Source organism: Papaver somniferum, chromosome 11 (assembly GCF_003573695.1).
Source record: "Papaver somniferum cultivar HN1 chromosome 11, ASM357369v1, whole genome shotgun sequence".
Classification (NCBI taxonomy): domain Eukaryota; kingdom Viridiplantae; phylum Streptophyta; class Magnoliopsida; order Ranunculales; family Papaveraceae; genus Papaver; species Papaver somniferum.
In genome coordinates this window covers 120,756,544-120,828,632 of record NC_039368.1, presented here as the reverse complement: position 1 = coordinate 120,828,632, position 72,089 = coordinate 120,756,544, and the positions used below count along the sequence as shown (strand labels likewise).

Here is a 72,089-nt window from a genome sequence, read left to right as displayed (position 1 = left end):
CTAAAACATTCTAAAAACAATTGTGCTTCCATGGAAACTCAATTGGATGCTCTTCATAAGGAGCCACTTCTTTTAGTGTGAAGCTGTTCAAGAAACCTAACACCATATTTCTAGAAGCAATGTTCCTAGCCTTAGGAGAAGTTCTAGGAGGCCTATTAGATCTATTTTTTCCCACCTGCTGATGGTCTCAAAATTCTGGAGTGTACTAAAGACATTGCAGCTGAGGAAGTAAGTGGCATGAAGAAAATGGTAGGCTTGGAAAAAGACATAGATCTATCTGGAAATACCATGACTGATCCTGTCTCTTCCAACCAAGCTATTACCAATCATACTGAATCCTCACCAATGGAGATGACTGCATACCATAACACTCAAGTTTATGCAGAACCAAAACATTCTGAACATACTTCAGGGGACTTGAAGGTATCTTTTAACATCATCTTTTTAAAATATCCTGCATTTACTTTTTATCCTGTATTTAACAAGTCATATTCCTTTAGTATTTTTTTCTTTAACAAGTATTCATACTTGATTTCCTCATTTCATTTGCATCTTAAGATTTGTAAAAAAAAAGTATTACTTGTGATTTAACTGAAATTCAATTTAGAATGAGGATTTTATCTTGGAACTTCAATGTGTTTGCAAATAAAAAGACAAGAGACCATCTCAAATTTTTAGAAGGATTACACAATCTAGACATTATTTTTTTGTCTGAGACTAAGATTGCTTCAGACAAAATCTTAAACGGTGTCATACATTCAAATTTTCCTAATACTTTATGTGTCTCATCTATAGGTCTTGTTGGTGGCCTAGTCTTATTACGGAAAGATGGTTTCCATCTAGAAATTGCTGCCCATACTAATGACATGATTCAATGTTTGGTGACTAGTGACCGATCTAAACCTGAATGGCTTCTCACCTGTATGTATGGTACACCTTATGCCCCTCTTAAACAAGATCATTGGAACTACATTAGAGATTTAGGTTCTGATAATCCCAATCTTCCATGGGTAGTACTAGTTGATCTAAATATTACTATGAGCCTTGAGGATAGAAACTCTACTAATGCTAGTTCCTATTTTCTTCTAATATTATGCAAATGATTGATGATGCAGGTTTAAGTGATTTTGGGTTTCATGGTAATTCCTTTACTTGGACAAGCAACAACTGTACTGGTAGGGTTAAGTCAAGCCTAGATAGAACCTTGGTCAGTGCACAATGGCTTACTCAATTTCCAGATTCTCATTTACTTCATCTTCCACAAAAGGGTTCTGATCACTGTCCTATACTTCTGAATCTTATTTCTTCAACATCAACTGGGAAGAAATCTTAGATTTTTCTTTAATGTTACTTAAGGGATGCCACATGTAGAGACCAGATTGCAAATGCTTGGAACAATAAGGTGAATGGTTCTGCTTCATACAGACTTGAAAGTAGACTGAAGTATACAAGATGCAACATATCAAGATGGAACTATGTTTCGTTTGGAAATATAAAACAGAACATCAAGCAACTTCATAAGGACATGCAACAACTTCAGCCTACAAGTGAAAATGTGATCAATACTTCTGCAATTCAGGCTATTGAGTTACAAATTGATGAATGGAAACAAAGAGAAGCACAATATTGGAGACAAAGATCTGGAGATTCTTATTTGCTAGAAACTGGCAGCAATACGAAGCACTTCCATATGCAGGCCAACACGAAAGAAGTAGAAACAGAATTGAAGCTCTCAAGAATGAAAACGGGAACTGGTGTAGTGGGAAAGATGATTTGGAGAAACTTCTTGTAGATGGTGGATTTTCAACAAAGGTCAAAACTGTAAAATCATGATACTGCATGATTCTGACACGACTTCAGAGATCCATGTGACGATTCGTGTTTTACGAAGTATGATGCATATGTCGCTCGAAAGGCCTCTCCGGAGCGTTCGACATCGGGCATTACATCATACCCTCTATGTAGAATAACGTAATTGGGCGGTTCTCCGTAAGATTGAGAGCTTAACGCCTTCAGGATACCGGTGACACTCACTGTTCCCTGACTACATAGAGGAATTTGCCTCTACATAGAAGAACAATTGGGCGGTTTTCCGTAAGATTGAGAGCAATAATGTCTTCAGGTCGGTGATACTCATTGTTCCTGACTATGTAGAGAGACCCTTGTATAGACTCAGGCGGTCCTCCATACATGAAATATTGAGAGGGAAAAACGTCTTCGGGACATTAGAAACACTCGATGATTTATTGACTATACGTAAGAGATTAAATTCTAGGTCATATTCACCACTGAATTCCTAGAAGATAATCTATCTTATCTCATTACTCCTATTTCATGATCGAAATGGTAATAGATAAATGTATTACTCCGATTTCATGATCGAATCCACGGCTGATCTCATGAAATGGTAATAGATTTTACTCCGATTTTATGGTCGAATCCACGTTTAATCTCATGAAATGGTAATATCACCACTTATTTCATTACTCCGATTTTATGGTCAAATCTGCAATTCCATGAGATGGTGATGAAATTATCATTGTATTATTCTGAATCCGTAGTCAAATCCGTTGCTGATTTTATGGATTGATAATAAGATAACTACTCATTTTATTACTCAGTTTTATGAATTATTCTCCACTGAATTTCATAAATCAGTAATAAATACCCAACAACCGGGCATCTGGACCATCACTGAGTAAGCCCCACAAAAATGGTGCGAGTGTACTCGACAATGATGCACGACTGAGCACCCGGATGCACGATCGAGTGTCCAAAAAATATGAAATAATGAGGAATCCTTCGCAAAACAAGAGAAAACAATGAATATTAATAAAATAATAAGAGGCGCTTAAGGTCGGGCCCACCAGCCAGCCGGTCGGCTCGTGCCTCTCCCATTATTTTCCTTATTTTTTATTATTTCATGAACTCACGAAAACTCCTTGGTTTTAGCAACTTTCCTTGTTTTTGCAAAACTCGTGAATTCTCCATAGCTTGGTGGATTCACGAAATAATATTATTTTAAAATAAGGAGAGGTGTGCGAGACCGGGCAACCTAACCGGTCGGCCATGCCTAAGTCGTGGCCGATCCCACACCTCACAATCCTTAGCCTTTTATAATTATTATTCCCTAATCTCACGAAACTCCTCCGTTTCAACAAAAACTCGTGGATTCTCCATAACTTCAAGGATTCATGAAAAAGAATAAAATAGGGAAAGGTGTGCGGGACCGGGCAACCTAGCCGGCCGGCCATGCCCTAGCTATGGTCGGTCCCACACCTTGCAATCCCTAATCTTGCATAATTATTATTCTCCTCAATTCATGAAACTCCTGGGTTTGAGCAAAATTCATGATTTCTCCATATTTTCTCAAATATTGCTCAAATCACGAAAAACCAAAAGCCAATATAGTCTCACGACTGGCTAGCCTCTCACGGTAATTTTAAATATTAAAACACTTTTATTTTAATATTTTAAAAATATTTATGAATTGAACAAACATGCTCATTCCAACAAAAATCGAGAATTCTCAGTCAAGATGAAACTCTTCTGAAAATTCACTATGTTGCTCGAACGCGCATCAGAAAATACTGAAACTCTCAGTATGGAAACACGAACACTACGGCAACACGTGCATGCCTCCATGACCGACCAGAGTCATTCCTAGGGCTTGCACAAAGCCGGTCCCACATATTTTCATAATTCTGACCTAATTTGTTCAATTGCTCATACTGGGCCCGAACTCTCTCCAACCAACTGGAGAACCCTTCAAATGACCAAAAAATGGTCCCGTGACCACCAAGAGCCGGTCCCTTGCTCTCTTGGTCCGTCCTCATATCTCATACCTAGGTTTTTCACCTAACGCTGAATCCAACAATATTTCAATAAATGATGAAATTTGCATTTAATCATCGTTCTTTCACCAACTCTCAAACTGAGAACCCTGGTGCGTGCTCACTCGAGCACTGGGCATCACATGGACGCTCATCATCCCATGTGGTCGGTCACTCTTCACTCATGACCAATTTTCAGCATTCACCAATTGTTGAAGGATTGATCAAAAAATTAGGGTTTCGAACAAACGCTCCACGAATCAACATTCTGAGCAAATTCAAACACAAAATTACGTTGATTCAGCAATCAACATCCAAATTAATAATATTCGGTAAATCAATACTTGCTCAGTTGCTCGACAAATTCTCAATATTCGGAAATTCGTCGAGTTGAGCAATACTTGCTCAGTCTCTAGTCAGTAATTCATTGACATCTCAGAGAACTACATGTTCAATCCATGAATCGCCGAGCATTCACCACTTATGCTTGATTCAACAAAATTAGAATCACAATCTAAATCAGTCAACAACTGACCAAATAATACGCGTCTGCCTTGTATACTCCACGATTCGTGAAATCTCAATCACGTCACAAATGGGGGATATCACTCAGGGTTTTGGTCTGGCAGTCTACGGCACGTGGATTCATCCAAAATGAGAAATGTGCATAAGTCGTGTAAACGGTGGAAGGAGTTAGCAAAGTAGTGGGTGCATGATCAGTCAAGTCTCTGCACGACATGGAACTGACTTTACTACGATCTCCCACTTTCCCACTCTTTCACTCAAGAAACCGTCACACTTACAGGGAACAGTGGTACATCATTCTTGCAATATAAATAAGTCTAAATCGAGGACATCAGGGAGGATCAATCGAATATCATCAATCATCGATTATCATGATTATCCGTCAACAAATCGATATAAACTTATTCACAGAACTCAACTTCAGTAGTTCATCAATATTGCAGAAACCTTCAACACACCCACAATCCTTGATCATCACTGATCCCACACAACTCCCAGCTTCCCTCCTACAGATCAACCCATCTCCCTCTTTGCGACCGAATTGACCCTGGAACGACCATTGTCTTGGTTTAGGCCGGAGTCATACAGATTGATTTCCCGAATCAAAGCACCCCCTTTGCAGTGGTGCATCTGTGTGAGGATTAACATTTTTCCCGGCTGAGGAGTCTCGACAGCACGCTCGACTCTCCACTTTCCCAAAAAACCGGCGGCTCGTTTTTCCTCATCTACAGATTGGCGACCACAGTGGGAGATTAATCTCTCGGTGTAATTTCACAATTTCAAAAAATGGTTTATCTTAGGTCAAGTTCAGTTACAAATCCTAACGCAAACATCGCTAGCACTAGCAACAACGGTGGTATTCCAGAAACCATTCCTGCTTCCAACAATAGTGATGACACTACTCCTCCTTGAACCAACGTGGAAAACCATCCTCTCTTCGGCCGGTCTCCCGAGGAAATCAGAGAAAATCCGCCTACCATAGGTGATCTTATGAAGGTGAAAGAGCTTGCCAAAAGTCAGATTGACATGGCTGCAACACAGAAAGAGCTATGCAATTATCTCAAAACTCTCACTGACAAGATGTCAGACAAAACTCAGGAGAAAGGTAAAGACAAGGAAACATCTCCAATCACGGATCCCGAAGTTATTAGAATCCCTGCCAATGATGAAACCCGCAAAGCTGCAGAACCTGAACCTGCCAGTTTCATCACCCGTGAAGACCTGGAACGTTTTATGGAGAATCGAGGAAAAGGCCATGCACTGTATGTGCACCATCACCAACCTCCATATCCCGCTGCTACACAAAAAATTCCTCTCCCAAAAGGTTACACTTCTCCAACGTTCACATTCTACAACGGAAAGGGGAATGCCCGAGAACACGTCTCTCGATTCTTGGAAGCATTAGGAGAGCGCGAACACAACCATGTTGTCCACTTGAAAGAGTTTTCAAAATCCTTGACGGGTCGAGCGTATACTTGGTATAACAAAATTGCACCAGGGAGCATAGATAATTGGGGAGAAATGATCAATGCTTTCTACCGGAAGTCCTTCTTTATCTCTGAGCAAATTACTCTTTCTGACTTGGGAAGGATGGCTCAGAAGGCTGCCGAAAATCCGAATGATTATGTGAAGAGGTTCAGGATTCAAGCTTTGGACTGTCATGATCCAAACGTTACTGAACAACAACCGGTGGACTTGTGCATCAATGGCATGATCCCAGTTTTCAGGGCTTGCTGGAGAATCTTCGCTTTCAGACCTTTTCAGAACTTCAGGAAGCAGCCAAGCGATCAGCGACTACTGCTCCCGCCTTGCTAGAAAAAAGGAAAACTATCAAAGTAGAGGAATCGAAAGACAATCGAAGCAGCAATACCCGACGTCTGATCAACAAACGGTACAATGTTGAAGCCTCCATGAATGTTGCTGAAGGGAGCAAGAGAAAAGCCGAGGCACGAAAACATAAGAATGCTTCTTCAACGTCTCACCTTCCGAAATCTCCAAGGAAGTACAACCAGACTAGAAATGCACGTCCACCGAATCAACAGAATGATCAGGAAGTACCTGACTTCTCTTTTCCCATTGAATAAGTGATCGAACTACTAGAAGTCTGGGTCCAAGATGGTGCAATCAAACTACCTCTTGTCGAGAGGGAACCAACTGCGGAACAAATGGAAAACGCACGTTACTTCCATTTCCATAGGTACGTCAGTCATCCAACAAATGATTGTAGAAATTTGAAACGCATATTCAAAGAGAAGGCCTACTCAGGAGAACTGAGGACTGAAGGAGTGCACAGAAATCCTCTCCCAATCAGAACATTCGCACCCTCCGAGCAGCCGGTCAAGGAAGCGGTTCAATCCTTAATTGAGCACGTATGCGAGTTGTTGTACCTTTCAAAGGCCCAGAGAGATGATATGTTTGCTGCGCTGAACCATATTGTGTCCAGAAAGCGGCTAGCAATCCAGCAGATGCTTCTTGAACCTCCAGTAACAGACAACGAGATGTACGACTGGGGACTTCTCACCATGGTGCATCTCAAGGGAAAAGAATTAAAATGAGAATTAGTTGACGTTGGAAATGTTGTTAACATCATCCCTTTGAAAACCCTCAGAGCTGCTGGCATCACTCGACAAGAAGCAACTCATGCTCCTATTTAAGTCAGAGACCACAAAGGAATCTCCAGGGAGGCTTACGGTTACATCATTCTCAACATAAGAAACGATTCAACTTGGACAGAAACTAAATTCTTCATAATTAAGGAGGATCCGGGATATGACATGATTCTTGGGCGAGCATGGATTCTTGATGGAAGAATTGCTGCGATATCTTCATCCTCAGTTGCGCAATTTTCCGTCGAAGAAAGTTCTGACTCGGAAGATGATCAACCTTTCGAGCATTTGGAGAAGGTCCAAACCTTAACAGGACTCACACAAAATCCCGAGGAAAGCGCACATGAATTTGTCAGGAGATTCCACACGCAAGAAAGTTTTATTACCCCTCATAATTCCATATTAGCAACTTTCAAATATGCTACCTTTATCTGGGGACTCAATCATACTCATGACCAAGCTATCATCAAATGCTATGAGTGGGTAGTCTCGCGTCATCAGTACTACACTAAATGGTGGGAATCTCTCCGAACTGAGGACCCCATTGGAAGGTTCATCGCTGAAGATTTGGCTCGGTTCCACAAGAATTATCCAACATACTCTCATCTACGTGAATGTCCACATGTGCCGCAAAATTGGAAAGCTCCACCAACGTGGAATCCACGAGAAATTCCAAACCAGCAGAAGATATTCAAAGCACGTACAACCAAGCCTACCAAATTTCATGAAGGGGATTCAGTTCTCAAAGCAGTCAAACTCAAAGAGCGTTCAAGGAGGAAGCCTAACTGGGAAGGGCCTTTCATGATCACCAAATCCGTGGTCGGCGGGTACTACAAGTTGATCTACATGGATGATAAAGTCATTGTACCAGTAATTCGTGAGAAATGGATCAAAGCTTTTGAAGCCTAAGACATGGACATTTGAGGTATTGGAGTTCAAGACGTGAACGTCCAAAACATCTGGATTTGGCATTTAGGATTTTCTTTCATTGTATTTTCAATCCCTCTAAAAAGTTTGCAATACTTGCATTCAGTATTTGAATTCAGTAATTTATCAAAGTTCTTTTACTTTTAAAAAAAATCCCTATCAAGTCCAAAATAAAATCCTCAATCATTTAACTATCCAAAACCAATCAAAAACCAAAACCGAAATCTAGAAGCCTCACATCTCTTGGAATTTCAATGTTCATGAGATTATGAAAAGGAAATTAAAGGAAGCCATCGAAGTATGATTTCTGCTTCTCAGCATTCTCCAAGACTTTCAAAGCCGCTCTCTCCAACTCCAACTTTTTGGTCAGCCCAGCAATCTTGGTCATTTTCTCCATCACAACATTACTAGTAAAAGGGATGTTCTTCACTACTGCATCCTTGATAATGTTGATCTTCTGACGAAGCCACTTCAAGTTAAAGCCAAGTCTCTCAGAATTCTCCAAGTTGTACTCCCAATCAAAGAGTACATCTCGAGTGACAGTACTTATGTCCCTGGTTCGTATGTCATCTATAACACACAATATGTTTCCCAATTGCATTGTCAATAAGTAGCTACGATCAGGATCCCTGGAAACAACAATATGACCATACATTTTCCACAACTTCTCATACATGTTGGCATACCCAGTAGGAACGCTGAATCCACCAACATACACATGATACGGGAGTTGAGCACCAAATGGAGGCTCACAAATAATTCCTGCATTGGGATATTCGTGTATTAATACACGATTCTCAACTAATGGGGCATCCTCCATTGTCATTACATCATCTTCTTCTGGGACAGTCTCTTCTGTTCTTTGCTCGGTTTCAATAGAAACTGGACTCTCAGTTTCCTCTATGGCTTCAACAATGATATTCTCATAACCTGGAGGTGGAGAGTTGGTGATGTTACTGCTTTGATTCACCACATTGCTCGAATCTTCAACATTGGTTCCGTTATTCTCAACTTCGGTATTTGGTACCTAATACGAAGATTACATGAGATTAGCAGGAAAATCAAAGGAAACCATAAAATTCAGAATGTAAGTGAACTAACATCATCTAAGTTCCTTATTTTTCACCCAAAACATGAGCAAATGGTGTAGAATCCATGCATCTGGAGAGATTCTACTCTTCCCTGTATTAAACGACGAACTGGAAGCAATTGGTAAATAATTTAAGGTTGGTTCATATACCATTATCTTCGTATGTAATTCCTCTACAACATGTCAAAAATTCATAGCGATCGGATGAATGAGCAAGGATATGTGGCCAAAACATTGGACGACATGCAATATGGAAAAGTTCTGAAAATCTCCTGGAAGTTTACGGTTTCGCCTTTTTCAGGCCCTAAACATGCTCAAAAATCAAAAAGCTTCTTTGACCAAAGCTTGGAAATTTCCTGGGCTTGAAGATACATATGCAGACATCGAAAATCCGAATCCAAACGAGGATTCTACGGTGTTTTTACTAAAAGCTGAAGTCTGAAATTTCCTGGTGGCGTATTTCGGCAAAATTACTCGTATACTCGCATGGACTTTTACTCATTCATTCATAAATCATAAATATCATATATCTATGAAGAGGTTACGGGAGGTATACTTACTAGGGGAGTCTCCAAACCATTTGAAGGCTTGGCAGTGTTGGAATCTCCGTTGGCAACTCCGTTATCTTCATTTGGTTCGAGATTTCGGGAACTCTCCATATCTCCATGACTCAAAGAAGAGTTTGCTTCATCAACATGCGGCTCATATACAATGATTTTCTCCTGGATACATCAACAACGATCATCATTAATTCATCCAAAGGTGTGTTACACTGATTAGCTTGAGGAGGGAATACTTACGTCAACTTCCTCGTCAGTGTTGTATCCCTGAATTATTCGACCAGGAGAAAAACGAAAACCATCAATAACAGATGGAGCAAAATTCTGAAACGAATTAACAATATTCTTTTAAGATCCTGATCACAGGGACGAGAAAGTCGCGACAATGAAGAAAAGTATTAACAACTCACCAAAGAAGCGGCAGGAGACTGTATATCGTTCGGGATCATCCGATGAGATATCTTTTTCATGCCTTATCCTCCTTGAGGACTTTCTTGAAGGTTTGGAGAGTTTACATCAACTCGAAATCTCACAGCACGGCCGTCCTAGCATGGAGTCCACAATACAATTAAGAAGCGTGATTGGCGTACTTTGGTTAAAATCATGAAAAGGTACTCACCTGTGTCGCATTTGGAGACGCCTTCCTTTTGTCGCCACTGGAAAGATATCTCAGCCTGGGTCGATCAGAGATCATGTCAGAGGAAGGGAACTCTCGAACTGGGGACTTGACGTCTATTGCAAACTCATACACACGCTCAAGTTGCTGACGCTAGAAATCTATGTAACCCGGAGTCACGAAATTAGCACGATCAGAGTATGGGAATAAATACTCACTTTCCTCCACATGAGTGCAGTCCAAATTATCCTTCAAATACTCAATTGATGGTTTTCTCATTCGGTGACCCAGAATATACTGATCAGCACCCATCTGTCGAGCCGCTCTATCAATATTGTATTATTCTACCCGGAATTCTCCATTCATTACTGATATCAAGAAACCAGGAGTACAACTCAAGATAAAAGATCTCTCTCCTTCACTCAGACCAGCATCAGTACTCCACGTGATGTTCTCTTCAGTAGTATTGAAAGTGATCAACTGTGAGAAAAGAGAAGGAACCGACACCCAGGGGCGAAAATTGAACTCGGACTCAATGTCCAAAACGTCAGTAATGCATATCTTGTATGTGGTTTCTTTCTAGACCAGCGCATGATCCTGGCGTTATTCATCTCAATGAAGGAGTGACGAGTGTCGACCTTAGGTCCTTGCAAAATGCTGCGGGGAATTGGGGCGTAAATCTCGAGATGCTCCCATATCAAGGCTTGGAGGAACATGGTATTGGCACACGTCTTGACTTTCATGAAGCCATCAGAAATACTGGAGTCTATAACTAGAGAGTCTAAATTGGCGAACAAAGAACCCAAGAATAGACTTCCAATGGGAATTTTCTCACCTTTCTCCATCTTTATGGCAAAGCGAATCACAAATGGCTTCAGCAAGTGTCCACAATCTTCAAAGATATCCCTGGAAAGCCACAGGCATAAGAAAGCAGCAATTGTTAAAGCGCCATCAACCGGTTCTTCAGGAATTCTATCTCTCGGCCACCAATGTGATAACCATTGAGCATAGCAGGATGCGGGTGACTCGTTGAATTCGTGCATCTTGGCCTCTAATATGTTAGATATCTCCTTCTCCTCTGACGAAAGCTCTTCAGGAAATTACCAGTAATTGGAAGGTGCAACAAAGCAACTACATCTTCTAAAGTAATGATGAATTCTCCCCATCTGCATATAAACATGTGAGTAGGAACACACCAACGGGCGAGCAAGACTACCATACCTGGTATATCATGGCTGATGATTAAATCTCCAGCAACTTGAATGGCTCGTGTTACCTGGGCACTATCCAATATGGTCCTAACACGGCTATGACCCAACATGTGTCTTGCCCATCCAGAGAAATGCATCAGGGGCTTTCGTGAAAGCTTGAACTCCACATGAGAAGCCGAATTCCTTGCAAACAAAACCGGATTACTGCTTGAGGAGATACCAATTTATACTGAGTAGTGCTCCTGGGATTTATTAACAACCGAAACGAGGAGCCTAAGGGACGCTTTTCAGGTCTATATAGATACGTAAAGAACTTATCCTCAGCTGTTGGAAGGTTCTTAGTCTTGGGACTTCCCTCTTTCTCCTTGGAAATCTCAGAATCATCATTTCTGGAGGAACCATCACCTCTGGAAGAGGCGTCTGTGGAAACATCCTCTCTCGAAGAAGCATCATCTTCAGAAGCGCTACGGGACTGAGCCATTTTCTCAAAGTTGTTGTGACGTCCATACACAAATTTCATCAACAGAATTGAAGCAACAAGACAATTATATGCTCATATCGACGACTACAAAAATGGTAATCCTCAACTCTTACCTATTTACGATTTCACGAACTTAGTGATAACAGCGTAAAACCCCAAAACTTGCTCGTTCCTTCAAACCTGCAAAGTCGAGCTTAAAACATATTATTCAAGAGTCAACACTGACTTTTCGAGAAACATGAATAATTCACATAACTTTCCATGTGAACATTCGCTGGTTTTTACGTGTACATACACTATAAAATCACTAAACTCACACATACACTACGAATTCATCGACTCATGAATTATTTGCTTTCAACAATTTTCATAAATCAAAACTTGATTTATATTCAATAAAACGTGAAAAGGTCACGCACCTTAAAAAAAATCGTGAATTAATAACTCACGTGAATATATAAAAAAAACTTTTTGCTCAATCGAGCATCCGTCTATGAAACGAGAGTCTTTTCTATTTTTGCAAAAGTTTACATACTTCAAACAAAATTTTGAAAGTTCTCAAACAAATTTTCATCATGAACTTCAGGTCTTTTCGAAATTCCTTTAACTTTAAGGATCGTTATTTATTACTTTTACGGACAAACCTACGTTCCTAAAAGTATTTGCAAACCTCATGCTTCGAAAAACAAACTTGGGTTTTCATGAAACCTAATAAACAAAAAATTTACTACTGCAACTAGACCATGTCTATTCAAAAGTTTATGAATATATTTCATGTTAGGGATTTTTGCTCGTTCCTTCAACTAACAAACCAACGGGCATATACATATGTTTTCTAAAAATCCTTCATAAATCCTATGCATGCATGCAACCATGGGGTTTTTGTTGATAAAACCTACAGCAAAAATAAATAAATTGGACTTACCTGGTCCGGCAGAAACTTTTTTCTTCCCTGTTGCAACTCGCGTGAGAACGGTGAAGAGAGGGAGGTGCTTAGTCGACCAAAATAAAGAATTTAATGGCTTCTCCCCTTTTATTTCAAATTTATTTCCAAAACCTAATAAAAACATGGGTTTCCTTTTTTGGGCTTGGGCCCATATGTCCTAAACCGACCATAACTAGGCTTCTCAACACTCAAATCAGCAGTGCCTCATCTCTCCAAGCTCACTGGATGACACTCTATCTTACTATCAGGGTTCTCATCTGTGCATTTGCTCGTACATGACATCATTGGGGTAAATCGAGGATTCTGAAACTACCTTTGTAGACTGAGTTCAACCACTGATCTCGTCGACTGAAAATCACCATTTAATGCTTACTGCGAAACATGATTGTTCCTCACTAAGCAGGGGACTTAATGTAGATGGTGGATTTTCAACAAAGGTCAAAACCGTAAAATCATGATACTGCATGTTTCTGACACGTTTTCAGAGATCCATATGACGATTCGTGTTTTACGAAGTATGATGCATATGTCGCTCGAAAGGCCTCTCTGGAGCGTTCGACACCGGGCATTTCATCATATCCTCTATGTAGAATAACGTAATTGGGCGGTTCTCCGTAAGATTGAGAGCTTAACGCCTTCAGGATACTGGTGACACTCACTGTTCCCTGACTACATAGAGGAATTTTCCTCTACATAGAAGAACAATTGGGCGGTTCTCCGTAAGATTGAGAGCAATAACGTCTTCAGGATGGTGATACCCACTGTTCCTGACTATGTAGAGAGACCCGTGTATAGACTCAGGCAGTCCTTCATACATAAAATGTTGAGAGGGAAAAACGTCTTCGGGACATTAGCAACACTCGCTGATTTACTGACTATACGCAAGAGATTAAATTCTAGGTCATATTCACCACTGATTCCTAGAAGATAATCTATCTTATCTCATTACTCCTATTTCATGACCGAAATGGTAATAGATAAATGTATTACTCCGATTTCATGATCGAATCCACGGCTGATCTCATGAAATGGTAATAGATGTTACTCCGATTTCATGGTCGAATCCATGGCTGATCTCATGAAATGGTAATATCACCACTTATTTCATTACTCTGATTTTATGGTCAAATCTGCGATTCCATGAGATGGTGATGAAATTATCATTTTATTATTCTGAATCCATAGTCCAATTCGCTGCTGATTTTATGGATTGATAATAAAATAACTACTCATCTTATTACTCAGTTTTATGAATTATTCTCCACTGAATTTCATAAATCAGTAATAAATACCCAACAACCGGGCATCTGGACCATCACTGAGTAAGCCCCACAAAAATGGTGCGAGTGCACTCGACAATGATGCACGACTGAGCACCCGGATGCACGACCGAGTGTCCAAAAAATATGAAATAATGAGGAATCCTTCGCAAAACAAGGGAAAACAATGAATATTAATAAAATAATAAGAGGCTCCTAAGTCCATGCCCACCAGCCGGCCGGCCGGCCGTGCCCTAGCCATGGTCGGCCCGTGCCTCTCCCATTATTTTCCTTATTTTTTGTTATTTCGTGAACTCAAGAAAACTCCTTGGTTTTAGCAACTTTCCTTGTTTTTGCAAAACTCGTGAATTCTCCATAACTTGGTGGATTCACGAAATAATATTATTATAAAATAAGGAGAGGTGTGCGGGACCGGGCAACCTAACCGTCCGGCCATGCCTAAGCCGTGGCCGGTCCCACACCTCACAATCCTTAGCCTTTTATAATTATTATTCCCTAATCTCACGAAACTCCTCCGTTTCAACAAAAACTCGTGGATTCTCCATAACTTCAAGGATTCTCCATAACTTCAAGGACTCATGAAAAATAATAAAATAGGGGAAAGTCCCCCGTCTAAGTAGTTTTTTAGGGTTTTTTTTTTGAAGGGAGAAAATCTCCCGTTTGGTGTTTCCTTTCATTTTTGTCCATAGTGGCTTCACTCGTTCATATGAGCGAGTCCTCTTTCATATGAAAGATTTAGTCTTCATTTGAGGATTACCCATAGGATATGTTCTAACAGTATCAACTTTTATAATAAACTTAATGTTCAATCTCCACAGCTGCAAAAATTAACCTTGTTCAGATTAGCTATTAAATGGGTTACCTACCCGGCTAAAATGAAAGCCAAAAAAAAAAAAAAAAAACACATCGATAAGAAAAGGATTTTCTTTTCACTTTTTCTTTTACTTAATGTAGAAGTTTCTTTCTTCAATTGCTTCACAAGCAAAGAGTACTTCTACACGAACCACGCAAAGGAAACCAGGTAGAAACCACCACCTCATAAGGGGACGGATCCCAACACTGTTAAAGTTAACAGAGCGCCTCTTTTGGGTCCATAATTATAAATCTGTATCCATTTATTCTTCTTCTTTTCCTCGTCCTCCTTCAAAATCCAAAATCTTAAATTTTAAACTCAACATCTCTCCATGAATCATTTTCGGTACCAAGAGTGACAATCTTCAAGCAAGATTCCAGAAATGACGAACATAAACAAAGAACTTTATACTTTTCCATGACTGAATCGTATACCAGATGATAATAAACATCTCCAAAACGCCCCTGAACAAACTCATTACGGACGGGAAGCTTATATGAACAGCATGTAACTGGATTATAAATGTAAACTTGATTACTGCTGCTAGATTCTGTGTAGCAAGATAAAAGAACCAAACCATTTAGAGAATATTGAATGATTAGTTTCTTATCAACTTGAAGATGATGTAAATTGATAAATACCGGATCGGTGATGGATAAGTTAGACCATGATTTGCATACACATTTAAATCGCATTAAACTATCAATCGGTACCGTGTTAGTATATCATATATGATAGTATCATGAGGAAGATGAGGAAGAGAAACACTTGGTCTTTCCAAATCACTCTTGTTACTCATCATCATCATCCCTCAGTTATGTGTTTCTTCTTGTTGACTTAGAATTTGCTCGCCATTAAGTTGTACTCCCTCCGTCCCGATATTAGACGACCTACTTGGTTTAAAAATTTGACCAAATATTTTTATTTTTATTTTTATTTTTATTTTGAAGCATGAAATTCATTAACGTGCTAAAAGGTTATTACAAGAGGGTATGAGATGCCTCAGTGATCACGAGTTACAATTAGATTGGTAGACAACGAATCTATAGAAACATGATACTGAAACAAAATGTGAATAACAGTCTTCATATCGGAGTATCGGGTGCGGATGATAGAGTCGAAGGTAGAAAGGCCTCCGGTCAATGCTTTCCACAAGAAAAACTGTATTTTTGATAGGCATAACAATGCCCATAAAGACTTGTTTGATGGTAAAGGGATCCAATGCGATCGACCTGAGAAGCTAGACAAACATTTATATCCGGCTGCTGTGAGATACTGCTCGTACATTACCAATCTATTTCCTTTTGTTTCCGCTTGAACCATTGTGAATCTTGTAGATTGAGTTCCCTTTTGTTTCTCTGCCTGTACTACATAGCTAGAGCCCAGGATCTATTACACTTGAACATATACTTCCACTCTAGTATACTAGAAATGACACAAGTAAAATCTAAGGCTCTCTGGATCTAGAGTTTTCTTTTCTTTCTTTTTTTTCCTCCTGATCGAGACTGGGAATGGTAAACCATGGTAGAAGTTTTAATGGTAGACAAAGGCATCTGGAAATATTATCCCCTCGCGTGTAGAGCTCATTTGGGAAAAATCAAAAGAAATCAAGATTTTTTTTTCCTTTTTTTTTGTCCCGCTATTAGTTGACCTATCTCATTAACCAAGGGATATTTTTAAAATTATCCTTTTGATCGATTATCGGTAATATAAGAAATATGTATAATTTGATATCCATGTTTATATTCGTTGCATAGGTGTTTTAAAATGCTTTTCAATGATACAAAGTTTACGAAACTCCATGTTATAGTTCGAGAGATAAATCATTTCTAAATTTTAGAAGTTATTATAGTAAGGTTATACAAAAAAAAAAACGAACTCAATCTAAGGTTTATCCGATAACTTCCTAAAAATCAGAAAACCCTAGCTAGGATACTTGCTCTGCCCGGGTGATTACGTGCCAGGTGTTTGACTTTATTTACATTTTTTTTTTTTATTATCTTTTTTTTAAGTATACTCTATACCAAAATGGGATTGGTCAGGCCTCGCGTATATTCAGCGATCAGTTGGGGACTCAGCTCAAGTGTTGCCTTATCTTGGTAGGGAGAGTTGCCCTGGTTCTTAGGGCAAGTAAGAGTGTAGGACACAAATTTATGTGTTTCACCAGTATATCATTAATTCTTGAACTGCCATTTATTGTGTGTTCCTCATTCAACATTACAGTTATTTGGTGTTAGTTACAGGTACCCAGCCTGATCAAAGCTAGGTCGTCTGACACAATGCGATGGCAGCTTGAGTTCAACCTTGAATGCAATTTTTGCTAGTTTGACAATTACATTCTGGATACTTAAAATCTGAAAGTAACAACTCCAGACCTTTCTTCTCCGATAATAAGCATATATTCAACCCCCACAGCTGCAAAAAGGAACCTTGTTCAGGTTAGCTATGACATGGACTGCATAACCAGCTAAAATGATAGGCCTAGGAAGAAAGAAAAGAAAAAGAACTTCCACTGATAAACATGAATCTCCTTTCCACTTTCTCTTTTACGTTTTACCATCTATGTGCTTTTCTTTGTTCAATTGCTTCACAAGCAAAACACACCGACAAATTCCTTACCAAACAATAGTACCTCATTTTTCTTTACAAACTTGTGTTAAAATCTATTCCACTTGACAAGAAATTTATTGGGCACCTAACAACAGATCTTCATAAGGCTAAGATAGCTACTTGTCTACCTTTAATGTACCGCCCAAGTTCTCTCAGCCTCACCTACAAAAACAAACAGCTACACTAGTCTAGAACATTAAATGATCAAATGACACAAACACCCGAGTCTAGAACATTGTACGAACAGATCCATTGGTGAGTCCAGGGGCATTTCTAAAACACATCCATCAGTGAGTATAAGAGCATTCCTTAGATTGCAAGCATGATGATAATACTTATAGCAAGAGGAGATCCATGACTTAAGACTCCTACTCACAAAAAAAAAAATGGCAACAAATGATGACAATCTACAGCTCAGGCTTGTTACGAAGGAGCTTGAAGCTTGTCTCAAGAGGAACTGTTTGTTGCAGACAGAGAATGACCGACTAAAACAAGAGGTAACCAGTCTGCAAACAGGGATCCATTATCTCAAAGAACAACACAAAGACAGGAGTTTGTCATTCTTGAATAACTTGAAGACCTCCACCGAAAGTATATCTCCAAACAAACACACAACTCATGTAAAAAGTCACCGAGGTATGGAGGTGAAGAATGGTGAAATGAGAGACAAGGACAAAACAAATCAACTGCCAAAGCCAACTCCTAAAGCTACTTGTTTGGATTTGCCACAGGAAGTAAATGAAAAGAAATTACCTGTCAGAACTGCTGCAGTACCTCCGTCCCCACCACCACTTCCGTCAAAACTGCTGCTTGGATCCCCCAATGCAGTCAGGCGTGTACCAGAAGTTATGGAGATCTACCGAACACTAACAAGGAGGGAGACAAAAACAGACAACAAAATTACCAATTCGGGAACTTCTGTTGCAAATACCCGGGACATGATAGGTGAAATTGAGAACCGCTCGACATACCTTTTAGCTGTAAGTATGACACGCTACGAATTACACATTACAAACAATAACTTTCTCTTATTTATAGCATTCACCTCCAATCAACAGATAAAGTCAGATGTCGAAGCACATGGGGACTTCATAAGGTTCTTAACAAAGGAGGTGGAGAATGCAGCCTACAAAGATATTTCTAATGTCGAGGCATTTGTTAAATGGTTAGATGGCGAACTGTCATATCTAGTAGATGAAAGGGCTGTGCTGAAGCATTTTCCCCAGTGGCCTGAGCGGAAAGCAGATGCACTGCGCGAAGCTGCTTTCAACTACCGAGACCTGAAAAATCTAGAATCTGAGGTTTTATCGTTCAGGGACAACCCCAAACAACCAATACTCCTTTCCCTCAAGAAAATGCAGGAGATTCAAGACAGGTAAGGAATAATGTTGGTGCCAAATTGCCAATAAGACTTCAAAAAAATGAGTTCTCAATATAAAATGGCAGACTAACATGACAGTTACCTAATACTGGCAGATTAGAAAGGAGCGTCCATAATACACAACGAACTAGGGAAAGTACAAGCAAAAGATACAGAGATCTCCAAATTCCTTGGGAGTGGATGCTAGATGCAGGAACAATCAGTCAGGTATGGTACTAGACTCTCCCACCAATCCTATAGTTAAGTTGCAACAATATTAATCAGTAGTATCTTGAGAGTAACCCAAAACTACGTAAGAATGTGTTACATGACCCCCTTGGCCGCAAGAAGAAAACCATGAAAAAATGTGTTACATGACCCCCTTAGCCGCAAGAAAAAAAAAACAATTCCAGCAGCCAACAACAACAATGTAGTACAGTAGACTAATGATCATATAAATGACCATATGCCATTCATCACAGTTGAAATTAGGGTCTGTCAAACTGGCAAAGGAGTACATGAGACGAGTGGCTGGGGAATTGCAAACCAAGGACTTTACACAAAAGGAAGATCTCATACTTCAAGGCGTTCGTTTTGCTTTCAGAGTGCATCAGGTTGGCAACTTTGCAAGCCTTCTAACTCATTGTTTTACCTACATATATCATTTATGTCCCCTAACTTACGATTAAAACTTTTCCAGTTTGTGGGTGGGTTCAATGCAGAAGCCATGCATGCTTTTAAAGAGCTACAAAAGGTCATCACAGGTTGCTATGGACAACAACAACACATAAGGACATGACATGTTTGACTGCCAAATAGTAACCAGCCTTGGAATCTCGGATTACTCAATTACTTTTTCTAAGTAAAATAAAAATAGATTCCGTAATGTCTATTATGCCAACAGGATGACGTATAATCAGGTTGCTTACAATATACTGGAGAACCCTAGAACCGCAGAGGTTGACAAAGATCATCAGATTTAGTTTTTAGAATTCTTGACCACAGTTTCTCCTTAGTTCAAGGAAAATGCTTATGTATTGCATTCCTCAATAGTGGCCTGACTGATAAATGGACTCATGATTAGAAGAGAGCCTGGAATCACGTCTTGCTAGACATAACAGTTCAACACGAGTTGTTTTAGAGTTGCTGGACTCTGACAACTTGAAGTGGAATGAACGAACAGTTAGGAATAAAATTCCTAGTCAGATTGCAGAAAAAATCTTAAATACTAGAGTTGGGAAAGAAGATGTGAAGCTCTGAAGCTAGATTCTGATTAGTTGAGATGGATGTTAACTCTTAACGGAAAATATTCAGTCAAATCCCTTTATGACAGCTTCAAAATTGTGAGGCAGTTTGATAATATGTAACTGCAAAATTTTGGAGATATTTTCGGAACATTAAAGTCTGTCAACATAAATTAGACATTTGTTGTTCATTTGCTAAGACTGTAAAGATTGTTGCTCTAGTTGGATTGCAGGAAAGGGAGAACAACAAGACATTAAAGTTTTGGCCACAAAATATTGGCTGATTTGCATTTTTCAAGGAAAAACAAATACTAGTAGTTTGAGCATTTATCCAGGGGTTCAGAGGACCCTGAACTTCTGGAATATATCTATTCTCCTTTCACTCATGATACTGACAAAAATTAGGAATAATTTGAAAATAAATGGTAATTTTTCTTGGGTTTCTAATTCTTGCATTGCTGGATATGAACCTATGAACCAATTGTAAGAAACGCCCCAGGAACAGCTCTCAAGGCTAGCTCTGGATTCTTCACAGCCACCAGCTGAGAAGAAACAGAAGCTATCTATATACCCAATGAGCGGGTATTAAAAATGTTTGTTTGCCACCCTAATATTTTCTTGTCTTTCCCGCAATAAAGAGAAAAAAAATTGGGTCAAAAGAAAATGTCTACATTTTGAGACTTTTAGTAAGGAATTACAACTACAACAAAAAAAATGATCATAAATGTTAGCGTTACATGGAGCATTGGACAAACAGAGGAAGTGACAAACCAAAACATCGGCCAAGAACACAGAAAAACAACTTAGGAGGTTCAGACTTCAGACGATTAACATGTTACCTCCGGACCTAATTGGTGTTTTAATCATTCAGGTCCCAGATCTAAGGAACCTAGACTTAATGGTTTTAGCCTTCCTAGACAACCCCACCCATTCAAAAAACAACTTCGATTATGAAAAAAGCTCTCTATAGAACCCATCACTAAAAGCTGAGCCTTTTTCCTGTCTACAGGTTCCCCATGGACATGACAGTATTGATTGACAGCCACAACAAGGAGAAGAAGAACTACATTTTATACTTGTATACTTGAAAATAAGTAAATAATAGCCCATCTACTTCAGCACAAACTCCAGTTTCAGAAATATGACAGCATAAACTCCAGTTTCAGAAATATGACAGTTTCAGGGATCTGAACCTCAAAAATAAGCTAACATAACATACCTCAGAACCTAAATGACCAATATTTATAAAAATGATAAAAATGTAGTTACATGATTCTACAGTTGTGTACTCGACGATTCTGAGATAAAAATGTAGTTACATGTAGTTACATAACGTACCTCAGAACCTAAATGATAAAAATGTAGTTACATGATTCTATAGTTGTGTACTCGACGATTCTGAGATAAGAGCTGGATAATCCGTCACCTCTAGACACTAGTTAGATCTAAGATTCATTTGTCACAATATGATTAATGTACCTGTCTTTCATCTACTGCATATTGAAATAATGAGTAGACTATTAGGAAAATTACTTTCATCTACTGCATATTAAAATAATGAGTAGACTAAATGAATCTAAAAATCCTTCTAATTTCCCCAGATTCATAATAGGAAAATTAGTTCCTAAATACAACTCTTTTCAGCAACATGAATGTTCTAAACGAATCTAATAATACAAGTCTTGATCTAACAGGCTAAGGGGATGTCCTAACGCATTTTGAAGTAAATATGCAATCATCAACTAATACAGAATCTAAATCAACCAATAAGACCAAAATATGTGAAAAAAATTAATAAAAATAGAACAAATCTGAAAACGCTGAAATAATCTGATAAACGAAATTCATTCATATCTGAAAAACAACATTCAAGAGTAACAATTTATCTTTCCTAACAAACAGAAAAGATAAAATGAGTCTTCATAAAACCCTAAAAACAGAAACAAAAGCTTTATACTAACTATTCCTCCTCCGCCACTGATTTCGACCTAGACCTGTTTCCTCCTTCAATGACTACTTAGATCTTTGTCTCATCTTTCGTCTCTTCCTCTTCAATCTCCTCATCCTCTTCTTCTTCCACTACGAAAAACAAAAAAAAAAAAATCAGAATCAGTACAGATAAATATATCAAATCTAGGGTTTCTGAGAAAGAAATCAAAGGTAAGAGCATACCTTAGCCCTCATCGTGAAACAGAGAGTAAATTCGGCGACGATTTGTTTTCGATACCCTAACGATGGAGAAAGAACGGAAGAGACTGGGAAGAGTTATGTATTTATAGCTGCGTGGAATAAACCCTAAATATGTATGCACCCATACGTCTTGGTTGGAAACTCACTGCCAACAACAAAAAATATAGATGGCTCACATGAATGGGCACCAAACTTTCGCCGTTTTAACTATTAACTAGGATACCTCAGTAGCACAGCTCAGTAGTATTCCATCAACTCCTATAACAGTAAGGAAGAAGTCAGGGGTTCAATCCCCGCTTCCATAAAGGTTTGTAGTAGATTAATTGTATAGTGGTTTCAGCGGGGTTGGGTTCGGGTAGGGGTCTGGATCCGACTTTCGCGTATCAAAAAAAAAAAAAAACTAGTATTAACTAGGATAGCCATCTCAGTCATGGAAACAAACGATATTTAATCAATTCAACTGATTTAGACAAATTTTCATTTATCAAATATTTTGCAAGTATTATCACAGCTGACTAGACGTAAATAAGTAATTGTGGTGTCGCTAGATCAAAAATGCTCGAGCACTGCGCGAGTAAATAAAAGTTCATAAAACATCCATTGTAAAGGTGAATGTCAATATCCTATTTCATCCTTGATTGGAGATTGATGAAAACCTCCACAATCAATAAGAACAAGATCATGATACACAGACTATTGAGGTAAAAATAGTCGGCCTGGCTTCACGAACCCCTAAGTGAAGTCTTTAAGTTGTAAAGATAATTCTGTTTCTCAGAGAAACCTAGGTTAATAGAGGACGACTCTAGCAAGCTCAACTAGAATACAGAAGTGACAGAGAATGAAATTCTCATTTGTTTGAGTCTCTTTATTTATAGACTTTCAAGAGTATATGTAGTTTTGAAATTCAAGCAAACACTTTCTCAGCTTATTAGATGGAATTCTTATTAGGAATTCATGTAAGCATGTGAGAAGTATGACTTGAAATTACACAGAAGAATATAAATTATGGTCCAGGGTACTAGAAACGTGTACAATGATAATTCATGACAAAAATGCCATATGAACGCATAAGCATAATCGTGTTCATTTAACACTTAAGACTTAAATCATGATTTACAAACACAGAGTGATTTAGTGATCAAAGATGTCTCACAAGTGTTCATGATAAATGTAGAAATACCAAAAATATTTGTGAAAATAGTTTATGAGCATTTTCTTAATTTGTACTAGGTAGGTATGTGTAGGGTACACGTACCTAATTTCCAATTCGTGAATTCAGAGAGTTAGGAGACGCGTACTGGGTATGCATACCCTAAGTTATTCACGAACTCGGTCCCATGGGGTATGCGTATCTCTCCCTTTATACGAATTCAGAACCTCAGGGTACGCGTACTGGATATGCATGCCTACCTACATTTTAGAACTCATATGTCTAGGGTACGTTTACCTGTTAGAGTATTGCTCGGTCGAACTCGCATGCGTTGCTATCTCAAGCATGTTTTTTAAGTTTAGTTGTCAAACTATAGTTCTTGATTTTTATACTACTTATAGCTAAGTCTCGGTTAGGACAGGTTAGTGTAGTTGAGCTCCAGACTCCATGGCGATTATCTTGCGAAGACGAATAACTACTCAAGGAACCAATGGAACTTTATCTGACCAAAAAGGTATGTGAGACTTGAACTTATCTATCACTCAAATGTCTACTCTATCTCCAACTCTTGAGACAAATTCGTATAAGTATGATAGTTTTCATACATACACATTTGATATTTCGAGCCGAGTTTACTCGTTTATCTTTTATCTCGAAATACGTATTGGTAAAGCTTTCGCTTTAGCCGTTGTTCATCTTTATCCCGTGACGCAAGTCGTGAAGATGTTTCGATCTTGAAAATAGCTTTGATGACGATAGTCGTGAATAACGATTATTCTAACATTATAGAAGAATCTTTCATTGATTTAAATGTAGAGTTGAGAATATGTAACCAACTATGGATATAAGCATATATAGTGTGTTCGCACATTAGTGTATAAACCCATGTGCCGGAAACCAAGTGTGTGCATTCGTGCATACGTATTGGCGAAGGAGGCAGGTTGGGTACGCGTACTGGCGGAAGATTTCTAACCGAAAATTTCTGATGAGGTTTGTGAACTTTGCAAACTGGAAAACCGTCACCTTAGGTACGCGTACCCGTACGCGTACCCTCGGAAGTTTTCGAACCGAAAATTTATGCTGGGTTTACAAACCCAATTCCGGTAAAGCTAGAGTATACGTACCCGTACGCGTACCCAAGCTGGTTATATCTCAAATCGGTAGTTCATGAACTAAAAACAATAAATTAATAAGGAATGTAATATTTGCAAACCGTGGCTATATTGTTCATGATTGATTCAAGTGAATCAAACAGATTTTGTTTCAATTGTGTCTATTACAAAGATCTAAGCAATTGAACAACTCTTGAACTAGCTCTTTTGAAGTCATTGGAACTATTGAAGAAGATGAATATGGTTGATATGAAAGTTACTCATGTAATCATTGGTGAACCATCGATGAACCTTTTGTTAACCAACCAAATGTACACGTTTAGGTACGGTTACTCAAACCTAAATGAAATATATTTCATTTGTGTGTGACAAGCTAAGTTTCGATCTAACGGTTGAAAGATATTAGCTTGGGAAAAATCAGGTTGATCATCTAACGGTGAATATTGAATGCTTTGTTACTAAGCTAACTTAGATTGCAAACCCTGACTTGAAAACTATATAAGGAGGACTCTAGCATCTGTACAAAACTAATCCCTACACCTCATGTGTGCTACTAGTTAGTTTTTCTAGAGTCGTTTCTCCTTTAACCGTAGGTTTCTTCTCGAGACCCTGTCAGTTAAACGACTGAAAGACTTAATTAGGATTGTGAAGCCAGACGATACTACTTCTCTTGTAGTTTGCGATCTGATCTTGTCATTTTCTATCGTACGAGTTCAATTGTAAGATTGGCTTGAGATTTATCTCTGATAGGGCAAGATAAAAAGAAATCACAAACATCTTCGTCGCATCGTTTGTGATTCCGCAACATCTAGTTTCGCTACCATATGACTTAGATTGTTGTGAGGTGATTGATAACTCTAGGTTGTTCTTCGGGAATATAAGACCGGATTATCAATTGGTTCTCGTTCACCTTGATTTTATCAAAAGACGGAACAAAATTTATTAGGTTTATCTGTGGGAGACAGATTTATCAATCAGGTAGACTTATTTTATGTGATACAGATTTGTCTATTCAAGTCTTCGACTTTGGGTCGTAGAAACTCTTAGTTTTGGGTGAGATCATCTAAGGGAATCAAGTACGTAGTATCCTGCTGGGATCAGAGACGTAAGGAGCGCAACTGTACCTTGGATCAGTATGATATTGATTAGGGTTCAACTACAGTCCATACCGAAGTTAGTTTGTAGTAGGCTAATGTCTGTAGCGGCTTAATACAGTGTGGTGTTCAATCTGGACTAGGTCCCGGGGTTTTTCTGCATTTGCGGTTTCCTCGTTAACAAAATTTCTGGTTTATGTGTTATTTCTATTTCATCATTATATTGTTTATCTTTATAATTGAAATAATACAGGTTGTGCATTGAAGATCAATCAATTAGAATATCTAACCTTTGGTTGTTGATTTACATTGATTGACACTTGGATATTGGTCTTTGGTATCATCCAAGTTATTCCTTGTATTTGATAAAGACTCGTTGATTCCTATTAGCTTGAGTAAATATCAAATCAAGAGAAGAGATATTAACTCCTTGATATACTTTTATCTAGATTGAGTCTGACTTTTTAGTTGATTCTCTAGAAAGCATATCGGAGTTAGTCCATACAGATTGCTAATCGAAATATTGGGTGGTGGTGTTAGACTCCTGCTTTTTCAATTGGTATCAGAGCAGGCAAACACATTAAAGACCTTATAAGTCTGTGTTTGTAGCGATCTGATTATGGACGAGTCTAGCTCTAATAACGTACCAGGTCAGAAATTACCAGATGATTCTGAAAGCTTGGATTCACCTGAGAGAACTATCACATCTATGTCAATATCTAAACATTCTCTTGATGTAAAAACTGTTGATTGGGAAACACTCCTAGAAGAACAGTTGGATGAACTTTCTGATGAAGGTGTTTCAGATATTGATAGAGATGTTGATGAGGAATCTCAGAGTATGTTAAGTTTTTGGATTTGTGGAAAATGAAGAAGATTACAACTTTTCATGTCACACCTCTTTTGACTCATCTCTATCGAGAAAACAAGAAATTGAGAAGATGTTACGCAGGTGTTTATTTTTTGAATCGTTCTAACGAATCGATCCTCAAAGATTCTGAGGAAAACCTACGTATGAAGTCACTTGAATGTGATAAACTTTATCAAAAGTACTTTTTGTTGGAAGAGAAACTTGCAGAATCTGAAGCAAGGTTTAACTCTCAACAAATTAGTTTTGATGACAGAGAAAGTGCTTGTCTCGTTCGAGAAAAACACCTTGAGGCTTATTTAACTGCTTCTCTTGATAAAATCAAGATGTTGGAAGATGACTTGAAAAAGTTCAATACTAGTTCAAGTAAATTAACCACTATGCTAGGAGCAAGTCAAAATCATCGTGATGCACGAGGATTGGGCTATAAGGGAATAGATGCTCCAAATATTAGCAAAGAGGTAAATTTGTCAAGGCTAGTAATTATTCTCAACAAAAGGTTTCCACTGATGGCAAAAGTGAGATACCTTCACCGGCAGTTAAGGTTCAAAAGAGAAAAGTATATCAACCTCCAAAACCAGCACACATGAATCTGGGTAAGAACGTTCCTTATATTTGTCATTATTGTGGAAACAAAAGTCGCCTGGAAAGGAGATGTCGTTTTCGTATAAGGAATGAAAAACTTCATGTTCTTGTTTGGGTGTCAAAAGAAGTGATTAAACCGGGATCATATGTTAAGGATGGTTGTAAATGTCAAACCTTTAGGAAAAGGAATCAGTGATGTGATAATCCTAGATTTTCCTATAAACGTCATACGAAGTCTTTTCACAATCGTAATGGTTATCAAAATGATAACTTCGTAAAGACTAAGACAAGATCTGATGCTCCCAATTGGAGAAAGACTAACTTGCAAAGAATAGTCAATCCAATTCTCTACCGAGAAATCTTGAAGAGAGTAATGGGAAGAAGGTTTCGGTTGTTCCTAAACGCACTCAGAAGTGGGTACTAAAGAAATCCAATGATGCTTTGAATGTGAAAAGGAATGATCTTCTAGAAAATTCCATGAAAATGGAGAAGGCAGTATCCATGATGGTGGAACTTAACAATTTTTTTGGAAAAATAGAATTGGATGTGAAAGGTTCTAAAAGCGATCTCTTTCATGATAATCCAACGCTCACTTGTGGTGAGCAAGACATTGTTCACCCCAATGAAACTTGATTGTGTTGTAAGTGCATCCTCACCAAGGAACGCCCTGCTATGTATACGGTGAGGAATGCACAAGAATTGGGGCGCACAAATTATGTTTGGTAAGGCTGTAAAATTCAATTGGATTCATCTAGAAAGGTATGTATATAAACTTGAGCAAGATTTGTGCTTTTATTTGCTTAGGGAACTTATAATAATTCACGTACCTTTCTTATCGTTCTTTTCTACCTAACTTGATCTGTGTTTAAGGTTCTTAAATGTTTATTAAAAATAATAGTTCAGGATGTTTGGACTACCTGGTCCACATACCAGGTATGCATAACATATTTTAAAATCAAATTCCAGGGGTTTAGGTACGCATACCCGTTTGCATACTGTTCCAGGACATGAAAATTCGTTTGCAAACCCGTATGTATACTTGACGTCGATATTCGGTAAATTTGTTTTGGCCGTAACTTCTCTGTCCGAACTCGAAATGACCTCATTCTTTTTTCATTCTCTTCCTCTTTGAATTCTAAATTTGTACGAGTTGAGGTTGGTCTTTTTCCCGTATCTTGTTTTTGAGTGTTTTCTCCGTTTCGTTGTACTTGTTCTACTGAACTTGGGCACTTGGATTCTTGGAGTAATTCTCTTATGATCTCATTTGTAGCTTTTACAAGAATGATGATGATGAATCACAAAGATGGAAGTTCAAGAATGGGCTATAGTACGCATTGCTATGGGATTCTTGAATGTTCACAATCATCTTATGTGTACTATGATGCATGGTCTTTAATGACTTTGTATGTTCTTCTTTGTTAAGAAAATCTTTTTATACGCTTTTGGTAACCACTCTTGGTGTAAATCCGTGCGAAAAAGTTTGATTCTACCTTATAAGGGCAAAGATTGTTTTGCAGTATTAATCTTTATGGTTTTATATATTGTAATATGTTATGGGATATGTGTGTTTGCGTCAGTGAACTGTTATTGTCCCATATGTTGTCAAAAGTTAGCTCTTTCGTATGTCGGTATGCAAATATTGATAAAAGATTGATGAACTTTTGACAAAACAAAAGTTAAGCCTATATTATCAATTTTTGTAGGTTAAAATATTTTATTTACAAAGATTATGTCTATTATAAATCGTTATGCAAATAGTGATGAAAGATATAATGAATCTTTGTATTTTCCGCAGTATTGATCCTTCCCTGATCCATATTTTTTGTGTATACTGCGATACTCCATAAGGTATTCTTGTGTTGAGTATATGAACGGTTAAGTTGATCATTCCTTTATGGTTAAATTAGTCGTAGCTCCGTAAGCTTTCTTATGTCGAGCATAATCAATTAAATTGATCACTTTTGTGTTTAATTTGATTGTGTATTCCAATTGAATTAATCATGGGTTTACTTGTGATTAGTTTGGTTGAGATTTTTGGATATAAAAAAATCATTTCTTTATGGTTTTTGATGTCCAATAAAATCCTTTCTTTTCTCGTTTAAAAGTAAGGTCACTCTTGTTGTTCTTTCGGGAATGACATAAAATGGGGGAGAGTTCATTCGAACTTGTTCTTAATTTCATATATTTGCGGGGAGTGTGGCTGTGGAATTTTTAGGGGTTATCTTGTATCTTCATAAACTCCTTGATGAATGCATTTAGCTTCGTCTATATGATTGCATCTAAATTAGTTGGTATGTACTTTTCTTTGGTCTTGAAGCATCTCCGTGGAAATTTCATTAGGATCTCGTTTTCGTACCTTTGCCAATTATATTGACAAAAAGGGGGAGAATTAATATGTAGTTCACACTACAAATACATATGGTTTACGTGTTTTACGGGCCATTATGTAAGGGGGAGTGGTTTTCATATTGAGATGAAAGTATTGACTAAGGGGGAGTGATACATATCACCATAGTATTGTTGTCGAAGTTGTGATATAAGAACTTTGATATTATGTAATAATACTATGATATTGTATAACAATAATCGAGATCTTTTGTTTTCTCATTGTTATGGCTACGGAACTTTTAACAACTATGATGCGGAATTGAACATCTATGGAATCATGGGAGTACTTAGAAAAGAAGAAGTTTTCGAGTAATGTTGAAGGACCAAGAGGATAAAGCATGTGGACGAGAAGCTACAAAGTTTATTTATTTTTTAATCCATATGTATTGATAGTTTTGTCACTAAAATTGACAAAGGGGGAGATTGTTAGGGCAATGCTCGGTCGAACTCGCATGCGTTGCTATCTCAATCATGTTTTTCAAGTTTAGTTGTCAAAACTATATGTCTTGATTTCTAGACTACTTATAGATAAGTCTCGGTTAGGACAAGTTAGTGTAGTTGAGCTCCAGACTCCATGGAGATTACCTTGCGAAGGCGAAGAACTACTCAAGGAACCAGTGGAACTTCATCCGACCAAAAAGGTATGTGAGACTTGAACTTATCTATCACTCAAATGTCTACTCTATCTCCTACTCTTGAGACAAAGTCGTATAAGAATGATAGTTTTCATACATACACATTTGATATTTCGAGCCGAGTTTACTCGTCTATCTTTTATCTCGAAATACGTGTTGGAAAGCTTTCGCTTTAGCCGTTGTTCATCTTTATCCCGTGACGCAAGTCATGGAGACATTTCGATCTTGAAAATAGCTTTGATGACGATAGCCGTGAATAACGATTATTATAACATTATAGAAGAATATTTCAATGATTGAAATGTAGAGTTGAGAATACGTAACCAACTATGGATATAAGCATATATAGTGTGTTCGCACATTAGTGTATAAATCCATGTGTCGGAAACCAAGTGTGTGCATTCATGCATACGTATTGGCGAATGAGACAGGTTGGGTACGCTTACCTGTACGCGTACTGGCAGAAGTTTTCTAACCTAAAATATCTGCTGAGGTTTGTGAACTTTGCAAACTGGAAAATTGTCACCTTAGGTAGGCATACCCATACGCGTACCCTCGAAAGTTTTCGAACCGAAAATTTATGCTGGGTTTACAAACCCTATTCCGGTAAAGCTAGAGTACACATACCCGTACGCGTATCCAAGATGGTTATATCTCAAATCGGTAGTTCCTGAACTAAAAACAATAAATCAATAAAGAATGCAGTCTTTGGAAACCGTGGCTATATTGTTCATGATTGATTCAAGTGAATCAAACCGATTTTGTTTCAATTGTGTCTATTATAAAGATCTAAGCAATTGAACAACTCTTAAACTAGTTCTTTGAAGTCATGTTATTGAAGAAGATGAATATGGTTAATATGAGAGTTACTCATGTGGTTAACCATTGGTGAACCATTTGTGAACCAAAAAAATGTACACGTTTAGGTACGGTTACTCAATCCTAAATGAAATACATTTCATTTGTGTATGACAAGCTAAGTTTCGATCTAACGGTTGAAAGATATTAGCTTGGGAAAAATCAGGTTGATCATCTAACGGTGAATATTGAATTCTTTGTTACTAAGCTAACTTAGATTGCAAACCCTGATTTGAAAACTATATAAGGAGGAATCTAGCATCTGTACAAAACTAATCCCCACACCTCATGTGTGCTACTAGTTAGTTTTGCTAGAGTCGTTTCTCCTTTAACCGTAGGTTTCTTCTCGAGACCCTGTCAGTTAAACGACTGAAAGACTTCATTGGGATTTTGAAGACAGACGATACTACTCTCTTGTAGTTTGCGATCTGATATTGCCATTTTCTATCTACGAGTTCAACTGTAAGATTGGATTGAGATTTATCTCCTATAGGGAAAGATAAAAAGAAATCACAAATATCTTCATATCATCGTTTGTGATTCCGCAACATCTAGTTTCGCTACCATACGATTTAGATTGTTGTGAGGTGATTGATAACTCTGGGATGTTCTTCGGGAATATAAAACCGGATTATCAATTGGTTCCTGTTCACCTTGATTTTATCAAAAGACGGAATCAAATTTATTAGGTTTATCTTTGGGAGACAGATTTATCTATCAGGTAGATTTATTTTGTGTGATGCATATTTGTCTATTCAAGTCTTCGACTTTGGGTCGTAGCAACTCTTAGTTGTGGGTGAGATCAGCTAAGGGAATCAAGTATATAGTATCCTGTTGGGATCAGAGACGTGAGGAGCGAAACTGTGCCTTGGATCAGTGTGATATTGATTAGGGTTCAACTACAGTCCATACCGAAGTTAGTTCAACTACAATTATTCCTTGTATTTGATAAAGACTCGTCGATTCCTATTAGCTTGAGTAAAGATCAAATCAAGAGAATAGATATTAACTCCTTGATATACTTTTATTTAGTTTGAGTCTGACTGTCTAGTTGATTATCTAGAAAGCATATCGGAGTTAGTCCATACAGATTGCTAATCAAAATATTGGGTGGTGTTGTTAGACCCCCGCTTTTTCAGTACCTACCATGTGACTAGATATCAGTAGTTCTGAAAAACCATCTTTCATGATTTGAAACATTCCCAATCTCCAAAGATATGAAATATCATTGCTTGGGCTATCTATAAGTGATCAACTTGAAATAAAAATAGTTTTTGAACAAAAATTGTTCTTAACTAAGATTGCCAAGGATCTATGAACATTATTGCTTGAATCATATTTCGAGATATTTAACAAGATAAGCTTGACTCGAAACTTTTTCTTTGCAATATTAAATCTACTCAAAATCATACGACATAATCTCATAAGATAGAACGGTATTGTCGTGAGTAAACAGGATAGTTTAGTCCTCTCATACCTATTTGTCGATAAATTTCTCTCAATGTCTTCATTTGATCTTCAATCTTTAATCTTCGAAGGTTATTCACTGATGTCAACTCAACTACCATACTCTAACGTAGACCGAGACTTGAGTTTTAGTAGACTAGAAATCAAGATAGAGTTTTGTGCATCTAACATTGACAACAAGCTTGAGATAAAAAAAAAAACTTGCGAGTTCAACCAAGCAGTTTACCAACACTTTCAGAACTAATGGTCAGAGTTACTTCCTCTGTAAGCATGATACACTTTTGTGATGTTAACCTAGGATTGCTTGCAGCAAATAAGTCTTCATTTATCACCGTATTTGATGTCGTATATTGGTCAGAAAAGTGGTTAAGCATGAGTTGTACAACGACCTCAGTGTTTTGTCGATCCTGAAATTTTTGTATGTTGTTGCATCCACGATGTACAGTTTGTTTCACATGTAAAAACAATGGTATTATGATCACCCGATTGCAACCAATGGATTCTAAATAGCTGCTGCCAATAAGTTGTGTGGCATTGGAGCAAGACCGTACAATGAGTTCTGAGATGTTTTTCTTGGAGTATACAGTGCGTCAAGTTTCTTTCGCTTCGAGTAGCACATTGATGTTGTGTTAATTTTATCTGGGTCGTCATTTCTTGATCATTGTAGAGAGGTCGCCAAAAGTTTCCTTGTTCAGTATGTAAGCATCTGGGTGACTGTTATGAGCTTTACTTGAAAATCTAATGAGGGTTCCATGTCATTATATTGGATCCAAGCTGAGTCAACAACATGTTGTAGTTTCATATGAGAAAGTCATATGTGCTCAAATTTGTAATTCTTGGTCCCTTCCATGTTAACTGTTTTTGTCTGAAGGAGAATTAGAACGTGATATGACAATATTCAAAGTAACTGAGTAACCCCGTGGATTGGTAAATTAATTATTGTACGAGGTGTGCCTTTTAACACATTAAAAATAAATTTTATTAGTAACAAATAAATTAGTTTAGTAAAACTTGTTATATTAGGTTTTTTTTTTGTGTGAATAAGGTATTACATTAAAAAGACTAACTTATGGCGTTAGCAACCGTGGTTACATTGGTATTATAGCCATCTATTGCAACTAACAAATTAAAGGAAATACATGAAAAATAAAAAACGAAAAATAGAAGGTAAATGTGAAAACCACCGAAAGGTGTTGGACACGCAAATGTTGCCTCGTTAAAAAACTTGTCAAGGAAAACCCAAAGCCAAAGGGATAAAACTTTGATGAAGGAAAAGATCACAATGTGATGAGTCCTAGACAAGATCCTAAAATCAAAAATACAAAGATAACCAAACCATTTGTAATTCTTCAATAACATAGGAAGCATTCCTTCTCCATCGTTACCCAATTAGTAGTCTTCTAATACTGGAAGTATGTTAGGATCCACAAGCGAGTTGTGAAGGTGTGATAAAACTATCAAGATGGATTCTTGAGCCCTTCTATCACGACCAAGTCTGATAAAAGTGTCACCACGACCTGTACAAGAAATAGATCTCTTCTTAATGATTGAGGATGACGGTTTAGCCTTTTTCACGATCGAAGATTTTGTTGGTGAAAGTTGTATCTTTGAGAAAATACAACCAAATAGAACACAAGCATTATTGATTTCAGCATCATGTTGTTTCACATGAGTTTTCATTTTCCTATTCCAAGAAGAAAAGCAAAAGCAAGTTAAAAAGCACCGTAACCTTACACAAACATAATCCATTTTAAAAGGAAAGCTTAAAAACAGTAAATGTAACTAACGCCTACAGGGAATTAAAGGTAACCAAAGTAAAGATCGCAATAACAAAAAAGAAACTTAAAGCAAAGCCTAAATACAACACAGTTTAAACAGAAACAAGTACTAAACTAATTAGCCGTTCTAGAATCTCATCACATGGAAAGTATTTTGGTCCTGATATTCATTGAATATCCATACCAGCGAACTTGAAATATTGACATCTAGAATATGAAAGGAAGCTAGTAACAATTTACACAAAATAAATAACGAAAGTGAAGAAAGGAAGTCCCCTGAATATCCGATCTAAACCAACTGCGTTTAAACCAGTCCCTTGATTCTTGCAGAGAAGATTTGGATTCGATTGCAATCACCAGACTAATGAAACTTCAAAATTGATCTCAACACCAACACCAAAAGGATTAAAAGACACAAGATATAAAAAGAGCTAGTTAGTATTACAACCTAAAAGAGAGAAATTTAATGTGAGATGAGTAAGAATAAATGTTTAAGGGGGACTTACTTGGGGGCTGGTTCGATCATTAGAGTTGGGAATGAAACTGAGGGTATACTCTTCATTATTACTGTTATTTTTCAGGCCAAAGACTACAGCTTCAAAGAGCCTAACAAAAAACTAAAAAATAAAAAAACCAAACACCACATTTCAAACAGACACTCATAACAAGATATTAAAAAATCAAGGACAACATTCAGTACAAGCAGCATTCAACCTATCATGCTAAAATTCAACAGTAACATCATTTCAAAAGGCAGCCAGAGGGATAAATATAAGGGGAAACGAAAGGAGAAGAAGAAACTGGAAATAAAACCAACACGAAGCGAAATCCGAAGAAAAGACCAACACTAACATTCAATCTATAATGAATTGGAGAAAAACAACTGAAAAGGCGAGGGTACCCAAATATACCTCAAGCTAAAACTTTTCCTTCCTATAAGTCCTTTATCCGAAAGTGATTGTCTATGGACTGAGTTGAGACAATACAACAAATCGGTTCACACTTCGTGTGATCATCTATGAATACGAGATCGAGACAATGCAACGACGAAGTGTGCTTACTTGATACAAAGGTTCGGACTTAACCAAACATAATAGGATTGCTTATCAAGTAAATAGGAATTAACGTTTGTGTAATTTACTTTAATTATAATAAAACAATTATAATGCGAAAATATAAAGTAAATGGCACAGCAAGATTTTGTTAACGAGGAAACCGCAAATGCAGAAAAAACCCGGGACCTTGTCCAGAATTAAATACTCTCAGGATTAAGCCGCTATACAAAATAAACCAACTTCATATAGTTGAGACCAAGCAACTAAACCTATAGTTGACCTAGTTCCATCTGTATTCCCACGCCTCCGACCTGTAAACAAGTCACGTACTTGGACCAATTCCTTTGGTTCGTATTCCAAACAGTAAAGGAACAACAAATCTGTTTGGTATCAACTCTCTTCAACCAAGTGATATGAGTCGGATAAAGGATCTTCTGTTTATCTTAACATAAACTCCTTTGCCAGGTTCCAAGATCTATCTTATGTTTAATCACCAAAAGTTAATCTTTAAGATTTTGCAATCAATACCTTTAATCCCAAGGAAACGTATTGATGCCGATCTACACAACTATTTTATCAAAGTACCACAAGGATAAATCGATTATAGTTGGATCCTCTTTTACCGAAACAAGTATTGTGCACACCAAAGATTTATATAACCAAGTCAGAAATATTTTATCTCTTATTTGTCTTCAAATATTCTTAGATCTTCAATAAACACCTGCACACAACTACTTGAATCTCTTGTGATCAATCACGCACAGAACGGAGTCTGTTAACAATGGATTATCACAAGATCGTCTTTAGCACTAACAACAGTTTGAAGATCCTTGTCGAAACCTTAAACTAGCTTGAGTGAATCATATATCAGAAGAGAATATTCTCAAGCATAAAAAAACTAGGTGCAATCAAAGTTCAACCACCGTTAGTCAATCAAATCAATATGAAAACAAAAGATAAACCACAATTATCTAGTTTCCCACCAACGGTACGCGCTAGAGCTTCTCAATCCTAAATAAGACTTTAAACTGAGCGGCCGTAAGAGATTTCGCCTAATTAGGTTACTCTCCTCTCTGAATAGGCGGCTTCACCAGTAACAGTACAATAGAGGAAGTTTACTGTCACGAAGGATTAGTTTTCCCGAAATGCAAACTTCAACTATTTATAGACAAGGAAGTTTGGTCACCAAGGAATTTCCAAAACCGAAAATATTCTCAAGATATTCTATAACAATTTCCATATTCGGTTTTCATAATTCCTGACAATGCTTTGTGCAAAATATTTGATCGAAAATCTCCTTGGAAAATCTTTAACTAGCAAATACACATTACTAATTCTTACTTTCCATATATAATTAAAAACCTTAATTAAAAGATTCAGAACTTATTTAATTGCGATCTTGGGATTTACTTCCTTCATAGCGGTTAAGGAATACCTTTGAACAATAAAAAATATATGCATTACTGCACATGTTCAAAGTGTGTCGACATCCTTTCTTTGTAAGTCCTTTTTCATACTTACTCACTTGAAACCGATTTACCACACTTCCAAATAAGTTTAGAATTGGTTCATCTGACTTTCAAGAACTATGTGATTGATCAAGTAACACTCAATCACAAATCATGGGTTTAACGGTTCTACCAAAACAAGTTTCGGTTCTATCTCCATGTGAGTATTGTGCATAGTCACACTAGCTTCCTAAAATTCGGTTAACTAGGTACTAGGATCCGTTCCCCACATATATATGGTATCTAACTCATATGTGTTGCACATGTCCATAGGATCGGTTCCCCTTTCTGCTATAAACCTTGTTGCACCCTATACAAGGATCGATCCCCCTTTGTGATGTGATGCACCTCTTACTAGGATCGGTTCCCCTTTACCCGGTGTTAGGCCTTACAAACTACACAAACTCAATCATACCATCAGGTGATTACTTAAGATCGGGTTCACTAATAAAAGTCATACCAATACAAAAGTCAGGCCTCATGTGAATAGTTTTACCTAGAACACAAACAAGTCATGAACGGTTACACTAATCATACATATTGGTCGTTCATAAGATATGCAATGAAGAACAGCCCCAATAATGCCTAGCGATTTCCTTTTCGGTTCACAAACAAAGTTCACGAACTTACTTCCTTAAAACACATGTAAGAACATTGTTTCCTAGGATAAAATCCTCACCTCATACCCATACATAATCACAATAGCATTCATACGATTATGTTGATGTCTTATCTACAAAGTTTAATGGTTAAGCAATAAACCTCGTATTGTATTTCTTAATACTATGTCTATCTAGAGTGTTCATGCTTCGCAGTTTTGTTTTCAATATGCACGACTTTAAAGATACGTTAGGGAATGAAATAGTTCAAGTCAAATATCACTAACCTCAAGTGGAAGGACGATGTTGTGGTTGTAGCTCTGTACTTCTTCACTTCTTCAAGTCTTCGCAATACATGTAATGTTTCATATCATAATATACTTTCAAGATAACATATACGAAGTCGACTCTAGTACATTTAATCAAGCGACTCTTAAATGAGTTTTGGTTCATTAAAATATGACAACCAAACTTGACATACCAACGCTTGGTGGGTTCAACCGAGCTATGCTCTAACAATCTCCCCCTTTGTCAATTTTAGTGACAAAACTCTTACAATCATATGGATGAACAAATTACAAGAATTCATTACATATACGCTTGATTCCCGATTTTAACAGCACATAACCTGCATACATTCAATCCTTAAAAATGCAACAGTTGTTGACATTATAATAACAAAGCTCATACTCCCCCTAAAGGTGACATAGGTAGATTTGCAATCCTCGCGTCTTTGTTATACCAAATTATATGATATGTTACTCCCTCTTAGTCTATGCTTTTCCTAATTCGTTAGATAAACGTTCAAGCACCATTGTCCTCTTCGACGCCAATCAATATAAATTGACACCAGCATCACTTGTTTAGTCCATATATTTCTCCCCCTTTTTGTCACAAAATGACAAAGAAACAAAAAAATAAAGGACAACACGAAAAGGATCTTACAAATCTCAAAATAGACTTGCAGGGGTAATGAAACCGGCCCATGGGTGATCATGGGATCGAATGACGATCATTTTATGAAGTCCCAAAATGATTCGGAAGAGTTTGGACCTAATATGAACAAATTAGGTCAAATGATGAAAATATGTGGGACCGGCCTCTTGCAATCCAAAGAGTCAACCTTGGTCGACCAAGGTAGTATGCTCACGTCACCAAAGTGTTCGCATCTCAGTCCTGAGAATTTTGATATTTTTTGATGTGCATTTGAGCAATCATTTGGGAAAATATGAAGAAATCAAGGATTTTTGTTGAAACTAAGGAAACTTCATGAGATGAAGGAATCATGAAGTGTGAGACCGGCTACGGCTAAGGCATGGCCGGCCGGCCAATGAGCCCGGTCCCATAGCATTTTCCCTAATTTTATTATATTTTTCATGATTTTATGAAAATATCATGAAACCAAAGAGTTTGTTGAAATAAAGGAATTTTCCTTGAAGTGAAAGAGTTTCGATGAGATGAAGGAAACAAATAATATAATAATAATAAAATAAGGGAGTGTGGGGCCGGCTTGGGGATGGTCGGCCGGCTAGGGCCCGGTCCCGTGAGTTTTCCCTAATTTTATTTTTTGTTTCCATGATTGGAAGGAATTTTCTTAATTTGAAGGAAATTCCATGAAATCAAGGAATTTCATGGGATCAAGGAAACATAAAAATAATAATTATAAAACAAAGGGCGTGCGGGGCCGGCTAGGGCCCGGTCCCACGGGTTTCCCTAATTTTATATTATTTTTTCATTGTTTGAAGGAAATACCATGAGATTAGGAAAATAATAAAAATAATGAGGAATCAAGAGGTGTGGGACCGACCGTCACTAGGGCATAGCCGGCCGGCTAGTAGACACGGTCCCACGACACCTTTCCCAATTTTATACTATTTCTTTGATGCGAAGAAAACACCATGGAACTGAGGAGTTTCCTTAAAACGAAGGTTCAAATGAAGGGATTTTCATGAGATCAAGGAAAATAGTAAAAAATATGATAAAATATAAAATTAGGCGTGGGATTGGCCACGGCACGACCGGCCGGCCGGTGGGCCCAATCCCCCAGCGCTTTGATTTATATTTTGTTATTTATTATTTTCTTTCCTATTTTGCATAAGTTCATCGTCCCATCGTATTTTGAAATACTCGTTCGTGCGTTCATGTGCTCGTCAGTGCATTATTGTTAAGTACACTCGCATCATTTTGGTCGGGGCTTACCCGAAGGTAGCTCAGATGCCCGTACGCTGAATATTTATTACTAACCCATGGAGCTCTGTTGAGAAAACCATGAATTGAAGTAACGAAATATTATGAAAAATATTGAATATTTTTCAAGGATTCAGTGAATGAATCTAATGATTTAGGAATAATTAATTGATGGATCTATACTAGTACGATCGTCTAGGAGCATTAATTATTCAGGAGTTGAGTGATATGAACTTGTTGAAGCGTCATATTTCTTCTATACAGTCAGGGAAAACATTGTTACATCCTGAAGACGTTATTGCTCTATACTAGCAGGCAAGCTGTCTAGGAGCCGTCTAATCTTGCGATTCTATATGGAAGTGATCACTGAAATTTCTCAGTATTCATGAGATATGCCGTTGCCTCAGCTGAGAGACTACACATCTACATATACTCTGAGAGACAGTATTCTCAGTCAGAGATTCTCGTGGCATGAGTTTTCACGCTTTCGATAAGAGACATGAGCCTCAATACTTGTCTGATTGTTAGATCAGGAGTATATATAATTATGGGTTTACGATTTTATCCCTTGTCGAAAATCCACCATCTACATGCTGGAGTTGACAACTACTTGCATGAAATTAAGTCCGCGAACCGGAGAAGTTCTCATACCCGAAATTTCTGCTGGAGTTTGTAGACTCTGCCCGGTAACTTAAGTCCGCGAACCTAGTCTGCGAACTTGAGAAGGTTATATATCTGAAGATGATTTGTGAACTTAAACTTAAAAAGACTAAGGAATGCAGTTTGAAAACCGTGGCTATAAAAGTTCATGAACCAATTCAAGTGAATCAAGTCATCTTTGCTTCAATTGTGTCTTGTGTAATACATGAGATTTCCTTGTAATTGAACAACTCTCTAACTAGTTCATTTGAAATCATTTGAACTAGTTATGGTGAAGAAGAACGTGGTTAATATGGAATGCTCATATGTCTAACCTTTTGGTTAATTGTTGAACCAACAAGTACATACGTTTGGGGACGGTTAACAAACCTAGAAGCGTACATTGTCAAGTGTGTCTAACAAGCTAAGTTTTCGATCTAACGGTTGAGAAATATTAGCTTGAATCTAAATCAGGTTTTCATCTAATGGTGGATATTGATTTCTTTGTTACCAAGGTAACTTAATTGCAAACCCTGATTTGAAAGACTATATAAGAGGAACTCTAGTATTTGTGCAAAACTAATCCCCACACCTCACATGTGATACTAGTTTGCATACTAGAGTCGGTTCTCCTTTAACCTTTGGGTTTCTTCTTCTAAAACCAGGCTAACGACTTAAAGACCTCATTGGGATTGTGAAGCCAGACCGATACTACTTTTATCGTAGTTGTGTGATTTGATCTTGCATCTTCTATCGTACGAGTACAATCAGATTGATTGGCTTGGGATTGATATCTCCGATAGGCAAGATATAAAAAGTAATCACAAACATCTTCGTCTCATTTTTTGTGATTCCGCAACATCTTTTTTCGCTACCATACGATTAAGATTGTTGTGAGGTGATTGATAAATCTAGGATGTTCTTCGGGAATATAAGACCGGGTTATCAGTTGGTTCCTGTTCACCTAAATTATTATCAAAAGACGGAACAAAACCTTCTAGGGTTTATCTGTGGGAGACAGATTGATCCTTTGATAGACTTGTCTGTGTGAGACAGATTTTTTTATTGTCAAGTCTTCGACTTTGGGTCGGAGTAACTCTTAGTTGTGGGTGAGATCATCTAAGGGAATCAAGTTCGCAGTATCCTGCTAGGATCAGAGGCGTATGGAGTACAACTGTACCTTGGATCAGTGGGAGACTTATTGGGGTTCAACTACATTCCAGTCCGAAGTTAGCTTGGAGTAGGCTAGTGTCTGTAGCGGCTTAATACAATGTGTTTTCAATCTGGACTAGGTCCCGGGGTTTTTCTGCATTTACGGTTTCCTCATTAACAAAATTTCTGGTGTCTGTGATTTCTATTTCCACATTATATTGTTTTATCTTTATTATTGAAATAATACAGGTTGTGCGTTTAGATCATCAATTAGAATATCCAAACTTAGGTTGTTGATTTTCAATGATTGATCCTTGGATATTGGTGTTTGGTACCATCCAAGTTATTCTTTGTGTTTGATTAAAGACTCGCTGATTTCTGTTAGCTCGAGTAAATTAAAACAAGAGAGAGAGATCAACTCCTTGAGATACTTTTACCTAGATTGAGTCTGACTGTCTAGTTGATTCTCTAGAAAGTATTTCGGAGTTAGTCCATACAGATTGCTAAGCGAAATATTGGGTGGTGTTGTTAGACCCCCGCTTTTTCAATTGGTATCAAAGCAGGCAAACACGTTAAAGACCGTATAAGTCTTTGTTTGTAGTGATCTGATTATGGACGAGTCTATCTCTAATAATGTACCAGTTCATAAATTACCAGATGATTCTAAAAGCTTGGATTCACCTGAGAGAACTATCACATCTAAGTCAATATCTAAACATTCTCTTGATGTAAAAACTGTTGATTGGGAAACTCTCATAGAAGAACAGTTGGATGAACTTTCTGATGAAGGTGATTCAGATATTGATAGAGATGTTGATGAGGAAGTCTCAGAGTATGTTAAGTTTTTGGATTCGTGGAAGATGAATAAGATTAAAACTTCTCATGTCTCACCTATTCTGACTCCTCTCTGTCGAGAAAACAAGAAATTGAGAAGATGTTACGCAGGTGTTTATTTTTCGAATCGCTCTAACGAATCAATCCTCAAGGATTCTGAGGAAAACCTACGTATGAATTCACTTGAACGTGATAATCTTTATCAAAAGTACTTTTTGTTGGAAGAGAAACTTGCAGAATCTGAAGCAAGGTTTAACTCTCAACAAATTAGTTTTGATGACAGAGAAAGTGCTTGTCTCGCTCGAGAAAAACGCCTTGAGGCTGATTTAGCTGTTGCTCTTGATAAAATCAAGATGTTGGAAGATGACTTGAAAAAGTTCAATACTAGTTCAAGAAAATTAACCACTATGCTAGGAGCAAGTAAAAATCATCGTGATACACGAGGATTGGGCTATAAGGGAATAAATGCTCCAAGTGTTAGCAAAGAGGTAAAATTTGTCAAGGATAGTGATTCTTCTCAACAAAAGGTTTCCGCTGATGGAAAAAGTGAAATACCTTCACCGGAAATTAAGGTTCGAAAGAGCAAAGAATATGAACCTCCAAAGTCAGCACATACGGATCGAGGTAAGAACATTCCTTATGTTTGCCACTATTGCGGAAACAAAGGTCACCTGGAAAGGATATGTCATTTTCGTGTAAGGAATAAGAAACTTCATGATGTTCTTGTTTGGGCATCACAAGAAGTTGTGAAACCAAGATCATATGCTAAGGCTAATCCCCTTAACATTACAGATTGTAACTTTCCAGGCAAAGGAATCGTTGCTGTGATAAACCTAGATTTGCCTATAAACGTTATACGAAGCCTTTTCACAATCGTAATGGTTATCCAAAGGATAACTTCGTAAAGACGAAGACAATATCCTATGCTCCCAATTGGAGAAAGACTAACTTGCAAAAGAATAGTCAATCCAATTCTCTTCCAAGAAATCTTGAAGATAGTAACGGAAAGAAGGTTCTGGTTGTTCCTAAATGCACTCAGAAGTGGGTACCAAAGAAAGCTAATGATACTTTGAGTGTGAAAAGGAATGATCTTCCAGAAAATTCCATGACTATGGAGAAGGCAGTATCCATGATGTTGGAACTTAACAAGTTTTTTGGAAAAATGGAATTGGATGTGAAAGGCTCTAAAAGTGATCCATTTCATGATAATCCAAAGGTCAATTGCGGTGACCAAGATATTTTTCACCCCAACACAACTTAATTGTGTTGTAAGTGCATTCTCACCAAGGAATGCCATGCTATGCATACAGTGAGGGAAGCATGAAAATTGGGGCGCACAGATTATGTTCCGTAAGGCTGTAGAATTCAATTGGATTCATCTAAAAAGGTATGTCTATAAACTTGAGAAATATTTGTGCTTTTATTTGTTTAGAGAACTTATAATGATTCACGTACCTTTCTTATCGTTCTTTTCTACCTAACTTGATCTGTGTTTAAGGTTCTTAAACGTTTAGGTTTGAAAACAGTAGTTCGGGATGTTTGGACTTAATGGTACACCTACCAGGTAAGCATAACATATTTTAAAATCAAAATCCAGGGGTTTAAGTTCGCGGACTTGAAAATTCGTTTGCAAACCCATATGCATACTTGATGTCGATATTCGGTAAACTTGTTTTGGCCGTATCTTCTTCGTCCGAACTCGGAATGACCTCATTCTTTTTGCATTCTCTTCCTATTTGAATACAGACATGTCAAATTTAAACTTGGGCATGTCAAATTGAATCTTGGGCATGGGAATGAAAGCGCAAGCCTACGGTCTTGGCCATCTCAAAATTGATCATAGACATGTCAAATTTAAACATGAGAATTTTAAATTGAATCTTGGGCATGGGCGTGAAAGCACAAGACTACGGTATTGGGCATCTGAAAATTGATCCTAGGCATGTCTAATTGAATCTTGGGCATGGGCATGAAAGCACAAGCCTACGGTCCTGGGCATCTCAAAATTGATCCTAGGCATTTCAAATTGAATCTTTGGCATGGGCATGAAATCACAAGCTTACGGTCTTGGGCATCTCAAAATTGATCCTGGACATGTAAAATTTAAACTTGGGCATGTCAAATTGAATCTTGAGCATGGGCACGAAAGAACAAATCTACGGTCTTGGGCATCTCAAAATTGATCCTAGACATGTCAAATTTAAACTTGGGCATATCCAATTGAATCTTGGGCATGGGTATAAAAGTACAAGCCTACGGTCTTGGGCATCTCAAAATTGATCCTAGGCATGTCAAATTGAATCTTGTGCATGGGCATGAAAGCACAAGCATACGTTCTTAGGCATTTCAAAATTAATCCTATCATGTCAAATTTAAACTTGGTCATAGGAATGAAAGCACAAGCTTATGGTCTTGGGAATCTCAAAATTGATCCTATAATTATTGAATTTGGATGAGTTAAGATTGGTATTTGTCCTATCTCTTGTTTTTGAGTGTTTTGCTCCGTTTCGTTGAACTTGTTCCACTTCTCTTGGACTTGGGCACTTGGATTCATGGAGTAGTAATCTTCTAATCTCATTTGTAGATTTTACAAGAATGTTGTTGGTGAATCACAAAGAAGGAAGTTCAAGAATGGGCAGTAGTACGCATTACTATGGGATTCTTGAATGTTTACAATCATTTTATGTGAACTATGGTGCATGGTCATTAATAACTTTGTATGTTGTTCTTTGAAAATCTTTTTATACGCCTTTGGTAGCTATTCTTGGTATAAATCCGGGCGAAAAAGATTGATTCTAATCTCTAAGGACAAACCATCTTATATGTGTATTACAAGTTTTTCTTGATGCCTAGGAAACTTCTTATGAGAATTTATTCTTGTTTTTGAGAAGGATTACTAGAGTTTGGAATAGCAATTATTGTGATTACACATAGCTATGTCCAACGTTTTCATCTTCTTGTTTTTTAGGTTTTTTGTTTAAATTCTAAAAATTGTTTGGAAGATGATTTTCGCAGTATTAATCTTTATGATTTGTTATATTGCAATTTGTTATGGGATATTGGTGTTTACGTCCGTGAACTATATTTGTCCCATACTTTGTCAAAAGTAAAGTCATTTGTTGTTGATATCCAAATATTGATAAAAGAATGAATGGACTTTTGACAAATACAAAAGTTAAGCCTTTATTATCAATTCTTGATGGAAGATAGGTTAAAATCTTTTGTGAACAAGGATTATGTCTATTAGTTGTCGTTATGCAAATAGTGATGTAAGATAGAATGAATCCTTGTATATTCCGCAAGTATTGATCATCCTTGATCCATATTTTATGTATTACTGTGAGGCTCCGTAATGTATCTTATGTTGAGCACTATACAACCAAGATGATTTTTTAGCTTAGTTATTGTTCCGTGAGATATGTTATGTCGAGCATATTGAACTAAATTAATCATCTTGTTTGGTTATTTAGTTATTGCTCCGTAAGTTTTCTTATGTCGAGCAAAACAAATGACAATTAAATTGATTACTTTTGTGATTAGTTTGGTTGTGTATTCCGATTAGATAATTATGGGTTCTCTTGTAATTAATCTAGTTGAGTATTTTCGTGTCTCCATAAGTTCCCTTATGTTGAGCATAATCAATTGAATTGATCACTTTTGTGTTTAATTTGATTGCGTATTCCGATTAAATTAATCATGGGTTTACTTGTGATTAATTTGATTGAATTTTTGGATACAGGAAATCATTCTCATGGTTTTTTTGTGTCCAATAAAAATCCTTATTTTCTTTCGAAATTAAGGTCGCTCTTGTTATTCCTTCGGGAATGACATCAAATGGGGGAGAGTTCTTTTGAACTTGTGCTTAATGGTCATATCTTGAGGGGTGTGCGGCTGCGGAATTTTAGAGGGGTTATCTTGTATCTTTAAACTCCTTGATGAATGCATTTAGCTTCGGCTTTATGATTGCATCTAATTTAGTTGGTATGTATTTTTTTCCTTTAGTCATGAAATGTCTCTTTCGGAAATTTCATTATGATCCCGTTCTTGTACCTTTGCAATTTTATTGAAAAAAAGGGGGAGAATTAATATGTAGTTCACACTACAAATACATATGGTTTTCGGATCATTGTGTAAGGGGGAGCGGTTTCCATGTGAGATGGAGTATTGACTAAGGGGGAGTGATACATATCACCATAGTATAATTATTGAAGTTGTGATACAATTGAACTTTGACGCTGTGTAATAATACTATGACACTGTATAACAATGATCGAGAACTATGTTTTCTCATTGGTATAGCTACAGATCTTCAAAAGCGGTGATGCTAAACTTACAACCTTTGGGATCATTGGAGTACTTGGAAATGACGAAGATTTCGAGGAATATTGAAGATTATACATGTGGAATAGGAGCTACTAAAGTTTCTTTATCTTTTTTGTATTCCATATGTATTTATATTTTTGTCACTAAAATTGACAAAGGGGGATATTGTTAGAGCATTCATCGGTCGAACTCGCATGCGTTGCTATCTCAAGCATGTTTGTCAATGTTAGTGATCAAAACTATAAGTCTTGATTTCTAGTCTATTATAGCAAAGTCTCAGACTAGGATAGAAAGTGTAGTTGAGCTCAAGGACTTCATGGAGATTCATCATACAAGTAGAAGAACTACTCAAGGAACTGTTGGAATTTCTCGACAAAAAGGTATGTGAAGACTTGAACTTATCTATCACTCAAAAGTCTATCTACTCTATCTCCTACTCTTTGAGACAAGAAGTCGTATGCTATATATACAGACTTTGATTATACACATTTGGTATTTCGAGCCGAGTATACCTCGCCTATCTATATCTCGAAATATGAGTTGGTAAGCTTTTCTCTTTAACCAAGTTTATCTTTACCATGTGACGAAAGTCATGATATGTTTCAATCATCTTGAAAATTGCTTTGACGAGAAATAGTGTAACAACTGTATAACGTCCTCTAAGAATGTTTCAATGATTGAAATAAGAGTTTATATTACCTAACCAATGGTGGACATAGGCATTGTTGTGGAAACACATTTATGTATAAGTCTTATTCCTTGGACCAAAGTTTGTGAACTTTGTTGATCAAGAGAACCGGAAGAATGGCGTGAGCCAAGTCCGCGAACTGCTGAAGTCTGCGAACCCGAGAATTTCTGCTGGAGTTGACAAACTACTTGCGTGAAACCCAGTCCGCGAATCGGAGAAGTTCTCATACCCGAGAATTTCTGCCGGAGTTTGTAAACTCTGTCCGGTAACTTAAGTCCGCGAACCTAGTCTGCGAACTTGAGAAGGTTATATATCTGAAGATGATTTCTGAACTTAAACTTAAAAAGACTAAGGAATGCAGTTTGCAAACCGTGGCTATAAAATTTCATGAACCGATTCAAGTGAATCAAATCATCTTTGCTTCAATTGTGTCTTGTGTAGTACATGATGAAAAAGCGGGGGTCTAACAACATCACTCAATATTTCGCTTAGCAATCTGTATGGACTAACTCCGAAATACTTTCTAGAGAATACACTAGACAGTAAGACTCAATCTAGGTAAAAGTATCTCAAGGAGTTAATATCTCTATCTTCTTTTTATTTACTCAAGCTAATAGAAATCAGCGGGTCTTTAATCAAACACAAGCCGTGGAACTTTGGCGTCGCAGCCAAGAGGTTGCCACAAATCGTTTGGTTTGGTGGCAAGCTTGTACAGCAGAGATTTGGGTCTCAGAAGGAGGGGTAGCCGTTGATTATTGCAACCCTCCGTTTGGCAGCCAGCGGCATGGAGGCATGGCCGGCATGGTTTTGGCATGGTTTAGGCGCGGCCAAGCCAGGATTTTGGCATAGTTTTAGGAGCGGCCAAAATTAGGGTTTTGGCATAGTTTAGGCGCGGCCAAAATTAGGGCTTGGCATTTGGCCAAAAGTTTCCACGCGTTTGGTGGCGAACTTGGACGGCTGAGATTTGCATCTCAGAAGGAAGGGTGGTCGTTGATTGTTGAAACCCTTCGTTTGGAAGCCAGCAGCATGGAGGCATATCCGGCATGGCTTTGGCATGGTTTAGGCGCTGCCAAGCTGGGATTTTGGCATAGTTTTAGGCGCGGCCAAAATTAGGGTTTTGGCATGGTTTAGGCGCGGCCAAGCTAGGATTTTGGGAGACAGATTGATCTTTTGATAGACTTGTCTGTGTGAGAAAGTTTGATCTTTTGATAGACTTGTCTGTGTGAGACATATTTGTTTATTGTCAAAGCCTGTGATTTTGGGTCGTAGAAACTCTTAGTTGTGGGTGAGATCAGCTAAAGGAATCAAGTGCACAGTATCCTGCTGGGATCAGAGGCGTAGGGAGTGCAACTGTACCTTGGATCAGTGGGAAACTGATTGGGGTTCAACTACAGTCCAGTCCGAAGTTAGCTTGGAGTAGGCTAGTGTCTGTAGAGGCTTAATACAGTGTGTGTTTAATCTGGACTAGGTCCCGGGGTTTTTCTGCATTTGCGGTTTCCTTGTTAACAAAATTTCTGGTGTCTGTGCTATTTCAATTTCCGCATTATATTGTTTTATCTTTATAATTGAAATAATACAGGTTGTGCATTTAAGATTATCAATTAGAATAATCCAACCTTTGGTTGTTTGATTGTCATTGATTGATCCTTGGACATTGGTCTTTGGTACCGTCCAAGTTATTCCTTGTGTTCGATTATTGACTCGCTGATTTCTATTAGCTTTAGTAAATCAAAACAAGAGAGAGATATTAACTCCTTGAGATACTTTTACCTAGATTGAGTCTGACTGTCTAGTTGATTCTCTAGAAAGTATTTCGGAGTTAGTCCATTCAGATTGCTAAGCGAAATATTGGGTGGTGGTGTTAGACCCCCGCTTTTTCAACCCCTCCTTCTGAGACGCAAATCTCAGTCGTACAAGCTTGCCACCAAACCAAACGATTTGTGTCAACCTCTTGGCTGCGAGGCCAAAGTTTCACGGTTTGTGACAAACCCTAATTTGGGTCGCGCCAAGAGCATGCACGAGCCGTGCTAGCCATGCCTCCATGCCGCTGGCCGCTAAACGGATGGTTGCATCAATCAACGGCCACCCCTCCTTCTGAGATGTAAATCTCAGCCGTACAAGCTTTCCACCAAACGACTTGTGGAAATATCTTGGCTACGCTGCCAACTCTTTGGCCACGGCACACACTTAGCTATGCCAATTCTTTGGTCACGGCACCAAACCCTAATAAGCCACGCCAAGATCATGCGCAAGCCATGACAACACCATGGCCACGCCACTGGCTACGAACCACAATCAACGGCTAACCTTCCTCTCAAGATGCAAAATCTCGGACGTCGAAGGTCACCATTGAACCGACAAGTCTCTCAATCTTAACTTTCTAAACAATAGAAACACGCTACACGTTTTCCACGAAAACACTCGAGACATCAAAACATGTCACAAAACTGGGGGATGCTCATCAGGGTAATGGTCTGGCGGTTTACAGCGTGCGGCGTACACTATGCCCATTATAAGAAAGTGTCACAAGAGTGAGGCGGTTAATAAATACAGGAAGTAATGGTGAAACGTTTCCTTCATTATGGAAACATCAATTCCAGGCGTTACCTGTTACCGATTTCTTTCATTTACTCAACCGTTTCCACTTCTTACGAGACCAGGGTACGTTTTGTTGCGACTTGTATAAATAGGTCTCACCTATTTCCACCAAAGGACAAGTTTTGGTCAGGAGAATACAACACTCAGAAATCAATTGTTAGCTTTCCCATATGTTAGCTTTACACTTTCTGATACAAGTCGTCAAACAACTACTCTTCCCAAATCAACTATTCTGGTATCAACACTCTCTTCGCTTCCCTCCATATACCAACCCTTCTCCTTCACTTTGTGACCGAAGAAAGTATGGAACAACCATTTCTTGGTTTAGGCCAGATTTGTACAGATTGATCTTTCTAATCAAAGTACTCCCTTGCAGTACATTGTTTAGGATTTAGACTCGTTTCTCACCCACACACTCGAAATTACCAAAATCAACAAAAACTGTTTTCACCCTCAAACAATTGGCGACCACAGTGGGAGATCAATCTCTCGGTTTCAATATCGATTTCCAATTTTCAGTTTCACCTTTCGATTCCGATCTCAAGATGGTAGAAGCAAACAATCTTTTCGGGAATCATGTCTCAATTTTCAGTTATCACACGACGAGGAGTGACCGGGGGCTTATCGCGGTCAGGACAGCGTCACCCATAAAACTACGACGGACATGCATGTGGCTAGGGTTTGCACCAAGATGGAAGAACAAGCTAAAGGAGGAACGCTGGAATACATACCTGGAGTATGCTCGTTGTGTTGCTACTAGCTCCAAGACGAGGGAATAAAACTGATGATACGGGATAAAAAAGATTGGTAGCACCTTTTATAGGCATGATGTTTTTGGAGCTCGAATGGAGGAATGTTTCCTATTTTTGGTTACACATGGTAAGAGGCAACCGGGCCCGCTAGCAACGCTCCATGGCGCCAATAGGCCGTGGCCAAGCTAGCACCAAGAGACCGCCAGCGCCATCTCCACGCTTCAGCCGACACCATCTCCGCATCCTAGCCGGCGCCATCTCCGCGTCCCCTCCACTCCTAGCCAGCGCCAACAGCTTGCATCCTTCCAGCGCCAGCAACTTTCATCCTTTCCAGCGCTAACAACTTGCATCTTTCCAGCATCAGCAACTTGCATCCTTCCAGCGCTAACAACTTGCATCTTTCCAGCGCCAGCAACTTGCATGCTTTGCTATCTCAAGCATGTTTGTCAATGTTAGTGATCAAAACTATAAGTCTTGATTTCTAGTCTACTATAGCTAAGTCTCGGACTAGGATAGAAAGTGTAGTTGAGCTCAAGGACTTCATGGCGATTCATCATACAAGAAGAAGAACTAATCAAGGAACCGGTGAAACTTCTCGACAAAAAGGTATGTGAAGACTTGAACTTATATGTCACTCAAAAGTCTATCTACTCTATCTCCTACTTCTTGAGACGAAACACCGTTCACCTAGTAAACATCAAAACCATCTATGTTTTTCTATATCCATCTTCTTGATCTATCCATGTGATTAGTTTTGACTCCGGATATTGATGTCCATAGTGCGACTATCTGAGTAGAGCTCTGTCACTTCATATGAATTTTAGTATGCTTGAGTGCAAACTCGTGTACAACAATTGGAATTTCGCATCAGGGTACTTCCTCCTGTAGTCAATAAGTATGCCAACCAAGGAGATTATTTAGTGCCTTCCAAGGTTCTGTGTAGATAGCTAGGGTCTGGAGTATAAAGGTTTTGTGGGTATACCTCTGGTAAGCCCTCCGGAGACAACACGCCGCCACTAGGGACACCTAGGGGTTTAAAGGCTTATTGCATATGCTAAATGCAATCGACGATGCCTGCGACAATGAGTTAGGATTTTATTTCTATTTTATATTTGCTTGAGGACTAGCAAATAATAAGTTTTGGGGTATTTGATAGACACATTTTTGTGTCTGAATTGTCCTCAGTGTCTGTATTGCTAGCGCTTGATTTTTTACTTATTATGGTGTTTTTATGTTTGTGTAGGTGTTTTTGGAGAAATACACTTGTGTGGAAAAAGTTGCTCAAAAAATGCTATTTGGACCCCTGGAGGACATTTGTTATACGGACCCCAGATTTGGCTAAGGGACACCCAAGGTTATGCGTAGCCCATTTTTGTCCACATCACCCATCTTCTTCAAATTCAAATTTCGAAATTTGGCGGAAAATGGAGCAGTAAACTGCAGAATTTTCGATCGGATTTTGGACATGTTACACAGAGAGTCGATGGCTGGGATTTGCTGGGATGACGCGACTAGCATTAACATGCTGGATATGGGTGATTTCGTCAAACGAAATTGGCTGGATTCTCAGTGAGAAGGAACAGGGCATATGCACGTACATGAGTTATTCTCGAGATTTTTAGAGTTATCTTTGGGAATTCTGCGTGTGGCTGGAGGGACTTGAAGTTGTTTTGATTGTTTACTGAGTGTGTTGGAGTATTTCAAAACCATGCAGACGCGTGATGAAGCTAAAAAAAGGAATATTATTCTCATAACAGACCGTGGAAGATAAACATAATTATTACGGGATTATTCGCATTCACTCAGGAATATCTCGGTGTTGTTGGGTATAAATAAGTGAATGGAGTTGATGCGAGGAGGGCTGGAGAGTTTGCGAGAGTTAGAGAGCATCACAGAGCCGAAAAATCAAGTTGCTGAGAACACCATTTCTGCTGCTGCAGAACTGAAGAACACGAAGAACAGACTGACGAAGACAGTCGTTTATCAACAGTGACAACGACAGACACGTGAGGGTCACAGAGAGACAACAACAGCAGTTCTCTTTTATCGTTCTTTGTAACAGTGTTTTGCAACAATTATAAACGTTGCAAATACCCGATTTTTCATTATTTTCTCTCCATTTCATCCTTGTAAACAAATTTTGAGCATGAATCAATACTTTGAGCAAGTTTATACAATGATGAGCTAAACCCATCCTCTGGTGGGGGGGGGGGGGGGGGGGGGGCAGAGGAAGCTATTTCGCAAATAAAATGTGATAATATCTATTTTATTTAATTTATGCAATTATTATATGATTATTTGCCTTGATAAATAAATAGAAAAAAATGGTTTTTGGTAAACAATTGTTATTTCAATTGATGGAGCATGCTAGCCTAGGTTTTCATGTCCCATACTTTCGATTTACAATTGTTATTTCTAAAAAAAATCAACTTTTGCAATATTTAGAATCAATTTGAATGAAGGATTTGCATAATTATAATTAGAGAATATAAAATCACTTTGATATTGGTAATTAGTGGAATCCATGCCCCAGTCTTCTCCATATTTTTCATATCACTTTTATTTAAGTTTCCTATATTTTTATTTAAAATTAAGTCTAAAATAATCTTCCTTCACAAGTCTCAACGAACCTTTTTACTACAACAACTTTGAAAATACATCACTACACAAGACACAATTGAAGCAAAGATGATTTGATTCACTTGAATCGGTTCATGAACTTTTATAGCCACGGTTTACAAACTGCATTTCTTAGTGTTTTTAAGTTTAAGTTCAGAAATCATCTTCAGATATATAACCTTCTCAAGTTCGCAGACTAGGTTCGCGGACTTAAGCTACCGGGTAGAGTTTACAAGCTCCGACAAAAATTCTCGGGTCTGAGAACTTCGACGGTTTGCGGACTGAGTTCGCGGACTTAGCTTCACGCAAGTAGTTTGTCAACTCCAGCATAAATTCTCGATTTTAAGAACTTCGGCAGTTCGCGGACTTGGTTCATGCCATTCTTCCGGTTCTCTTGATCAACAAAGTTTGCAAACTTTGGTTCAAGGAATAAGACTTATACATAAATGTGTTTCCAAAACAATAATTATGTCCACCATTGGTTATGTAATCTAAACTCTCATTTCAATCATTGAAACATTCTTAGAGGATGTTATATAGTTGTTACACCATTTCTCGTCAAAGCAATTTTCAAGATGATTGAAACATATCATGACTTTCGTCACATGGTAAAGATAAACTTGATCGAAGCGAAAATCTTACCAACACATATTTCGAGATATAGATAGGAGAGGTATACTCGGCTCGAAATACCAAATGTGTATAATCCAAGTCTATATATATAGCATACGGCTTCTTGTCTCAAAGAGTAGGAGATAGAGTAGATAGACTTTTGAGTGACAGATAAGTTCAAGTCTTCACATACCTTTTTGTCGAGAAGTTCCACCGGTTCCTTGAGTAGTTCTTCTACTTGTATGATGAATCACCATGAAGTCCTTGAGCTCAACTACACTTTCTATCCTAGTCTGAGACTTATCTATAATAGACTAGAAATCAAGACTTATAGTTTTGATCACTAACATTGACAAACATGCTTGAGATAGCAACGCATGCGAGTTCGACCAAGCAATTCTCTAACATGTTGGCCACCACCGAGTAAGCCTCGAGAAAATGGTGCGAGTGTACTTAGTAATAATGCACGAACAAGCACCCAAAAATATGGACGAATGAGGATACTTGAAGATCTATGCAAAATAGGAAAGAAAAATAAAAAAGAAAGAAAGAGGCGCATGGGACAAGACCACCGGCAGGCTATGCCACGACTTTGGATAGTCCCATGCCTCTCCTCTCCACTTCTTTTATTTTATTTTATTATTATTATCCACATCTCTTGATTTCATTATTGTTATCCACATCTCTTTATTTCCACATTCATGCAAACTCTTAGTTTTCCATATTTCTTCAAATATTTCTCAATTCTTTAAAAAAAAAAAACAAACTAGTCCCACGAGTTACGCCAATAAGTATTGAAATATTATTATTTTAATATTCTAAAAAATTGGACGTGTGAGCAAAGTCCTACTTGCTCGTTCATGCAAAAAAAATGACAGTTTCAGTCAAGATCAAACTTTTATAATAATCCATAATATTGCACAAGTGTCCAACAAAAACGCCTAAATTCCCAAGAACAGACGCATGTCTAACATGGTGGACCGTACACCACCATGACCGCACGGTCCACTTGGCCATCATGGCCGGTTGGTCCCACACTTCTTGATTATTTTGGATAATTATCTATATCTTGGATATTTCTCCATATTTTGGTGAATCCTTTTCCACCATTTGGACAATTCTCCATACACTGCCGGTATCTCCACCACCAACGACAGGTCCTTATACCCATTGGTTGGTCGATATTTCTCCACCCACATTGAACAACTCTCCATCTCCTGGATAAGAGTTCTCCAAAATTAAGGTTTCAGATTTATGATAATTCTGATAAACATCAATAATTTTATTGGACGACCATCGAGTCCAATACTTACCAGTACTCTAACTCCCAATGTTAGAGGATTGCTCGGTTGACCATCAAGCATTAATATGTCAATTTTGGTTGTCATATTTTAGTATCAAAACTCAATTAGAGTCGCTTGATTAAATGTACTAGAGACCAACTTCTTTTAGGTTAGACTTGAAAGTCTACGAATGTTAAGACATACAAGTATTATTCTGAAGACCTGAAGATCGTGAAGACGCATCGACTACAACAAATATATCATACTTCCACTTGGGGTATTGTGATACTGACTTGACTTGTTTACATTCTATCGTTGCTTTCAAGTCATTTAAGATTGAAAACATAACATGCGAGGTTATATTTAATTCTCTAGTATCGGACTTGGTAATTAGCATGATCAAAGTATCAAGGATCACTATTTGATTACGAAGTATAACGTTTATCTTTTGAACTTCGTAAATGTGACATCGACATAACCTATGTAACTCGTTACTTAATTGTGTATTGGATATAAGTGTGATTTCATCCTAGGAAACTATGTTCGATTATATTATATATGTTTAAACGAAGTACATATATGAAACTTATTTCGTAATCGAAAGGAAATCAATAGGCTTTTTGGTCCGGTTTTCCCTGAAGATCCATTAGATAACTAATTCGAATCTAGGTAATAACTTCGGCAGAACCGATCTTGACTTATTTTGAGAGTTACGGTAGAATCGATCTTTACTTAGTTTGGGATATGCGGTAGAACCGATCTTCACTTATGTTGAGAACCTTGGTAGAACCAATCCTTACATATTTTAGGATACATGGTAGAACCGATCCTAGCTATTGATGGGAGTCATGGTAGAACCGATCCCTACCTATATTTGATAACTTGGTACGTGTACCGAGTTTGTATACCCTTAAGACAAAAAATGGTTTCAGGAATCCACAAATGTTTTTCGGTTTGCATACTGCGTATGCTACCTTTCCGGTTTGGAAACCTACAGATCTTTTATGGTTTGCATACTACCATCCTGGTTTACGAGTCAACGGAATTTCTATGGTACGGATACCGGGTATGCGTACCAAAAAGTCACTGCCAAACCATAGATATGCCGTTACGTGTACTGGGTACATGTATTGCAGCTCCGACTTATAACAGTTGTCTCATTATGTGAACTGGTATGCATACTGTTCTGTATCCACATTTACAGTAGTTCTATATCTCTCTAATAATCGACTCGAAACATTCCCGAATAACATCAATGACACATATCACTGTTCCAGGATATTTTCAAATGATTAAATCTCGAATCATAATCTAGGTCATAAACAATAAGTTGTTATTAACCAAATTTATCAAGTATGGACAAATGTTCTTAAGCTTAACATATTTCGAGAACAATTAATCAAGATAAACTTGACTCGAAATTTCTATTATGCATGTAGTTCTAAATTAGTCACGCGACATTATCTCATAGATAGAAAGGTGAAAACTTGAGTAATAGGTGGTTCAGTCTTCACTTACCTTTTTTTAAAAGAAGTTATCCAAAAGCTTTTGTTGATCTTCGCCTTCAAACGGTAGAACGTAGTGATGTATGGTACTCAACTACACACTTCTATCTTAATCCGAGACTTGGCCAAATGTAGATTAGAAATCAAGATATAGTTTTGATCAACTAAATTTAACAAAAAACTTGAGATATCAACACTTGTGAGTTCGACCAATCAATGCTCTAACAATAATTTTCCTCGTTAACAAAATTTATAGTGTCATGTGTTTTGCTTTTTCGCGTTATATTGTTTATCTTTATAGGAATAACACATGCAGTATATGATCAATCTAGATATTCTAAGTCCTTATTATTTGAAAGATAGATTGCAAGTTTCATACTTGTTAGAATTCGTATCCTTTAAATCCGGATACGACAGATTGATCTTTGATATTGATTTTTGAGATCGTCCAAGAACTCTACTAAACAATCAGGTAGACGAACCTTTGGTCTATACATACTGATTGTGGAAGAGAAAGAGAAAAAACTCTAAAGTGCAAGTTTTATACTTGTTAGAATTTAGAACCTCTTAATTCAGATACGACTAGATTGATCTTGGATATTGATTTTAGAAATCGTCAAAGAATTCTTCTACACAAACAGGTACACGGACCTTTGGTCTATACATATTAATTGTGCAAAAAAAAGAGAAAAACTTTATACACAATCAGGTACACGAACCTTTAGTTTGACATGGTGATTTTATTGGTTTTTGTCGATGCAAATTTCCAAATGAAATTAGGTGGTATACTTGGCACCCTCTCCTTTTCAGTTTCAGCCGGGCAATGCTGTAACAAACGGCAAATGACTTTCTGATCATATTTTATTCTTATAGTCTTTTATTTCAATTCCCTTAGTAATTGCATTCATTCTTATCTTTCTAATCCGAATGACATCTCAATTACATAAATCCTTGTGAGAACGAACAGAACTAACGATATATTAGTTGTCAGTATCAGTGAGAAATAAATGAAGTAATTTGTTGCGCTCATGACACCCATCAAATTTAAGCGTCGTTAGGGAGCAGCTGCTAATTGATTTGTTATTTATTTTAACTCATTTTAGTGTTTTAAAATATGTTTCATTAGTGTTTTTAGGCTTTTAGTTTGTTTGTTTTTGTTCCGGTGGTGTTGGCAACTCATTCAAGGTGTTCGCCACTTTTCAAAAGCAGGTGGAAAATCTGCAAACATGTGGTAAGTTTCACCTTCGTTTTTATTTTTAGATTTTAGTTAGATTTTATTATATTTATTTTCTCTCTCTTAGGTGTAGTCAAGTTTGCTTTCGAAAATAACATGTACGATACACAAGATCAATTATATAATAATGATAATCAGTATGGTTTTCAATCTCATTCTTACAACAACTACCATTCATAATAGAGGTATAATCCTTTGGTGATTTTCAATATTCCACGGGTTCTTTTGGTTATTCTCATGCATAGGAACAACCTTGTGGAAGGTATATAAGTGAATAATCACAAGAATAGGAGGATAGTTACGCTTCTAATCATATTTCTTTATGTGTTGGTGAACACATGTGTACCATGATAGAAGACTTCAAGGAAAAATGATTGAAGATTTTCAAAAAAGGGATGAATCAGCCATGAACTTCACAAAGGTGTGGATAACTTGAAAATACATGGATCAAAGCCAAAACTGCCCTAACCCAGTAATGAATAAGAAGAATTTTAGCAACAAAGCCAGAACTATGCCTTTACCAAGTAATGAATATGATGATTCTGAAGATAATCAACCTTAGGAAATCCTTGAAACGATGATGAAGTTATAACAACTCAAAATCATAATAAAAATCATTTGCCTATTCAAAAGGAGGATACATGGTATAATGAAACTAATGTTCTAAACGATGTAATGTAACACATCAGAGTGATGAAGAATATATGGATTACAATGTGTTTAGAGCAAGGTCTATGAAATAAGTTTGATGCTCAACACATTCTTTCGAAATGAATGAGTCCATCGAAAAGAGCTAATTTGATGCCACCATGGGTAAGGGAAACACCCCCGTTACCCCAAACACTTTTAGATAATCTTTCATATGAAAGCGTATGCCAGAGTGAAGTCTAGGAGGTTGAAGATCAGATGCTGAAATAATAATTGATTTGGGCTGATCCTTAGTTGCCCAAGTATTTATCGATTTTTTTATTATATCACGAGCCTATTAGTTTAAAATAATAAATTTAAACAAGATTGAACACTTTATATGGTTTTTTTAATTTTTCAATTTGTAGGATTGATTTCACTTCAACGAGCAGATTATTAGCTGTTTAGGGTGCTCCTTTTATTTCCTCATAGTCCAAGTAACAATCTTTTCACTCAGTTCTCGTTAGGTTTGATAGTATATACAATGTCAAAAAACACTTATTTCACAACCTTTGCTTAAAAGTGGTAGGGGACCCACCATTTACTCCAAAAGAGTTCTCCTAGAAAGCACTGACACTGACGCATGGACCAGCAGAATTCAAAATCATCAGGATAAGGATACGTTTATATATCAATGAAATAATTTTTATATACTAAGATTATAGTGTTATAGTATATCAAATATATTAATCACACAAATACATGAAAAAAACGCCGTCGTTAGGTTATCCCACGTGTAGAAGAATTAACTATTATATACTAATTTTCGCGACACTAGATTACTTAACTGGTAAAATAGAATATAAATTTTTACACGTGTGTCGTGTGGATGTCCGATATCTCATACACATCCCGTATCCGACTTACATATAACACGGACATGACACCTATGCTGATGTATCGGTGCTTCACCGGTGTTCATCATTCCCGAATTTTTTTATCTATTTATTTTTCCTGGTCTAGAATCACTCGCATCCCATACATATAGCCTATTTTGGAGAATCGTGCCTTGTATACACGAGCGCTTAACTAATGGTCACAACACAACAGCTAGCTCTATCAACGATGCCGTTGTTTCCCTCAGAGAAGTCCCCAACAGGCGAACATCTTCTGATGTTCACAACAAACCCCCTTGTGATAAATGCCACCTGCTATCCATAAAAAAGAAAAAGAAAAGTATTACATCACTGTCAATAATGGATTTATTCAAATAACCGACCCTTTTACTAATAATAAACTGAATCTGATGTACATCAACAAATCATTTCCGTGCAGTATATTCCTACTTCCCTTTCTGAGCTTCTTGATTCATTTCTCTTCTGATTAGAAACCAAAATTAGCGGTGCCGCTTAGTTCTATTAAAGAGGAGTAGCAGCAGATACTCACAAACCAAAACAAACTTGTTTGGTGTGATTTTGATTTTGAATCCAGACGATGGGATCGTTGAAAACTGATGAAGATGATTTAGTAATAAGTGGTAGTGTCGACGAGTCAAAACAGGAAGCAATTATTTATGTTAATGGTGTTCGTAGAATACTTCCCAATGGATTAGCTCACTTTACAGTTCTTGAATATCTCAGAGGTAACTAACTGCCCACTTTTGAAATTTTGCTTGATGATGTATTTTTTGATTTTTGTCGGGCTAATTAGATAAGTTATAGTACTGGGTCATTCTTGATTTGAGCTGAAGAAAGTCAATTTCTTGGCTCTTATATTAAATAATATAGTGCAAGTGATGAGTGCTATTTACTTTAACATGGCATCTTCTTTAATTGCTTGTCTGAACATATTGTGGGATAATCACAATGAACATTTGACCTTTAAGCCAAGAATACATTCATGTTTTTAGAGGGTCCATCCAAGGTACATCATTTATTATATTGACATTGACTCATACTCGGTGACTATAAGTCCCATGATTGGATAAGGACTTCAATCTTGAGTTGTTGCTATTGTATTGTTGATGAATTGGAATTATTGAGTTAGCACCGTTGGGAACGTAGTTGTAGATCATGGTACAGTTTCATTATGAAGAAAGGCATGCTTAGTTAGCTTCTAGATATATCTCTAACAATATGATCATCCTAAAGGCTAAAGCTTTTTCAGTGAACTATTAGTGTAATGGTAGAAGTATCATATTATATATTGAGATGAATGCATGGGATGCTGGGATAAATCCTATTTTACGGTTTCACGCCCTAAATCTGAAACAAAGATGTTTTCTGTTTGCTGTATAAATGATCTGATGTCCTTGTATTAACATGTCTGGATACTTCTTTTATCTGGACTCCAGATATAGGTCTGACAGGAACCAAGCTTGGCTGTGGCGAAGGTGGTTGTGGGGCTTGTACAGTGATGGTTTCTTATTTTGATCAATTATCAAAGAAGACTGTGTGAGTGAACTGGTACTTCTTTAATTTTACATACGGAACTGTCAATTTCAAAGTACACTGTGTGAGTGAACTGATATCGTAACAGCTTTTTATTACCCTCGTTTCCTTCTGTAACTTATCCCCATGCCCAACAAGGAATCATATTAAGTACAACTAATATGCACATACTTGCACATTCACAACGTAAGTGTTACTTGCTGCTAGCAATTTAGTAGAAATGAGAGAATCCCGACCAATCATATAATATCATCAAGCTGATGCTTGACACCTTCATCGAAAATAAATTTCCATATCCTAATTGCTCTCCTTATGCAAACTGCAGACACAGTGCAGTAAATGCATGCTTGACTCCTCTTTATTCTGTAGAAGGAATGCATGTCATTACTGTAGAGGGCATTGGGAACCGTCGACAAGGCTTGCACCCTGTCCAGGTTTAATAATATTTTACATCACTGGTTGTAATTCTTATTGAAATAAAAGTTAAAGCTGATGAATCATATTGAACACTGAACTGAACCGCAGGAGACAATGGCGCGCTCTCATGGATCACAATGTGGATTTTGTACTCCAGGTTTTATCATGTCCATGTATGCATTATTGAGGTCGAATCGGGGATGTCCCAGTGAAGAACAAATAGAGGAGAGCCTTGGTGGAAATTTATGTCGTTGCACAGGGTACAGGCCAATTATTGATGCATTTAGGGTCTTTGCTAAAACTGATAACATCTTGTACGTTGATAATGGAAAGCCTTGTTCTTCAGAAAGTCCTTCAGGGAGTGAATTTATTTGCCCCTCTACTGGGAAGCCATGTTCTTGTGGAACGAAGGTAATAAATGATGATAACTGTACGCCAGACTCTGAAAATTGTAACAGCATTTATAAGCCTGTTTCGTACAATGAGATAGATGGTAGCTCCTACCGGGAGAAAGAACATATTTTCCCTCCGGAGCTTCTACTGAGGAGATTAAAGCCGTTGAGTTTGACTGGATTTGGTGGGATTAAGTGGTATCGCGCCCTCAGACTCCAACATGTGTTGGATTTGAAGTCAAAATATCCTGATGCAAAGTTTGTAATTGGTAACACGGAAGTAGGAATTGAGATGAAGCTAAAGGGTCTCAAGTACCAGGCCTTAGTTTCTGTTGCTCATGTACCTGAGCTTAACAATTTAAATGTCAAGGATGACGGATTGGAGATTGGTGCTTCTATAAGGTTAAGTGATCTCCACAAGTTTCTTAAAAAGGTGTCTGCAGAACGTGCTTGTCATGAAACTTCGGCTTGTAGAGCTTTTGTTGAACAAATAAAATGGTTTGCTGGAAAACAAATTAGAAATGTTGCATCTGTTGGTGGAAATATCTGTACTGCTAGTCCAATATCAGATTTAAACCCACTATGGATGGCTGCTGGAGCAAGGTTTCAAGTGATTGACTGCAGTGGAAACATCAGAACGGTCAATGCAAAAGATTTCTTTTTAGGGTACCGCAAAGTAGATCTGGCTAGCAATGAGATTTTATTCTCGATTTTTTTACCATGGACTAGGCAGTATGAGTATGTTAAAGAATTCAAGCAAGCTCATCGGAGGGAAGATGATATTGCCCTAGTAAATGCTGGAATGCGTGTTTTCCTCGAAAAGACTAGTGAAGGTAGTTGGGCAGTTGCCGATGCCTCCATTGTTTATGGTGGGGTGGCTCCTGTTTCTCTAAGTGCATCGAAAACTGAAGTGCTACTTACTGGAAAAATTTGGGGTCAGGGTCTTATCCAAGATGCTCTGAGAGAACTGAGAGAAGACATTGTGATTAAAGATGGTGCACCTGGTGGAATGGTGGAATTCCGGAGATCATTAACATTAAGTTTCTTTTTCAAGTTTTGCCTGTGGGTTTCACATCAAATGGAGGGGGAACAATCCTTCAAGGAAACTGTACCATTGTCCTATCTGTCGGCCGTACAGTCTTTCTGCAGGCCATTTCCTACAGCAAGTCAGAATTATGATATAACGAAACTAGGCACCGCTGTGGGTTTACCTGAGATTCATCTCTCATCAAGACTCCAGGTTTTTCTTGAGACCATGAACTCGTATAATTTTCAATTTGGCAAGAAATCCATGCTGTATTTTTTAACAATTACATTTTCATCTGAAGTGTCATTCTGATTCTTACATTTACTATGTACAAGTGTCTGAACTCTGGAGTATGCATGTTTTTTTCTTTCAATTCGTTAATAATGCTGTGCAAGCTTATAAATGTATCATTTGTGAGCATTGATTTTAGTTATCAGCTGGATGACATAGCTAAAATAGAATGTCCCAGGATATAAATTATTTGTCAAAATAGAATGTCCAAGGATTGCGACCCAACGGTAAATGTTTAGGCAAGTTACAAGAGGTCCGTTTATTGTTGGCCTTAATACTTCATTGCCATTGTTGGCGGCAATGAAGTTTTTTGTCAAGTTCCCAAGAGGTGTTTCAAGGTGTTAATTTGTCGAAGTTCATAACTATTTTCAGGTAACTGGAGACGCTGAGTATGTGGACGATACAGCCACGCCTCCTGACTGTTTGCATGCTGCTTTAATCTTGAGCCGAAAGCCTCATGCTCGTATAGTCTCGATAGATGATTCAGAAGCCAAATCCTCTCCTGGGTTTGCAGGTTTATTTCTTGCTAAAGATCTACCCGGAGGTAATACAATCGGTCCAGTTGTTCATGATGAAGAACTCTTTGCTTCAGAGTTCGTTACTTGTGTCGGTCAGGTATGAAGCGTTCAGTGTCTTGACACTTATGATTTTACATTCTCTTCTAGTTCAAGTTTTTGCCTTCTGTACTATACAGTCTTCACTGCCTCTAACAGTCCTTTCTGTTTTGCTTTTAATCAGCTTATAGGGGTAGTTGTGGCTGATACGCATGACAATGCAAAATTAGCGGCACGGAAGGTCCATGTCGAGTATGAAGAGCTGCCTTCAGTTCTATCCATAAAGGATGCCCTAAAATCGAACAGTTATCATCCTAATACTGAAAGATTCTTGATAAAAGGGGATGTAGATCTCTGTCTTAAATCAGGTGAATGTGACAAAATTATAGAAGGTGAGGTTCATATTGGAGGTCAAGAGCATTTCTATTTCGAGACGCAGGGCACTTTGGTATGGACATTGGATGGTGGCAATGAAGTCCATATGATATCATCTACTCAAGTAAGTTGTTTCATCAAAAGAAGTTCTAGTCAAGTAGGTCATATATCTTCGAGCTAGCCCATTTTTAGTTATTGTTTTTGTGTGATTTCAAGTTTCAGTTTTTCTTATACTTACAGTCCTTTGCAGGCCATTCAGAAACACCAGATTTATGTTTCTCATGTTCTTGGACTTCCAATGTCAAAAGTTGTCTGCAAGACCAAGCGAATCGGTGGAGGGTTTGGTGGGAAGGAGACGAGGTCAGCCATCATTGCCGCTGCAGCTTCTGTACCGTCCTATCTTTTAAATCGACCAGTAAAACTTATATTAGACCGTGATGTAGACATGATGATAACTGGTCAACGTCATAGCTTCCTCGGGAAGTACAAGGTACTAATTTTGGGACTGAAGTGAAATGCTGTTTCTTAAGAAGTACTCTTCGGCATGACATAATGTTCTTCCTACATTGACTTGTGAAGTATTATCTTTTAGTGCTTGTTTTACATTTCATAGAGTCTTTTACATCCTGTTAGCTTCACAAGTACTATTTTCTTTTGAAGGTTGGATTCACAAATGAAGGACGGATGCTGGGGTTAGACCTTGAGATCTATAACAATGCTGGAAATTCACTCGATTTGTCACTGCCAATCCTAGAACGCGCCATGTTTCATTCAGATAACGTCTATGACATACCAAACATGAGAGTTAGAGGAAGGGTCTGCTATACAAATATGCCAAGTAACACAGCTTTCCGGGGATTTGGTGGACCACAGGGAATGCTTGTTGCGGAAAACTGGATTCAACGAGTTGCCGTGGAACTCAAGAAAAGCCCTGAAGAGATTCGAGTTAAGTGTTCTCTAGTTGCACTGCTTTTAAGTTTGCAGGAAACCTGTATTTTGATAGATCATTGCTTCTTTATGTTTACAAATCTAACTTATGTAAAAATCTATTTATTCTCAGGAAATTAATTTTCAGAAGGAAGGTTATGTTTTGCATTATGGTCAGGAACTTCAGAACTTTACAGTGCCCCGGATTTGGGATGAACTTAAATCATCGTGCGACTTCATAGAGGCTCGAAAGGAAGCTGATCAATTTAACCTTCAAAATCGCTGGAAGAAGCGTGGAATTGCCATGATTCCCACAAAGTTCGGTATCTCTTTCACATCGAAGTTCATGAACCAGGTAAACTTTTTAATGAACCTTTACTTGTACCCGTTTCATTGAATCTCGATTTTGTGACTTATTTAGGCTTCATCTCTTAGTAGTAACTGGGGATCTCCACTTCAGCATCTTGAAATGGGGATTGATATTTCGTAGTCCTCAAACAGAGAAAAGAACATGCTCATGGTCTTTCTAATGAATACAGGCAGGTGCTCTTGTGCAAGTCTATACTGATGGGACTGTTTTAGTGACACATGGGGGTGTAGAGATGGGACAAGGTCTACACACAAAGGTTGCTCAAATTGCCGCTTCATCTTTCCATCTTCCGCTCAATTCTATATTTATTTCAGAAACAAGTACTGACAAGGTAATTTTCACAACTAAGTAACTTGTATGACATCAATGTGAAAATTAGCACTTTCTGTTTTGATTTCCTTATGCTGTGATATTCCATCATTTTGTTAAGGTCCCAAATTCATCACCAACAGCAGCTTCTGCAAGTTCAGATATGTACGGGGCAGCAGTTTTGGATGCCTGTGAGCAAATAAAAGCTCGGATGGAGCCTATTGCCTCTAGAAATAAGCATAATTCCTTTGCTGAGGTAATCCTATCTTTACATCATGTATTTGTTTGCTTAAATTCTTACAGCAACAATGTCATGTCTTGAGATATAAAAGAATAGCACAATTTTTTTAAAGTTTTTTTGGTGAGATTGATCTATTGAAATGAAACACAAGTGTTAAATGATGTTACCAACACTGGGAAAACCCTGTCCGGACAAAAGACCCAAAAGAGTATGAAACTCGTACACATGTTCCAAATACTTCCTCAAGTCCATTCCCATGTCCAGGAAACTCACCGGGTGGTGGTGGGTGGGGGGGTGGGGAGATTCTAGTTTTTGTGCTGTTGTGATTTTGTCTCGGTGAAGATGTATCCAAAATGTAATTGAATAAACCTGTTTTTGTTTGGAGTAGATTCAGGATCTTGTTGGGCAATAGTTTTTTTTTCTGGTACGATATCCTGTTTGTACTACTACTTTCCCTAAGTTATGCCTCAACCAACTTGGGATTCCAACTATGATCTTAGTTATTTCACTAACATGTTTGCTCCCTGGTTTTATTTGAAAGCCAAATTTCTTGCATCATCTTTTATTTTACTTTTCAATTTTCATCTGATTGAAACCCAGCAACATAGCATCGGTTTATGGAGTTCCATAAATATGTTTCTTGTTCATCGCAATTTGGTTCCTCTTTTCTTGGTTGATAAGAGATTTAAAGTTGATACATTGAGTTAATGTGCTGCATGGTTCATGTTATCAGTTGGCATTGGCGTGTTACTTCGAACGCATAGATCTTTCTGCTCATGGATTTTACAAAACACCTGATATCGGTTTTGATTGGAACACTGGTAAAGGATCCCCTTTTAGTTATTTCACTTATGGAGCTGCATTTGCTGAGGTTGAGATAGATACATTAACTGGAGATTTCCACACAAGGACGGCCAATATTATTATGGATCTTGGACATTCCATCAACCCTGCCATCGACATTGGACAGGTATATTGCTGATTATCAGTTTCAGTTTCAACTCAAGTTCTCTATTTACTTGTGTTAGCTCATTAGTGCAAGATCATTTCTTCTTCTTTTTCTTGGTGAGGGGGTTGAGTGACTTGGGTTACTGGGTTGAATTTGTGGGTCCCTTAGATCATACTTGACAGATTGTCTCTTCTGGTGACAAATTGCTATAATCTGTCATCTTGTAGATTGAAGGTGCTTTTGTACAAGGCTTGGGTTGGGTTGCCTTGGAAGAGCTGAAATGGGGAGATGCAGATCACAAATGGATCCCACCTGGCCATCTCTACACCTGTGGCCCGGGAACTTACAAACTTCCTTCGGTGAATGATATTCCTCTCAATTTCAATGTTTCACTTCTGAAGGTAAACAGATTATACAACTCTAGCAAAGATAACTTTAATATTTTGGTTTGGAGTTACTAATTACATTCCTTTCGTTATTGGATTCAATATTAAACAGGATGCTCCAAATCCGAAGGCAATACACTCATCTAAAGCTGTAGGGGAGCCTCCATTTTTCCTTGCCACCTCAGTGTTTTTCGCTATTAAAGATGCAATTACAGCAGCCAGAGCAGAGGTGGGACTTAATGAATGGTTTCCTCTAGATAATCCAGCAACTCCAGAAAGAATTCGGATGGCTTGTGCGGATGATTTAACTAAACCCTTCGCTGGACCAGATTATCGCCCGAAACTGAGCGTGTAATTTGCCATGACAGGTTGTGTATAAATTTGTACAATGAGTGAACGAGTTAAAAGAAGAAGAGAAAATGTAGTTCAAACCTTTCTTTACTATAATCAATTCTGCTGAGAAGTAATGTTAGTTATTCACTTGATGTATTTGGTTCTATTTTCTGTTTCTTTTGTGATTTTGCACCAAATAATCAGAACTGCTCCACCGGGAATAATCAGAACTGCTCCACGGGTAGGCTCACAATCGGCAAGGTTTTTCAACTACGATGAACACATTCACATAAACTTGTTGCGGGCTTCGCCGTTGCACCCGTCATCAGACTACCCGAAAGGGGAATAACCCTAGTAGCCCCTAATTAATCCAATGAGCCAAACATCGAGATTTCATTAAAATCTGTGTTTATCAAATACCCCCAAACTTATTATTTGCTAGTCCTCGAGCAAAACTAATCTAGAAAATAAAATGACTACACTTAGCACGTGCAGCAAGCTGTTAGACCGCTAGGTAGCTCTAGCGGAGGAGTGTTGTCTCCGGAGGGTTTACCAGAGGTGTTCCCACAAAACCTTTACTACAGACCCTAGCTATCTACGCAGAACCTTGGAGGGCACTAAAGAATCTCCTTGGTTGGCATACAATCATTGACTGTAGGAGGAAGTATCCTGATGCGAAATTCCAATTATTGTACACGAGTTTGCACTCAGCATACTAAAATTCATATATAAGTGACAGAGCTCTACTCAGATAGTTTCTGCAAACTTTAAATCCAGTACCCAAACATATGCAATGCATTTTTAAACAGTCATAAAATAGAGGAAAAAAGGATATTAAACCTGCAATTTGCGTAATGCATACGCAGTGTTTTCTCCCCCTTCAGAACACGGACAACATGAGCCATAATACTTGGTTTGTGAAGTGTTGGCTGTCAATAATAAATGACTCCAGATAAAGTGAGCCAAGAAGCAATTAGAAACACTTCTCAAGCATTATCAGCTAAGAATTCAGATAATTCCAGAGTAATTCATTTTTTCACCATAATGAACACCTGCAGTATCACTCTCTAAGTAGTTCTCTTCGCACTCTTTGGGGAAAAAACACCCCTACAGTGCAAACGATTAATGGCGTCTATTCCCCAGGATTCAACGATCACAATCCGGTAAGAGAGCACTCTCTAGTTCGGGATTCTAATGAACAAAATGATATTAGCACACGGCAGGTAAAGAAAGAAAGAAAGATTACTGACGAGAACTAGAGAGAGATTTTGTTGTCTCCGAAAGGTGATACTCTATATGTATATATAGAGTTTGAACAGATGCGTCTGTTAGGTTGAAACCCAAGTATGCGCCTGTTCACTTCCATGCATTTGTTAACCAATCATCACTTATGTTCACCAACGGGTGCTATCGTATGTTATACATAGACTTAGATTATACACATTTGGTATTTCGAGCCGAGTATACCTCTCCTATCTATATCTTGAAATATATGTTGGTAAGCGTTTCGCTTCGACCATGTTTATCTTTACCTAGTGACGAAAGTCATGATATGTTTCAATCACTTTGAAAATTACTTTGACGAGAAATGGTGTAACAATTATATAACGTCCTCTAAGAATATTTCAATGGTTGGAATGAGAGTTTAGATTACATAACCAATGATGGACATAAGTATTGTTGTGGAAACACATATGTGCATAAGTCCTATCCCTTGAACCAGAGTTTGCGAACTTTGTTGATCAAGAGAAACCGGAAGCATGGCTTGTTGCCAAGTCCGCGAACTCCCGAACTTCACATCCTGAGAAATTCTGCTGGAGTTGACAAACTAGTTGCGTGAGTACCAGTCCGCGAAACCACCTGATGATTATTGGTCCAACTAATTCAACAGAGGCTCATCTACGTTACTCTTCAACCACAACACTGATAGATGTAACTCAACTTGTTGGTTAAACCTAGTTACACAATATACACAAACAGTGCAATATACAAAACAGAAATGTTCATCTAACAAGAGACGAACTCATTGAAATTTCTCAAGATATGCTGTACCTGTCTATTGACGAGCACTATATCTCCATCTCGTAAATGGCGGTACACCACCTTTCCTTCAAGTTCTTGCTCAACACTCCTGCCAGTTTGTGTAAGGACTCCTCTCGAAGTGGGTAACTTCCTTGCATATGCAAATCGCTTTTGCTTAGCTTTTGGCAATTTAACACTTGAATACTTATCTACATAGTGTGTAGCTCCGGGATGTTCCTCACCGCCGGTGAGGATAGCCTCCTTCAGTTTGTTAACATTCCAAGGCGTCACTCTCTGTAGAATCAAGAAATGGACAAAAATGGATCATGTTCAAGCAACAAATCCAAATATAAAGGTATACCAAGTCAGGTTGTTTGAGAGTTAGAAAGGGCGTTTCAAATTTCAATCATGAAATGAAGGCATACATGATGGTGATGAAAGACGAAAAAAGCTAAACCCCACCTCTGGATACGTCAAATTCAGCGCAAAGCAAGGAGGAATTCCAATTTCATTGACTGCTAAATAGGGATCTGGAGAAATGACAGACCGACATGCATGATTAACCCTCTTTCCCATCATTTTTTGCCGAAAAAGACCCTCCTTCTTCTCCAGCAGCTGACATATTCCTCCATTAGCCGCACTATCCTTGGCACCTCCTGAATAATGAAAAAGTTTGTAGCAAATAAGGAGATTAATTTAAATAATGCTTGAACTGTGATGTATAAATATCATATGAAAATACATATACACACACAGAAGAAAAGAGGAGAGGTTAACTATAGGAGGGAGGGTTATGAGGGAAATTACGTCTATCGGAAGAGACTACATTAAAGAGAAAAGAGAAGGGGGGGAAAATGCAGAAGTATGGAGATGCACACTGTCTGTGATCTGTTGGACTGAGATTATGTTACCAGTTTGAGGTTGAGCACTGCTGAGGATGTGGATAAGAAAGTTGAGCAGGTACTGTTAATTACAGAGAAATAGGGTGTTGGCCTGAGTCTGGAGATGCTGTTGACTTGATATAATGAAGCAATACATAGAAGGAATGTAATGGTGCTTCAATGGTGGTACTTGAACTGATTTGGTTGGAGAAATGGTAGTAGGATGGGTTAGTATGACCTTGGATTTGTTTTCATCACTGTACTAATTATGTCTACATGCCACCACCATAATTGAATCATCATACTGCATTTTCTTCATCATACGGTGATGAAATGGGATTGTGCTGCTGCTGGTATTGAAGGTTTAGCTGAGATTTGAGTAATGGTGGAATTATAAGATAAGCTGTTGTGGAATATGGAACTGTGAATGGTGACATGTACAAAACTTTGCCATGGCGTGATTCCCAGGTAAGCAGTCCACAGGGCATATCAGAGTCCACATGTACACAGTCTATCTTGACTTATCCGAGTTAAATCAGCGATACATGCTTAAATTTCCGATTCAAAGGACTAGTAATTCTTTTTACTTCCTCTTAACGGTGTTAACTTTCCATACATCGATTTTGGTCAAAAGTTGCCTAATTTTGTAAGAAATAAAAAAAGAGGCTTACTTTTGTAAACCATTAAAAAAAGAGGCCTGGATTTGTGAAAAGCCCATTTTTAAAGTACTCTTTTGCATAATTTATCCAGGTTGTTGTTGATTGTATTATTAAAGATTTAATTACAAGTTCTTGAAGAACTATATCTATGGAGTTTGCAATTACTTTCAGTAATTTTATTACTTACACAGACAAATAAAGCACAAGCTATTAATACTATTAATTGTCTTAACTGAAGAGAACCAATAAGGACTCGATCTAAAAGAACCAATGAAAGAGTGACACGTGAAAGTGATGACATCTAGCATACACTCATAGGTCCAGGCTGTCACATATATCCAAACTGTAATAATCAGACAGAGAGTGCTGTAAGAAAAGTGTCACTGAACTGCATTGTTATCAACCCCCTCAAGTTGTAGTGTGCTACAGAAAGAACCTTCAACTTATCCCTAAGATAACCAAATCTTGGTGCAGAGAGACCTTTGGTGAAGATGTCTGCCAGTTTCTCAAGAGTACAGATGTAGGAAACCTGCAAAGCCTTCGCCTGCACTAGCTCAAGAACAAAGTGAAAATCAACAACCATGTGTTTCATTCAACTGTGAAAAACGGGGTTAGAAGAATAAGAGATAGCAATCTGGTTATCTCAATGAAGTATAAGAGCCATAGGAATGAAAATATGAAGATCTAAAAGCACATTCAAAACCTATATATGTCAATAATTTTTAAAATTAGTGTTTGGTAAAAAAAATAATCAAAGTGCTTTTGATCCAAAGCATTTCCAAATTCCTGAACTTTTAAAAGCCGGGGATGAGGAGCTTTTTAAAAGCTACAAAAGTATAAGCTTTGGTCCCCACCTAAAATTAATGTTTGCTTTATTTTTTTATCCCTATTTTATTTTATAAATGACAAAAGTTACCCTTAAATTTATATACAATCTATTTTTTATTTTCAAACTATTTTCTATACCATTTCAATTAATTTGTCAATAATAAAAATAAAAACAAATATTAAACAATTGTATTTC

The 72,089-nt window shown here is 37.7% G+C and overlaps 3 protein-coding genes and 1 long non-coding RNA gene across 4 annotated transcripts; 2 read left to right on the top strand and 2 right to left on the bottom strand.

The window, feature by feature from the left end:
- The first annotated feature begins 17,742 nt into the window (after window positions 1-17,742).
- LOC113323646 (protein CHUP1, chloroplastic-like) lies at window positions 17,743-20,432 on the top strand. The gene is made up of 5 exons (XM_026571979.1): window positions 17,743-18,518; window positions 18,597-18,913; window positions 19,015-19,126; window positions 19,381-19,512; window positions 19,599-20,432. Exons 1-5 carry the CDS (start codon window positions 17,925-17,927, stop codon window positions 19,695-19,697), a joined length of 1,254 nt encoding a protein of 417 aa, XP_026427764.1. The 5' UTR covers window positions 17,743-17,924; the 3' UTR covers window positions 19,698-20,432.
- A 1,518-nt stretch (window positions 20,433-21,950) lies between these two features.
- On the bottom strand, window positions 21,951-22,474 carry LOC113323886. The gene is made up of 2 exons (XR_003347897.1): window positions 22,315-22,474; window positions 21,951-22,221 (listed from the first exon to the last, which is right to left on the bottom strand). It is a non-coding gene; the product is annotated as an uncharacterized LOC113323886 (long non-coding RNA).
- Window positions 22,475-59,597: 37,123 nt separating this feature from the next.
- On the top strand, window positions 59,598-67,667 carry LOC113321339 (xanthine dehydrogenase 1-like). Its single transcript, XM_026569230.1, has 14 exons — window positions 59,598-60,124; window positions 60,836-60,935; window positions 61,258-61,366; window positions 61,458-62,981; window positions 63,432-63,674; window positions 63,798-64,112; window positions 64,239-64,478; window positions 64,649-64,933; window positions 65,049-65,270; window positions 65,455-65,616; window positions 65,716-65,850; window positions 66,569-66,805; window positions 67,012-67,185; window positions 67,283-67,667. Exons 1-14 carry the CDS (start codon window positions 59,977-59,979, stop codon window positions 67,523-67,525), a joined length of 4,137 nt encoding a protein of 1,378 aa, XP_026425015.1. The 5' UTR covers window positions 59,598-59,976; the 3' UTR covers window positions 67,526-67,667.
- A 645-nt stretch (window positions 67,668-68,312) lies between these two features.
- Window positions 68,313-70,408, bottom strand: LOC113325031 (DNA-directed RNA polymerase I subunit 1-like). Its single transcript, XM_026573271.1, has 4 exons — window positions 70,333-70,408; window positions 69,988-70,181; window positions 69,556-69,819; window positions 68,313-68,432 (listed from the first exon to the last, which is right to left on the bottom strand). The coding sequence occupies exons 2-4, from the start codon at window positions 70,102-70,104 to the stop codon at window positions 68,313-68,315; spliced, it is 501 nt and encodes a 166-aa protein (XP_026429056.1). The 5' UTR covers window positions 70,105-70,181; window positions 70,333-70,408.
- Window positions 70,409-72,089: the final 1,681 nt, after the last annotated feature.

What these genes read in the sequence shown, in the direction of transcription:
- LOC113323646 (XM_026571979.1), top strand. Translation starts at nt 17,925, where the DNA reads ATGGCAACAAATGATGACAATCTACAGCTCAGGCTTGTTACGAAGGAG. An exon ending in GCTCGACATACCTTTTAGCT is followed by an intron (nt 18,519 to 18,596) that starts GTAAGTATGACA and finishes TCCAATCAACAG; the next exon opens with ATAAAGTCAGATGTCGAAGC. An exon ending in TTGCTTTCAGAGTGCATCAG is followed by an intron (nt 19,513 to 19,598) that starts GTTGGCAACTTT and finishes AAACTTTTCCAG; the next exon opens with TTTGTGGGTGGGTTCAATGC.
- LOC113321339 (XM_026569230.1), top strand. Translation starts at nt 59,977, where the DNA reads ATGGGATCGTTGAAAACTGATGAAGATGATTTAGTAATAAGTGGTAGT. An exon ending in ATCTCTCATCAAGACTCCAG is followed by an intron (nt 62,982 to 63,431) that starts GTTTTTCTTGAG and finishes AACTATTTTCAG; the next exon opens with GTAACTGGAGACGCTGAGTA. An exon ending in CAGAAACAAGTACTGACAAG is followed by an intron (nt 65,617 to 65,715) that starts GTAATTTTCACA and finishes CATTTTGTTAAG; the next exon opens with GTCCCAAATTCATCACCAAC.
- LOC113325031 (XM_026573271.1), bottom strand. Translation starts at nt 70,104, where the DNA reads ATGATGGGAAAGAGGGTTAATCATGCATGTCGGTCTGTCATTTCTCCA. An exon ending in TGAATTTGACGTATCCAGAG is followed by an intron (nt 69,820 to 69,987) that starts GTGGGGTTTAGC and finishes TTGATTCTACAG; the next exon opens with AGAGTGACGCCTTGGAATGT. An exon ending in TAGTGCTCGTCAATAGACAG is followed by an intron (nt 68,433 to 69,555) that starts GTACAGCATATC and finishes TATTATTGACAG; the next exon opens with CCAACACTTCACAAACCAAG.